The sequence below is a fragment of the Triticum aestivum genome, chromosome 7B, assembly GCF_018294505.1.
Source record: "Triticum aestivum cultivar Chinese Spring chromosome 7B, IWGSC CS RefSeq v2.1, whole genome shotgun sequence".
In the NCBI taxonomy this organism is placed as follows: domain Eukaryota; kingdom Viridiplantae; phylum Streptophyta; class Magnoliopsida; order Poales; family Poaceae; genus Triticum; species Triticum aestivum.
The window spans coordinates 337,446,318-337,518,406 of NC_057813.1; the positions used below are offsets into that span (position 1 = coordinate 337,446,318).

General features: G+C 44.2%; 1 protein-coding gene and 2 long non-coding RNA genes across 8 annotated transcripts in view; 2 read left to right on the plus strand and 1 right to left on the minus strand.

Moving 5' to 3' along the window:
• Positions 1-14,543: 14,543 nt before the first annotated feature.
• LOC123157229 (protein TOPLESS-RELATED PROTEIN 2) lies at positions 14,544-25,657 on the minus strand. Of its 2 annotated transcripts, XM_044575484.1 has the most exons (25): positions 25,043-25,657; positions 24,761-24,940; positions 24,558-24,671; positions 24,304-24,462; positions 23,004-23,184; positions 22,803-22,929; positions 22,604-22,713; positions 22,363-22,501; positions 22,169-22,278; positions 21,959-22,028; positions 21,690-21,763; positions 21,401-21,496; positions 21,228-21,323; positions 20,901-21,028; positions 20,545-20,779; positions 20,299-20,466; positions 17,906-18,013; positions 17,688-17,837; positions 17,284-17,394; positions 17,020-17,199; positions 16,722-16,850; positions 16,182-16,277; positions 15,624-15,809; positions 15,250-15,422; positions 14,544-15,163 (listed from the first exon to the last, which is right to left on the minus strand). In XM_044575484.1, exons 1-25 carry the CDS (start codon positions 25,120-25,122, stop codon positions 14,947-14,949), a joined length of 3,417 nt encoding a protein of 1,138 aa, XP_044431419.1. In that variant the 5' UTR covers positions 25,123-25,657; the 3' UTR covers positions 14,544-14,946. The 2 variants fall into 2 exon arrangements, with proteins under 2 accessions (XP_044431419.1, XP_044431420.1); XM_044575485.1 differs by lacking the exon at positions 17,906-18,013.
• Positions 25,658-26,215: 558 nt separating this feature from the next.
• LOC123160703 (uncharacterized) lies at positions 26,216-30,659 on the plus strand. 5 transcript variants are annotated; one of them, XR_006480325.1, is made up of 5 exons: positions 26,216-26,708; positions 26,897-27,367; positions 29,557-29,859; positions 30,062-30,130; positions 30,248-30,656. It is a non-coding gene; the product is annotated as an uncharacterized lncRNA (long non-coding RNA). The 5 variants fall into 5 exon arrangements; XR_006480324.1 differs by having other exon boundaries at positions 29,557-30,130; positions 30,248-30,658; XR_006480326.1 differs by having other exon boundaries at positions 26,897-27,180; positions 27,305-27,367; positions 29,557-30,658.
• Positions 30,660-70,820: 40,161 nt separating this feature from the next.
• Positions 70,821-72,089, plus strand: part of LOC123159685 (uncharacterized) — a 3,347-nt gene continuing 2,078 nt past the window's right edge. The window contains exon 1 of the long non-coding RNA XR_006479848.1: positions 70,821-71,219. This is a non-coding gene — a long non-coding RNA (uncharacterized lncRNA). The remainder of the gene's footprint in view (positions 71,220-72,089) is intronic.

Consider the following 72,089-nt stretch of genomic DNA (forward strand, 5'->3'; position numbering starts at 1 on the left):
GATATAAACACCATGAGCATAAATATCATGGAGGCTATGTTGGTTTTGAATCAACTACATGCGTGAACATGTGCCAAGTCAAGCCACTTGAAACATTCAGAGGAGGATACCACATCATCAAACTACATCACAATCATTTTAATGCATGTTAACACTCAAGATATATTATTATCCACTCCTAGCTACTTAAGCATGGCATGAGAAACTATAATATCTAATTGTCATCATAAACATGTTTAATCATAATATGTTGAATGATGGATACTAAGTTAAACATATTTACAAAAACAAAAAAAAGTTGAGTTCATACCCACTTTTCCTTGCCACAGTCATCAAATATCATCATTATTGCCTTTCACTTGCACGACCGAATGATATAAAAATAATAATAGTGCAACAGTGTCGTGGACTAAGCTGGAATCTGCAAACATTTTATTCAAAGTAGAAGACAAGGTAAAATGGTCTCTTTGTTAGTCAACAATAATGCATATGAGAGCCACTCAACATTTTCATCGTGGTCTTCTCCTCATATGACTCAAAAAGAAAAGAATTTCACAAAAACACACTAAACTTTTTTTGGAGTTTTTAGTTTTTCTTGAAGGAAGCAAATTAAAGAAAGAAAAACAAAAAACGAGAAAAACTATTTACACGGGAAAGCTCCCAACAAGTACAAGAAGAAACGAGAAATCTTTTGGGTTTTCTTTTAATACTACAACTAATTTAATCTAGAAAGAAAAACCGAAAAGAAGCGAGAAATATTTTTGGATTTTCTCCAAAAAAAATCATACACACAAAAAGAAGAAGGCGAGAAAATAAATCTAACATGGATTATACAATGAAAGAGGATGAGCACCGACAACTGGAATGAAGTGTGTGAACATGAATGTAATGTCGGTGGGAAAACGTACTCCCCCAAGCTTAGGCTTTTGCCTAGCTTGATAATCACCATCGTTGGTCTGGGTAATAATCAAAGTGGTAGCTCGTGGAGGCTCTCGGTGCCTCCTCCTCTGCCAAGTGAGTGGCTTCTACTGCCGTGTTGTACTCACATTCTTCGCTTTCTTAAATATAATATCTTCCTTTACTCTGAAAACAAAGAGAGCAGGTGCAGGCAAAATAACAGGTACAATAGTTTTTTATCAAACATCAAGTTATAATTATAGTTTTGAGCTTTACACTTAATAAACTCCTGGTGTTGCATCACATCAAAGTCTAGATATTCGTCAGGTGAAATAGGATCATTGGGCAAAGGTGACACACCTAGCCTTGCAGCTACGCACGAGGCATAAATTCCTCCATAAAAATGACCACTATCAGCATTGCATTGTAGCCTCCGTGCAAAGATTACTCCAAGATTTAGTGAAGTGTTGAGTCAACATAAGGAGGTGTTTGCAAAAGAGGGACTTAGTATTTGACCCAATGTTCAAAAAAGACGAAGAATGTCAATCCTCAAAAGGGTGCAAGTCCTCAAAAGGTTGCGTTTGTGCATGAAGATCAAAAGGATAAAGGCAAGGACAAAGGTGGTGAGAAGGTTGTGAGTGGAAAGGCCACTAGGGGAAAGTCCACCCCCAACAAGGAAAATGAAGTGATGTCTTAGAGAGGACATCCCTGAAGGAAATATGCCCTAGAGGCAATAATGAAGTTATTACTTCAAATTTCCTTATATCATGATAAATGTCTATTATTCATGCTAGAATTGTATTAACCGGAAACTTGATACATGTGTGGATACATAGACAAAACATCGTGTCCCTAGTATGCCTCTACTTGACTAGCTCGTTAATCACAGATGGTTAAGTTTCCTAGCCATGGACATGTGTTGTCATTTGATGAACGGGATCACATCATTAGGAGAATGATGTGATGGACAAGACCCATCTGTTAGCTTAGCATAATGATCGTTCAGTTTTATTGCTACTGTTTTCTTCATGTCAAATACATATTCTATGAGATTATGCAACTCCCGGATACCGAAGGAATACCTTGTGTGCTATCAAACGTCACAACGTAACTGGGTGATTATAAAGATGCTCAACAGGTATCTCCGAAGGTGTTTATTGGGTTGGCATAGATCGAGACTAGGATTTGTCATTCCGAGTATCGGAGAGGTATCTCTGGGCCCTCTCGGTAATGCACATCATATGAAGCCTTGCAAGCAATGTGACTAATGAGTTAGTTGTGGGATGATGCATTACGGAATGAGTAAAGAGACTTGCCTGTAACGAGATTGAAATAGGTATGAAGATACCGACGATCGAATCTCGGGCAAGTAACATACCGATGACAAAGGGAATATCGTGTGTTGTCATTACGGTTCGACCGATAAAGATATTCGTAGAATATGTAGGAGCCAATATGAGCATCCAGGTTCCGCTATTGGTTATTGACTGGAGAGGTGTCTCGGTCATGTCTACATAGTTCTTGAACCCGCAGGGTCGCACGCTTAACGTTCGTTGATGCTAGAGTAGTATCGGGATATTTGATGAGTGGTAAACAAATGTTGTTCAGAGTCCCGGATGAGATTCCGGACGTCATGAGTAGTCTCGGAATGGTCGAGAGGTAAAGATTTATATATAGGAAGTCATATTTGGGTTCCGGAAAAAGGTGCAGTTTTTTCTGTATTGTATCGGTAAGCTTCCAGAAGGTTCCGGTAGATTCCGAAGGGGTCCGGAAGTCCACAAGTGTGTTCACCACGACCCAAGGGCTAGCATGGGCTACGGGGAGGTGCCCTAGCCTTATTGGGATAGGCGCACCAAGTCCTCAAAAGCCCGTGTGGCTAGGGAAGGCAAATAAGGAAGGAGTCCTAGTAGGAATAGGATTGGACTTGGAGTCCAAGTCCTCTCCCCCTTAGCTGGGCCCTAGGGCTTGGAGGGGCTGTTTGCCATGCCCCTCCACCTATAGATAGAGGGGAGGGACGCCCTAAGAGGATACACCAAGCCCTTGGCACCCCTCTCTCTCCTGTTACTTCATAGTTCCACCGCTTCGTCCCGGTGACGCTTAGTGAAGCACTGTCGATGCTCCACCACCACCATCACCACCATGCCATTGTGTTGGCTGTGATCCCATCTACTTCTCCTCTCCCGCTTGCTGGATCAAGAAGGAGGGGACGTCATTGAGCTGCACATGTGCTAAACTCAAAGGTGTCGTCCGTTCGGTACTAGATCGGTTGGATCATGATCAGGTCGCGAAGAGTACGACTACATCAACCGCATGATAAACGCTTCCGCTTATGGTCTACAAGGGTACGTAGACACACTATCCCCCTCGTTTATATGCATCTCCGAGATAGATCTTGCGTGAGCGTAGGAAATTTTTGAAATTGCATGCTACGTTCCCCAACAGTGGCATCCGAGCCAGGTCTATGCGTAGATGATATGCACGAGTTGAACACAAAGAGTTGTGGGAAGTGATTACCATACTGCTTACCACCAATGTCTTATTTTGATTCGGCGGTATTGTTGGATGAAGCGGCCCGGACCAACCTTACATGACCACGTTCATGAGACCGGTTCCACCGACAGACATGCAACTTGTTTTACATAAAGGTGGCTGGCAGGTGTCTGTTCCTCCAACTTTAATTGAATCGAATTTGACTGCGGTTGGTCCTTGTTGAAGGTTAAAACAGCAAACTTGATAAATTGCCGTTGTGGTTTTGTGCCATAGGTAAGAACGGTTCTTGCTAGAAGCCCGTAGTAGCCACGTAAAACTTGCAACAACAAAGTAGAGAACGTCTAACTTGTTTTTGCAGGGCATGTTGTGATGTGATATGGTATAGACATGATGTGATATACGTTGTTGTATGAGATGATCACGTTTTTTAGAAGTTATCGGCAACTGGCAGGAGCCTTATGGTTGTCGCTTTATTATATGAAATACAAACACCGTGTAATTGCTTTACTTTATCACTAAGCGGTAGCGATAGTCTTAGAAGCAATAGTTGGCGAGACGACCACGACGCTACGATGGAGATCAAGGTGTCAAGCCGGTGAAAATGGAGATCATGACGTTGCTTTGGAGATGGAGATCAAAAGCACAAGATGATGATGGCCATATCATGTCACATATTTTGATTGCATGTGATGTTTATCTTTATGCATCTTATTTTGCTTAGTACGGTGGTAGCATTATAAGATGATCCCTTAACTAAATTTCAAGGTATAAGTGTTCTCCCCGAGTATGCACCGTTGCGAAAGTTCTTCGTGCTAAGACACCACGTGATGATCGGGTGTGATAAGCTCTATGTTCAAATACAACGCGTGCAAGCTAGTTTTCCACATGAGGAATACTCGGGTTAAACTTGATGAGCCTAGCATGTACAGACATGGCCTCAGAACACTGGAGACCCAAAGGTCGAACGTGAATCATATAGTAGATATGATCAACATAGAGTTGTTCACCATTGATGAGTACTCCATCTCACGTGATGATCGGACATTGTTTAGTTGATTTGGATCACGTGATCATTTAGAGGACTAGAGGGATGTCTATCTAAGTGGGAGTTCTTTAGTAATATGATTAATTAAACTTTAATTTATCATGAACTTAGTCCTGGTAGTATTTGCAAATTATGTTGTAGATCAATAGCTCGCGTTGTAGCTTCCCTATGTTTTTTTGATATGTTTCTGGAGAAAACTAAGTTGAAAGATGGTAGTAGCAATGATGCGGACTGGGTCCGTGATCTGAGGATTATCCTCATTGCTGCATAGAAGAATTATGTCCTTGATGCACTGCTAGGTGACAAACCTATTGCAGGAGCAGATGCAGACGTTATGAATGTTTGGTTAGCTCGATATGATGACTACTTGATATTTTAGTGCACCATGCTTTATGGCTTAGAACCGGGAATTCAAAAACGTTTTGAATGCCACGGAGCATATGAGATGTTCCAAGAGCTGAAATTGTTATTTCAGGCTCATGCCCGTGTCGAGAGGTATGATACCTCTGACAAGTACTTCGCCTACAAGATGGAGGATAATAGCTCAACCAGTGAGCATGTGCTCGGAATGTCTAAGTACTACAATCACTTGAATCAAGTGGGAGTTAATCTTCCAGATAAGATAGTGATTGACAGAGTTCTCTAGTCACTATCACCAAGTTACTGGAACTTCGTGACGAACTATAATATGCAAGGGATAACGAAAACGATTCCCGAGCTCTTCGTGATGCTGAAATCGACGAAGGTAGAAATCAAGAAAAAGCATCAAGTGTTGATGATTAAACAAGACCACTAGTTTCAAGAAAAGGGCAAAGGGAAAGAAAGGGAACTTCAAGAAAAATGGCAAGCAATTTGTCACTCCTGTGAAGAAGTCAAAAGCTGGACCTAAGCCTGAAACTGACTGCTTATACTGCAAAGGAAATGGTCACTGGAAGAGGAACTACCCCAAATATTTGGCAGATAAGAAGGATGGCAAAGTTAACAAAGGTATATTTGATATACATGTTATTTATGTGTACCTTACTAGTGCTCGTAGTAACCCCTGGGTATTTGATACTTGTCCAGTTGCTAAGATTAGTAACTCGAAACAGGAGTTGCAGAATTAGTAGAGACTAGTTGAGGGTGAAGTGACGATGTACGTTGGAAGTGGTTCCAAGATTGATATGATCATCATCGCACACCCCCTATACTTTTGGGATTAGAATTGAACCTAAATAAATGTTATTTGGTGTTTGCGTTAAAGAATGAATATGGTTAGATCATGTTTATTGCAATACAGTTATTCATTTAAGACAGAGAATAATTGTTGTTCTATCTACGTGAATAAAACCTTCTATGGTCATACACCCAATGTTGATGGTTTATTGAATCTCGATCGTAGTGATACACATATTCATAATGTTGATGCCAAAATATGCAAAGTTGATAATGATAGTGCATCGTACTTGTGGCACTGATGTCTAGGTCATATTGGTGTAAAGCGCATGAAGAAACTCCATGCTGATGGGCTTTTGGCATCACTTGATTATGAATCATTTGATACTTGCGAAGCGTGCCTCATGGGCAATATGACTAAAACTCCATTCTCTGGAACAATGGAACGAGCTAATGACTTAATGGAAATAATACATATCGATGTATGCGGTCCGATGAGTGTTGAGGCTCGTGGCGGGTATCGTTATTTTCTGACCTTCACAGATGATTTGAGCAGATATGGGTATATCTACTTAATGAAACACAAGTCTGAAACATTTGAAAAGTTCAAAGAATTTCAGAGTGAAGTGGAGAATCATCGTAACAAGAAAGTAAAGTTTCTACGATCTGATCGTGGAGGAGAATATTTGAGTTATGAGTTTGGCCTTCATTTAAAACAATGTGGAATAGTTTCACAAGTCACGCCACCTGGAACACCACGGCATAATGGTGTCTCTGAACGTCGTAACTGTACTTTATTGGATATGGTGCGATCTATGATGTCTCTTAATGATTTACCACTATCATTTTGGGGTTATGCATTAGAGACAATTGCATTCACGTTAAATAGGGCACCGTCAAAATCCACTGAGAGGACACCATATGAATTGTTGTTTGGCAATAAACCTAAGCTATCGTTTCTTAAAGTTTGGGGATGCAATGCTTATGTCAAAAGGCTTCAGCCTAATAAGCTCGAACCCAAATCGGAGAAGTGCATCTTCATCGGATACCCGAAGGAAACAATTGGGTACACCTTCTACCACAGATCTGAATGCAAGATCTTTATTACCAAGAATGGAACCTTTCTAGAGAAGGAGTTTCTCTCAAAAGAAGTGAGTGGGAGGAAAGTAGAACTTGATGAGGTAATTGTACCTTCTCTCAATTTGGAAAGTAGCTCATGCGAGAAATCCATTCCCGTGATGCCTACACCAACTAGAGAGGAAGTTAATGATAATGAACATGAAACTTCGGATCAAGTTGCTACAGAACCTCATAGGTCAACCAGAGCACGGTCTGCACCAGAGTGGTACGGTAATCTTGTTCTGGAAGTCATGTTACTTGACCATGATGAACCTACGAACTATGAAGAAGCTATGATGAGCCCAGATTCCGATAAATGGCTTGAGACCATGAAATCTGAGATAGGATCCATGTATGAGAACAAAGTGTGGACTTTGGTGGATTAGCGCGATTATCGGCGACCCGTAGAGAATAAATGGATCTTCAAGAATAAGACTGACACTGATGGTAATGTTACTGTCTATAAAGCTCGACTTGTCACAAAAGGTTTTTGACAAGTTCAAGGAGTTGACTACGATGAGACTTTCTCACCCGTAGCGATGCTTAAGTCTGTCTGAATCATGTTAGCAATTGCTGCATTTTATGATTATGAAATCTGGCAAATGGATGTCAAAAGTGCATTCCTTAATGGATTTCTTAAAGAAGAGCTGTATATGATGCAACCAGAAGGTTTTTTCGATCCTAAAGGTGCTAACAAAGTGTGCAAGCTCCAGCGATCCATTTATGGATTGGTGCAAGCATCTCAGAGTTGGAATATACGCGTTGATGAGGTGATCAAAGCATATGATTTTATATAGACTTTTGGAGAAGCCTGTATTTACAAGAAAGTGAGTGGGAGCTCTGTAGCATTTCTGATATTATATGTGGATGACATATTGTTGATTGGAAATGATATAGAATTTCTGGATAGCATAAAAGGATATTTGAATAAGTATTTTTCAATAAAAGACCTCGGTAAAGCTACTTATGTATTGGGCATCAAGATCTATAGAGATAGATCGAGATGCTTAATAGGACTTTCACAAAGCACACACCTTGACAAGATTTTGAAGGAGTTCAAAGTGGATTAGTCAACAAGGAGTTCTAGCCTGTATTGTAAAGTGTGAAGTTGAGTAAGACTCAAAGCCCGACCACGGCAGAAGATAGAGAGAGAATGAAAGTCATTCCTTATGCCTCAGCCATAGGTTCTATCATGTATGCTATGCTGTGTACCAGACCTATTGTGTACCATATCATGAGTTTGGCAAGGGGGTACGATAGTGATCCAGGAGTGGATCATTGGACACCAGTCAAAGTTATCCTTAGTTGCCTAAGAGGACTAAGGAAATATTTCTCGGTTATGGAGGTAATAAAGAGTTCGTCGTAAAGAGTTACGTCGATGCAAGCTTTTACACCGATCTGGATGACTCTGAGTCTCAATCTGGATTACATATTGAAAGTGGGAGCAATTAGCTAGAGTATCTCCATGCAAAGCATTGTAGACATAGAAAAATTGCAAAATACATACGGCTCTGAATGTGGCAGGCCCGTTGACTAAACTTCTCTCACAAGCAAAACATGATCACACCTTAGTACTCTTTGGGTGTTAATCACATAGCGGTGTGAACTAGATTATTGACTCTAGTAAACCCTTTGGGTGTTGGTCACATGGCGATGTGAACTATGGGTGTTAATCACATACAGACGTGAACTATTGGTGTTAAATCACATGGCGATGTGAACTAGATTATTGACTCTAGTGCAAGTGGGAGACTGAAGGAAATATGCCCTAGAGGCAATAATAAAGTTGTTATTTTAAATTTCCTTATATCATGATAAATGTCTATTATTCATGCTAGAATTGTATTAACCGGAAACTTGATACATGTGTGGATACATAGACAAAACATCGTGTCCCCAGTATGCCTCTACTGGACTAGCTCGTTAATAAAAATGGTTAAGTTTACTAGCCATGGACATGTGTTGTCATTTGATGAACGGGACCACATCATTAGGAGAATGATGTGATGGACAAGACCCATCCGTTAGCTTAGCATAATGATCGTTCAGTTTTATTGCTACTGTTTTCTTCATGTCAAATACATATTCTATGAGATTATGCAACTCCCGGATACCGAAGGAATACCTTGTGTGCTATCAAATGTCACAACGTAACTAGGTGATTATAAATATGCTCTATAGGTATCTCCGAAGGTGTTTATTGGGTTGGCATAGATCAAGATTAGGATTTGTCACTCCGAGTATCGGAGAGGTATCTCAGGGCCCTCTCGGTAATGCACATCATATGAAGCCTTGCAAGCAATGTGACTAATGAGTTAGTTGCAGGATGATGCATTATGGAACGAGTAAAGAGACTTGCCAGTAACGAGATTGAAATAGGTATGAAGATACTGACGATCGAATCTTGGGCAAGTAACATACCGATGACAAAGGGAATAAGTATGTTGTCATTATGGTTCGACCGATAAAGATCTTCGTAGAATATGTAGGAGTCAATATGGACATCCAGGTTTCTCTATTGGTCATTGACCGGAGAGGTGTCTCGGTCATGTCTACATAGTTCTCGAACCCGCAGGGTCGCACGCTTAACGTTCGTTGACGCTAGAGTAGTATTGGGATATTTGATGAGTGGTAACAAAATGTTGTTCGGAGTCCCGGATGAGATCCCGGACTTCATGAGTAGTCTCGGAATGGTTGAGAGGTGAAGATTTACATGTAGGAAGTCATTTTGGGTTCTGGAAAAAGGTGCAGTTTTTTTGGTAATGTACTGGGAAGCTTCCAGAAGGTTTCGGAGGATTCCGGAGGGGTACGGAAGTCCACAAGTGGGTTCACCACGACCCAAGGGCTAGCATGGGCTGCGGGGAGGTGCCCTAGCCTTATTGGGATAGGTGCACCAAGTCCTCAAAAGCCCATGTGGCTAGGGAAGGCAAATAAGGAAGGAATCCTAGTAGGAATAGGATTGGACTTGGAGTCCAAGTCCTCTCCCCCTTAGTTGTGCCCTAGGGCTTGGAGGGGATGTTTGCCACACCCCTCCACCTATATATAGAGGGGAGGGGCGCCCTAAGAGGATACACCAAGACTTTGGCGCCCCTCTCTCTCTTGTTACTTCATAGTTCCACCGCCTCGTCGAGGCGATGCTTAGCGAAGCGCTGTCGATGCTCCACCACCACCATCACCACCATGCCATCGTGTTGGTTGTGATCCCATCTACTTCTTCTCTCCCGCTTGCTAGATCGGGAAGGAGGAGACGTCATCGAGCCGCACGTGTGCTAAACTCGGAGGTGCCGTCCGTTCGGCACTAGATCGGTTGGAACGTGATCGGATCGCGAAGAGTACGACTACATCAACCGCGTGATAAACGCTTCCGCTTACGATCTACGAGGGTACGTAGACACACTATCCCCCCTCGTTGCTATGCATCTCCTAGATAGATCTTGCATGAGCGTAGGAAATTTTTGAAATTGCATGCTACGTTCCCCAACAATCCCTACCATAGTTACACTCACGACTCTTGTTACTACACTATTGTGCCAATTACTAGAGCTCGCGCATGCCAATTAAATTATCAGGTACTTTCATTTCTTGGTAATGAGAATTGAAGGGAATCGTTGCATGGAAAACAAAAAGATTCCAACGAATTCACCCAAGTTCTAATCTACTAGATGCTAGCAATGAGTGGGGAAAGTCTACATACCCTTGTAGACCAAAAGCGGAAACATTCTAACGAGCGTGGTTGGCGTAGTTGTACTTTCTTTGCGATCCACTCCGATCCAGCGTCGCACGAGCGGCACCTTTGAGATATGCACACGTACGGCTCTGTGACATCTCCTTCTTCTTGATTCAAGAAGCGAGAGGTAGAGGTAGATGGGATCTAGGTGAGCATGACAATGTGGTGGTGGAGTTTATGGTGGAGCTCTCGCAGGGCTTCACCAAGCGTCTGCGAAGGAGGAGGGAGGATTATAAGGGAGGGCAGGCACCTTAGATGTGGGGGGGCTAGATGCTTGCCCTCCAAGCCTCTAGGTCCGGCGTCCAAGGGGCGAAGGAAATCCCCTCATTTCCTTCCCCACCAATCGTGATCCCTCTTTTTTTATGGGTCTTGATCTTATCCCTTTGGGATATGATCCTATTTCTTTTATGGGGGGATCTTGGTGCGCCTGGACCAGGGGTGTGGGGACTTGCCTCACTACCCACGTCCATGTGGGTCCCTCCATGCAGGTGGTCCCCACTCTGGAACCTTCTAGAACCTTCCCCGTACAATACCAAAAAATCCCGAACATTTTTCGGAACCCTGAAAACCACTTTTCTTATATGAAACTTTATCTCCAAACAATTCTGAAGCTCCTCATCATATCCCGGATCCCATATGACATTCCAAACTATAATCGGTCTCACCATTATGAATATCCCATTACTGCCCTAGCGTTACCGAATGTTAAGTGCGTAACCCTGCGGTTTCGACAACATGCGGACATGATCGAGACAACTTATCCGATCAATAATCAATAGAGGGACCTGGATTCCCATAATGACTCCCACATATTCAATGAAGATCTTTATCTGTTTGAACCACAATGTCGAGGATTGAAACAATCCTGTATTCCATTCCCTTTGTCTCGCAATATTTTACTTGCCCGATATTCGATCATCGGTATCACCATACCATGTTCAATCTCGTTACCTGAAAAGTTTCTCTTTACTCATTCCGTAATACGATATCCCCATGACTAAACACATTAGTCACATGCTTGCTAGCTACTTAGGATGTTGTATTACTAAGAGGGCCTAGAGATATCTCTCTGTCACATGGAGTGACAAATCCCAGTCTTGATCCATACCACCCAAATAGTACCTTTTGAAATACCTGAAGAGCGCCTTTATGATCACCCAGTTACGGAGTGCTAGTTGATACCCACAAAGCATTCTTCGAGTATTAGGGAGTGACATGATCTCATGGTCAAAGGAATAGATACTTGACATTAAGGAAGCAATAGCAATTTGAACTTAGTGACACGATAATATGCTAAGCTTACGATTGGGTCAGTCCATCACATTATTCTCCTAATGATGTGATCTCATTATTAAATGACGACTCATGTCTATGGTTTGGAAACATTAACAATCTTTAATCAATAAGCTAGTCTAGTAGAGGCTCACTAGGGGCATGGTGTTTGTTTATGTATCCACACATATATTTAAGTTCCAGTCAACAATTATAGCATGGAGAATAAACACTTATCAAGAACAAGGAAATATGATAATAACAACTTTATTATTGCCTCTAGGGCATATTTCCAACAAGGATATGATGCTGCATAAATTGGATGCATTTGTGTTGTTTAGAAATGATGGGCCTGGCATGGACAAAACGGATGGATATTGGAGCATGATCAAGTTGGATATGAAGGTGTGCGCATAGGGAACAAGAACGAAATTTCCAGTGGAGTTTTTAGCACTTTGAAACCATGATGATGACATACAAGGACCTGTTGTTGGGAAACATAGTAGAAAACAAAAAAATTAGCCTACGCATCAAGATCCCGGGATCACTATGAAGATGCATACAAGATTAGATCTGGTCGTTGCCAACATCGAGTTGCAGCGGAAAAAGAGTTGGTGTAGATCATTCTTGAAGTCCCTTGAACCGTCCCACGTGGTCCCTCATACGAAGATCGAAAGCATTATCTCTACGGATTGCACGCATACGAGATCAATGATCCGGCAACACTTCACCGTTCAGAGCTAGGCATCATCGGGGAACTTGAAGAGGGAGGAAGAGCCTTGTTGTGGCGCTCTACTTTTCTGGAGAACTAGAGCTTGTGAGAGAAGGGACGCGCGAAACGAGCATGATCAAGTTGGATATGAAGGTGTGAGCATAGGGAACAAGAACGAAATTTCCAGTGGAGTTTTTAGCACTTTCAAACCATGATGATGACATACAAGGACCTATTGTTGGGAAACATAGTAGAAAACAAAAAAAAAATTAGCCTACGGATCAAGATCCCGGGATCACTATGAAGATGCATACAAGGTTAGATCTGGTTGTTGCCAACATCGAGTTGCAGCGGAAAAAGAGTTGGTGTAGATCATTCTTGAAGTCCCTTGAACCGTCCCACGCAGTCCCTCATACGAAAATCGAAAGCATTATCTCTACGGATTGCACGCATACGAGATCGATGATCCGGCAACACTTCACCGTTCAGAGCTAGGCATCGTCGGGGAACTTGAAGAGGGAGGAAGAGCCTTGCTGCGGCGCTCTACTTTTCTGGAGAACTAGAGCTTGTGAGAGAAGGGGCGCGCGAAACGAGAGAGAGAGAGAGAGAGGGAGAGAGAGAGAGAGAGAGAGAGAGAGAGAGAGGAGAACTTGTCTCTGGGGAGGGCACCCCCTTGCATATATATAGGTGTGGGAGGGGGCGTAGCCGACTGGAGGAGGGGAATCCCTCCCTTGGGGGAGCCACCCTTCTCCAACTCCTAGTCGCATGCTTAGCTTGTAGGGCAAGCCAAAGGTGGGCGCCACCCTTATGGAGCCTCTAGGTCCATGTGGTTGCCCCCTTATAGACTTTAGCCTATTATATGCTAGCCTGTCGCACCTAGAATAATCCTGGGGGGTCCCGATAAATACTGTCGCCCTCTTATATTATTAGGCCCCTCGAAACTTTTCCACCTTCCTGGTTTTCTTTGAAACGCTTGTGGTTTCCCCGAAACACTTCCGATTTTCTCTCGAAACAATTCCTATTATCTCGAAAACTTTTCCGGTGATATTTTCTCAAACTCTTAATTTCAATAGAGTACAACAAAAGTCAACCTCGGGTTCATGTCAATTCCTTGGACGCTCCCCGGTAAGTTGGCCCTTGAAGAAGCAAAATTGTGTCTCCCTCTCCACCACCGAAGCCGAGTATTTCGCCGCCGCAAGTTGTTGTACTCGATGGCTGGATGAGGCAAACATCGAAAGGTTATGGTATTACTACGAACAAGATGCCTCTATGTGACAATGAGAGTGCAATCAAGTTGTTGTACTCGTGTTTTGGATCTTCCAGGAGGACGATACAACCTGCAGCTCCTAGAGCGGCACCGGCTCACAAAGGAACAGATCATCGACGAGCAGGAGAACAAGGAGGTCGTCGCGGATAAGCAACGAGCGTTATACGAGTCTGTGTGTAGCGTCTGCGCCATCCGTCTGTGTGTAGCGTCTGCGCCATCCGTCATGAGTGGTGGCGGCTCCGCGTACAAGATGGAGTGTGACCGCCAGTTCGAGTAGATCACAGCCGAGGCGGCACATGCGATTGCGGACCAAAACATTGCCAACATCGCCACGAGGTCAGACCGTCCACATCTATCTCACCTCCAACAGCGACATCCACAACCAGGCTATGAACTCCGACGAAGAGACGGACATGCCCACATCCGGCGAAGAGTAGGACGTGGGACAGACATGCCCATGGCCCGCAAAGATTTAGACTAAAACAATTAAATCCTTAATTTTTGCTATGTAAAAAAAATCCTATATTAATGAGAATGCCATGTCCACTTTTATTTGGTGCATCATTTTTATTTGGTGGACCAAGTTGGGTGGCTGGCTCCCCTGAAGCTGTCCATAGACACGCCCAAACATGTCCACTTTTATTTGCTGCAGTAATAGCGTCGGAGATGTCCTGAACCTAGGAAAGAATCCTATTCCAGATCGCTGGGATTTTCTTAACTCCCGCCAATAGCATCGCGTTGTAGGCCTTAGCGTCCGCCGGCTTTGGACGTGGACTTAGCAAACCACCACATGGTGCCAACCAATTTCAACAAGGCAAATCAAATCGTCTTCAAAACCTTTACACTACAAATCCTCCCATCAATCAAATAAGCCAAATGGCCAATCGAATCGGCGGCAACGAGCGAAGCAAATATCATCATCATCCAACACGACAAGCATATTTTACACTACAAAGTAACTACCCCCACAAATAAAGGAGCATAAATAAATAAAAACAAATAACTGCTTCTAAGTAACCACCACTAGCTGGGAGCAGGAAAAGCTTTACAAAGGAAGACGGCACCAGGTGAGGAAGTTAAGATTTTGGGGGCAAAAAAACAACCAGGAACCAAAAACTAATCTAAGACATGCCATCATCAATCACCATCTGTGGCAAGGCGATGGTGTGGACTTGATACATATCACCTCACCTTGTCTCATGAATCTAACTGTTTTCTTTCTCCCTATCTCCTAGAGTCCTACCATTGTTTAGTGGCCTGAGTCATCTCGTTGGCTGATCAGACGTCTGGTTGTTAGATGCTGCTGGAGCTGATGACATGGACGGATGGGCTCCGTTATCCTGGGGGGGCGCGACTCCCCACTTTGGGTCAGCGTCCAGCGGCTCAACCACATGAACTGCCCCATCACTCATTCCAACTGCAATTTGGTTAGGCTCCAAGGGATGCGCCGCTACAACCATGGGGTACACACTTGCCCCGCTGTTGGATTAACAAACAGGGGAAATAATAAGCAAAACGCAGCCACGTATGAAAACAAAAACAAGCAGTGACACTGAGCAGCATACCTAGATATTGAAGGAGGCACATAGGCGGAAAGTGCAATCCTGCAACGCAACCTAAGGGACTCGGCTTCAAACACTCCAATAGCACCATCACAGAAACCAGCGTAAACCAGGAGACCATCACACGAGTATATTGCACTCGAAACTGGCGCTGGCAGTGCATCTCTTGGGTACCACTGCATTTGCATCAAGTAACAGGGGAAATCAATGAAGATGCCCAGTAACAATAATAATCCATAAAGGAGAAAGAAGCAAATATGTATAAATCAAAAATATTTAGCAATGACATGTAGTGAGTAATAAACCTAGGGTAAGAAACAATGTGAATATGGAATAACAAGCAGATACAAAAGTAATAAATTTTAGTCATGACTAACCGAGCGCGAGCATTCAAGATTTCCATCATAGATTGCCAGTTGGCTCTCATGAACTACAAGAAGATGTGTTTGGTCATTGTGAAACTGGACCCTTGTATCGCCAACTAAAGCACCAGAGCGATTTGCCGGGGGTTGGATATATTTTGATTTCTTCTTCTCCCAACCATCAATGCTCCAGACGCATAGCTGCAAATTTTGGTTTCATCAATCAATGATTTGAGAACAAATATATGACATCATAGTTGTTTGCCCAATCCATGGATTATGAGTCCAAGGACTAGTCTTGACTAGTCTATGAGTCTCCTCCAGGGCCGACTACACTTCAGTGTCGACTAGTCTATGAGTCGCAACTTTAGTGTCGACTACTCACGCTTAGTCTACGAGTCTCAACCTCAGGACGACTCGTCGACTCGTAAACCTTGGCCCAATCGCAAAGAAAATATAATAAACAGACTAATGAATGGCCTGGCATGCGACTAACATGAATTGGACCGTTTCCGCATAGCGATTTGAACAATTAGCCGGTACAATAATTTATAACAAAGTAAAAGATCATACCTGAGCATCAGCACCTGAAGATACAAGAACATTCATTGATTGAGAAAATGCCAGTCCGGTAATCTTTTTCTGATGACCCTTGAGCTTGCTTTTAACCTAAGTAATTTTGTGGAGTTGACATTAGTACATGGCTTTTGAATCAAGATTTAGTGCAAAATAAATCAATATTAAGTGCAAATCCAACATGAAAGGGTTCAATTGTTACCAGACAAAAAGTGTCGGTTGAAGGTTTTTGATCGACAGAAATTGTAATGGTATGTTCGGTTTGTGTCCAAAATCTATCTTACCAAAATTTTATCCACTCTAGTTCATTTTTCTTGCCAACATTGGACGAATCATGGGCAACCAATACCATGAACAAAATTTGGGCTAACCAATTTTTTGGTAGGGTGAGCTTGGGCTAAAACTAAATACACCCTAAGTGTAATCTCAGATACATCAAATAGGGCAAAGCAAGAGGAGATACAAAACATATTATTTAAAAGCAATGACACATTGATACTTCAATTCAAGTGAGCTTCATAAGTTAGCAGCACACACCTCATCAACACGGACATTGTAGATTTGAATGGTCGAGTCCTCCATTCCTATAGCAATAATATTATTGTCCTGTGGGTGGAATGCGAGGAAAGTCGCAGCAGGTGGAGGTGCCATGAAAGTAGTCATGACCTGTGACAGATTTCACATATCTAATCAGGAAAGTCGGATAAAGGCAGTAACGCAATTATGGTTCTTGTTATCTGGAGTAATGGCTTATCAGGACGCTATATTACCCTAAGTGTGCAGGTTGGTTCAGAGGGGGAGGGAGGATTGTCTATATGCTGGAGAAGCCATTTACCTTGAACGTCATCATATTGAACAAAGAGACTTTGCCACCAGATGCAGACATAACATAGGAGTCATTTTTAGACAACGCAATGCAGGCAGTTGCTTCTTCTGGGTTGCCATCACTTGTGTCATTTGTCATTAGAATCCCATTTGCTGGTTGCCACAGGTGAGGCGAAATAGATGCAGTAGACTAACAGAAGAGGGTAAAGATAATTCAGAAGGCAAGCAAAAAAAGATTGCAACTGAAATCCAAATAAATACAACTTCAGTGTACCTTGCCATTAGGATTCCTGTCACTGCGTTGCCATTTCCACAGCTTATGAACAGCATTGGAACCGAGAGACAAAAGTGCAACCCCACTATTTGTATACAACAAACGGGCAACCTGTTGAGGAAACAAATAAAATGTGACTCATCAGAAGTTTTACATTGCCCAGAGCATTAACAAAATTGCTTGGCAAATAGTGAACTGCCAATTATATAGCAAAAAACTAAAGGCAAATATAAACCTTTATGAAATAATAACTACAGTCAAATATCAAACAGACAATATGACTACCCTCTTCTATATCTTAAAGAAACAGATTGTATGTGTAAGTTGAAATTGCATGCTCAATATTTGTAACTCAATAAAACACACAGATAACTAAAGGTAATTATGCAACTTGGCCAACATACTTTTGTTGGAGATGCTGCTGTATCTGGACAACGCCGTGCCCGAAGATGTCCTGAATCAACAATGTCGGCCAACTTCCAGGTCTTCAGCTTTTCAGATTCCTCAGTTATTCTTGGTTTAACATCCGGCGTTCTGCTAACATCCATAGATGCCTGCAAATTTGTTCACGACATTTAGCAAGCCAATGTATTGAAGAACAAGAAAGGCTGTGGGAACTAACCAGTCCACTCATTGATACTGCAGGCAACATCCTATCAGGTCGCTCTGCGTTCACTGCTATAGGACTAGATACATTTGAAGCAGAACCAAGGTTGGTGAGCAGTGGAGGCTACGTTAAAAAAAATTAGAAGTGAGTACATGGCACTTATTAATACGATCTTCAGTAATTGCCAGGCCAAATAGAAATCAACATTATGCAGCTAAAGTGGAATAGTAGTTGAATGAATTAGTTGTTTCAAAATCATCATTGGAACTCATCTTATGTGCACCGTACAGATACAGCTGGATGCAAATGTCCTTTAAGACTGTAGGCAACTGTTAGAGTACGTAATGGGCCTGGGCTGGCGGTATAGCCCGTTAGTCTTAGGGTTAATTAGAGATAAGGGTCGCTTGCTTAGGGGTCAAGTAAGCCTTGCTTGGGAGTCAAGTAAACCTCTCTATATAAAGAGAGGAGATGTATCAATCTAATCAAGCAAGAATTAAGAAGGAAAATCCCTTCCCTCTTGCCCGGCCGTGGGCAAAAAAGGACCTCGGCCAGCCTTCTCGCGTCGTCCTTCTAGCAGCGCCATACCAATTTGGTATCAGCTAGCTTCGGTTCGATCATGTCTTCACCGCCGCCAAGCCCGTCTCTTCCGCTGCCGGTCACCTTGTCGCCTCCGGCGACCACCACGACCGTCGCCCCACTCCTGCCCGCGCCGGGATCCTCCGTCGCGCCCGCCCCCGCTGTCCTCACCTGGGAGGAGGTGTTCGGGGTGCTGCGGGACCTAACCCAGGCGGTCCAGGAGATCCGCCTGTTCTTGGCCGGGTCCCACGGACCGCACCCGGCTGCGCCGCCCATCGCCGCCCCCACGTCGCCGTGGCTGCCGTGGCAGCCGCCGCACCAGGCGGCCTTCGCCGCGCCGCTGCAGCTGCCATCCATCGCCACCACCGCCCAACACTGGCTGCAGTGGCAGCCGCCGCTCCTAGCGGCCTCCGCCGCGCCGCTGTAGCTGCCATCCATCGCCACCACCGCCCAACCCTGGCTGCGCTCCTAGCGGCCTCCGCCGCGACCGGCGCTCCGCCGCAGCAGCCGCTGCCGCTGCCCGGCACGACACCGCAGCAGCCGCTGCAGCTGCAGCAGCCACCGCCGGTGAGCTCCGCCGCCCAGTATGGGATGCCCTACAACGGGAGTGCGACGACCTCGTTCCCATCAGTGTCGCCGCCATCCCAGGGCGTCCACATCCAGCAGATCAAGTCCCCGCCATCGCCGTCACCGCTTCCGTCTTGGATTGCTACCCGCCACGTGTCGGCGGCGGTGAGGCTGCAGGCTGCTGCACGCGGCTTCCTAGTGCGTCAGCGTGTGCGGGAGATGTGTGGTCTACAGCTGCCGCTCCTCCAAGTTTCCCTTCGCTGCGCAAAGGACCTCGATCTCGTCTACTGCGTCGGGGATCTTGCGCATGCGGTTTCCCCCACGGGCGGCGAGCATGCTGTTTTCCCCGCGGGCAGCGACCTCAAAGTCTGTGACATCGGCGGTTGGGGAGGCGCACCCCTCCTCGTCATTCTCCATCGCAAGCCCTCCACTCTTCCTTGTGCAGTGCAGACCAACAGCAGTCCGGCGGGGAGAAGGCAGGGTGTCACTGACAGGAGCGCACCGCGTAGCACCACTGCTTTCCGCCGCCGGCCGCCGCGAGGGCGGCTCTGCTGGTCGCTCTTGTGACCACTTCCAAGTGGCCATACACATGCACTCCTTTGGTCCAGGTGGTGTCCATGGGATCCAGGTGGCTGTACACGTGCACGTCCGACATGCTGATGGTGTCCACTTTTTGTTGAGGGGTCCAAAATAAAGCGTCCCAGTCCATTTCAGGTTGAGAGTCATAAAACAAGCCGAGATGTAAAAGGCTTGTTTTTAGGTGTAAGCTTTGTGTTGCGTCGAGTCATGGTTATAAGTTGGTTAGGCTGCAGCTCGAGGACAAGCTGCATGTCCAGGTGGGGTGTAGTGTTAGAGTACGTAATGGGCCTGGGCTGGCGGTATAGCCCGTTAGTCTTAGGGTTAATTAGAGATAAGGGTCGCTTGCTTAGGGGTCAAGTAAGCCTTGCTTGGGAGTCAAGTAAACCTCTCTATATAAAGAGAGGAGATGTATCAATCTAATCAAGCAAGAATTAAGAAGGAAATCCCTTCCCTCTTGCCCGGCCGTGGGTAAAAAAGGCCCTCGGCCAGCCTTCTCGCGCCGTCCTTCTAGCAGCACCATAACAGCAACAGTCACAGGCTCAAATAAAGATTTCAGCATAGAGCAAACAAAAACAAATACCAGAAAACAAGAAACCTAAATAAGGACCAAATTAATGTAACATTTATATACCCTAAGTGAACCTAGGACACAAGCAAATGTTGATGAAAAGTATATGCATCATTACCTTGGTATTAATTTGTTGAGGGGGTCCACGAGAGCCTTCAAAAGCCCTGCTCTCTAGCATCCTCAGCAAACGCTGCCCATCGGTGTTCGCTAATATTTTTATTCCATTATCATTTGCTGTAACAGCAAGCAATGACCCTTCTCTATTAAATCTCAGGCGCGGGCTTGCCTGCATAAATCAGTAAAAGTCAAGCAAAAACACTTGGTACGTACATTCATAAAAAAAAAGCTACAGAAATAGACTTACAGGCAGTCCACCCTCACAATCTGTTGTTGTCAGTATGTTGGTGTTATCCATATCCCAGAATTTAACAACGAATTCATCTCCAGCAGCCAAAAAATGGTTTCTCGTTGTGTCAAACTGGACAACACCCAGTGACCGTTTCCTGAAGCCATTATATGTCCTCTTAATAGCTCCTTCAGTCTCATTCCACTCGACCAAGTGGGAATCACCGTCTTTACTAGTTCCACAAGAGAAGAGCCTGCAAGGAAATTTCAAAACATACAAATTATATGGGTGTCAAATTCTAAAAAAAATTGAGTATAATGTAGATCTTTCATCCTTCAGCATGTTAGCTTAATTTTTCACTTGAAGCTTCTCACCTTGTACCATCAGCACTATAAGACATGGTAGTACACCAATGTCCAGGAGCATCGTAGTCAACCCGTGAGCCCAAACAGTCGTATAACCATGCCTTGATTTTTCCATCGATGGCGGTAGAAAAGATAAACTGCAGAGAAGCTAAAGTTGTAGAAACCCACAGACAGACGATAAAGATGAAATAATTTGAAGTACAAGACTGGGATACCAAAATTAAACTAAGTGAACCTCACAACATGGATAGCAGCCAAAACAATAAGTACAGAACCAGTGCAAAAATGGCAGAGCATAGCTTAAGAATAGCAGAGGTGAAATCATCCAGAAAGTACCTGAATGTTCTCCTTGTAGTGAGGGCAAACAGAGTACACTGAAGCCTCATGGCCTTCAAATGTGTATTGCTTTTGTCCAGACTGAGCATCCCATACCTGCAAATGAAATGTGCAAGCATGCTAAGGATGTTCTCTTTTCATTCTAAAAACAGTGACATCATGAGTAACCTCACCTTAATGAGTTTGTCATCGCCACATGTAATAATTGATAGGGACTTGTTGGGGTGAGAGAATGCAATGTCATTGACCCCGCCAATGTGAGCATCAATCTGTGCAATTCACAAAGAATCAAATAGTTAGCAACCATTAAGCGGTTCCGATGAGGATTAGTTTGGGCATTATGGGGAGTTAAGGACTCTGTCCACCTAAGGGCTTGAATCCAAACCTCGCGTTGTCAAACAGACCGAATGGAGGTGTACATAGAAAACTATTTGATATATAGTCTCATCAATATGCATGTACCTCTGCTTGCTGTCTTAACTCTCCATTAGGAACAAACGTATAAGTCTGAACAATATGCTTTGAAAATGCCACACCTGAGAATCAAATCAAGCTTAAAGAATCAATCTTACAGACAAGCAAGAAAAGTGACAAGGAATAGAACACTCCTGAGCAGAGAAGCATGCCCAAATGATATGCACTCCCAAGCATAAAACAATGCCCAAATGCTATCTTCTTATTGAAAAATGGCACGTATTTGAATAATGCAGTTAAACTGCCTGTTTCCATACCTAAAATATTTCCATCAGGGCTCCACAGACACCTATTGACACATATTGCAGCATCTTTCATTAGTGCAGCCTGAACAAAGAACAACACATTTTATGCATTAGAACGACAATATAAGTCAGAATGCTGCTAATTACAGGCTTACAGCACATTAGAAGTTGCTAACAACACAGAATAAAATAGATCCAAGAATTTATCATTCAAATAATGACCTGCAATGGCAAGGTGCAGGAGCCAATGTCCCAAACTTTAAATGTCTTGTGTGCTATCCTTTCGCGTGAACCAACTTCCCATATCCCGATGTCACCAACATTTGTTCCAACTGTTTTACAACAGACATTAAATACATAATATGCACTAACAAAGTAAAACATCAAGAACCAAGCAAAGTGTTTGAAGCATGTACCTAGAAGAATAGTTTGTTGAACAGGATGGAAATCCAGGCTCATAACATTAGAACCCTGATTGAGTGTGCGAACGACTTGTTTGGGGAGGTCTTCTTGACTGTAAACATTGGGAGGATGGCTTGCACCAGAGAATGACACCTAATATAGTTTTTTTAAGGTGTCAAAACTGCTTCATCAATCCACTGTTACAGAAATGAGTAAAGAACAGAAATTATGGCAAGTCCAAGTTCACCCAAATACCTCATCTGGCTGGCCTACACGCATTCTTTTCATCAGATGTTCAGAATCTGCAGACTGATAGTCAATGCCAGGCGCACTTGTAGGAGTCCTTGGATGCTTCAGAAATGCCGCTGCAAACAAATAGAGCATCCAAACAAGAAATGAAACAACATGGAAACAGTGACAGACACCATTTTGCTGAATTGCAGTTTTATGATACCTGTGTTTGGTGGCTGAACAAGACCGGGCGGCCCTTGTGCAATAGCAGGATGTGGTAAGGAGGGATTGGGATTTGTCATCCAACCAGCAATTGCATTTGGAGATGGTGAAACCACGGGTTGAAACGGCTGCAAGATTGAGAATAGTAAATGATAGGATGATATAAAAAGTCAAAATGTTCAACTATAGCCGTGATACGTACAGCATGAGCACCCATTGGAGGGAATCCAGCTGTTTTGGGGATTGGTCCAACAAGAGGACCATTGGCAGGGGGAGGAGCTCTTGCTCCATTGGTAGGAGCAGCACAGGAGTGATCCGTGAAGAGTGTCTTTATGTCAGGGTTTGGTCTAGGATTCTTGCAGAGCTGATGTTGCCAGTTAAGACTACATGACATACAAAATCAAAGCAGTCCAGTTAGCATCACCCTCCACAAGAAACTAAAGCAAGAGAAGGCAATACTGAAAGCCTTGTAGGTCTTCATTATGGAAACAGCCCAAGCATTGCATGTGTTGAATATAGGCAGTATGCAGAAAAAATAGAAAAAAAAATATGGTACGTCACAAACCTACACATCTTTGTTATATTCTGCAAGAACTTGCCATACAGAGTATCCAACTGACACCCCAAAAAAGTTGTAAGTAGAAATCATATCAAACATTACCAAGGTAAGAAGCTATGAATGAGTACCTAAAACTTGTTATTTTGCTAATTCTCAGTTGCTTGAAATTATCACAAATCCCTGAAATTGCATATTAGTTGGCCTAAAGTTACAACCTGGAAGGGTGCAGTTTTAGTGTACTCTGCAATTTGCATTCCATATGTTATATCTGGAGTGGCATGAGGTAAGGGTGGTTGGATGTTGATCCAAAGGCTTAGAAATGTGACTCAGATGAGGAAAATATTCAGGCAACTTACGAATAGTCAACAACTAAAGTTCAAGCAATCAAATGTCCCAAGTATGTCTGGGCAACATTTATGAAATGGACAGGACAACTCCCTCTTCACAACTACAACCAGGATTTGGTAAAGCACTAGAAAATGCTAATTCTGTTTGCCTTTTACACAATCACCCCTCTTAATTTCCAAACTAAATGGTTGGAGCATGACCATTGACAATCAAGAATCATAAATACCCCTTATACATCGTGAAAGTGCTAAACTTCGAGTTTGTGTCCGTATAAAGACTGCACACCTCTTTTTCTCACTCATCCATCTCATTTTAAGGAAGGATGGAAGCACGGCCAGAAGAAAACAAAAAGAAACGGAAACCCTCCCAATATAGCAGCTTCGTGACAGCTCATTTCCAATCTTATAAGTACCATTAGGAAAAACATGCGCTGGCCTGCTATGTTATATACAAATTTAAACAGAATCTTAAGCACGCCAAATCTTATTTGCTCAAGAAATAATAGTACAAATTGTTCAAGCAGATCGCATCCCTCTGTAGAAAAAAATAGTAACATGGAATTAAATGCATGCAATGAATAAAATTAACCAATCACCTTTGATTAATCAACGTGCGCAGTCTTGAGGCTTTAAATGGTGGGAAATTAAGCTTGTCTCGGAACAGAGGGTTTGCCTCGATAAGCTTCTTAAGCTCCATGAGCATGATATTCCGGGCTGACTTTGTATCCCCGTATTTGGACAGCTGCTCATTTTGCCTGTTTGTGATTTAGACAGAATTACATCCACATTAGCACAATGCACAAGCATTCTGCTATACGAAAATGCTCCAAACAAGCGATTAGCACCACACCTAAAATTATCCAGAGTCAGCAGCTGCGTTATCTCCTTGAACAGCTCCTCGTTAAAGGAGGCAAACACCTTCAAATCCTTGACGAGTATCTCCACTGCCTTGGCCCGATCATGCCTGCAAAAGGCAAACTGAGTTGAGCGCCTGCAAATCGCTGTTGATCCTGAGCAAATGAGCAGGAGAGGAGAGGCTTCAATATGACTTGCCTGTCGAGGGCTTCAAGGTACTTCTGCTTGCGGATCTCAAAGAATATCTTCATGGAGTAGCGGTTGTCTTCCACCTTGGTGAAGCCGCTGAGGTACCTCTCCACCTCGTCCCACTCCCCACCCTGGACCAGGTCCTCGAAGTGCTTCATGTTGAAGTAGAAGCCCGATTCCTGCTCCAACCTGCGCGACCAAAATGGACGGGGGGTTAAAAAAACCAGCTTCAACAACTCCAGATAGCTCCAAAACTTTGTCTTGATCAACCAGACGAGACGAGACACTTACTTGTGCACCGTCTCCTTGAACTTTTCCTCGTCGAGGAACTGCAGGATGAGGAAGACCAGCTCCCTGCTGAGCGACGACATGGCTCCCCCGATCCCGCCCTGCGTCTCCAGCGCTCACGACGAGGGAGGACTCCCGCCTTGGCGGCAGATCCCCTCCCAAATCTCCGTAGAAACCAGCGCAGGGCCCCAACCGCCCCCCGAAAAAACCGCACCAAACACCCAACGAGTAGCTCAGAACCCTAGCAGGACGAAAACCCCGGGAGACGAAACGGGCGGCGGGAGCGAGGTCACAGTCCAAGCGGACCCATCCCGGCGGGATCTCCCCCGATTCCGGCGGCCCGGCCGCGGATCTGCAGCTCCTGGCGCCGACCGGTGGTGCACGCGTATCTCCTCCCTCAGCGGCGCAGCACGTAGACTAGGGTTTGGCCGCCGCCGCCGCCGCCTGCTGCTGCTTCCTTCTTCTCCCCTTGGCTCTAGCCGACGGACGGGTTTGCCTTTTCTTATCTCTCTCTCTCTCCCCACTTCGCTTTCTCTCTCCAAAACCAGTCTCTCTCTCTCTCTTTGGAGTAGGGAGTATTTATTTTTCTGGTCTGCTTTTGGTTTTTTGGGGCTGCGTTTTATAACCACTCCGCCCCCGTCTCCCCTTATATAGGCCCCGCCAGATTACACGAGAGCCCACGACCACGCACCCCTATTTACTTGGCAGCCACTGACGAGGACGGACGACAGGGGCAAACTGGGTAACTCCCATCGTGAGGTCTGCAGCCACAGGTAGGGGGTAAACTTCCGTTAACCATTTCTCGCATCCTTCCTCGTACCCATTCATTTCTCCCTCTCACGCATCCGCGGTTTCGAAATTTGAACGGGGCCTGCCAGCCAGCCAGGGTTCAGGCAACCGCGCCCGCTACAGGATACCCAACTTTTCAGGCTTCTACACTTTTGTATTTTTCTTACTTATCTATCTACTACACCTATAAAAGCACGAGAGGGCGAAGAAAAGTCATCCTATCCATCGAAACATGCAATCCGATGGTCTACATCCCTTCAACATACTAAACGTGTTTTACGTCTTAATTACCCATCATGCCGTTACGTTAACTAATTACCCATCATGCCATTGGGTTAATATAAGCAACTAATAATCCATCGATCTGACCCCGCTGTCGTTCGAAAAGAAAACTGCCAGCAACTCACCCACGCACGCACGCCCCCGCACGACCTCTCGCCCCCTCCTCATCCTCCCACCCCACGCAACAGCACGGGCCGGGACGCCGTTCAGCGATCCTCCCGCGCCATTCGCCGCCCAAGTGGTTCGCCGCCCCGCCGCCCCCCTGTCCTCCCGCGCCGTCGCCGCCCGCCGTTCTCTCCTCCCGTGTCTCCTGCAGCTTGCCCCACATCGTGGTGCGCAATGGGTACCATCCAGATTGAGTACAGGGCATGGGCACGAGAGGCGCCGCGCTCCCTTCCATGCACCGCTCTGCTGCTTTCGCTTCCAAGAATACCGTTCTCCCACAAGAGCTTGGATCGTCTGCCCGTGGTCGCAATTTCCTGGCGTCTTCTGCTTCTTCTTTCTTTGGATCCCTAGCTAGCGAGTCTGTTTCTTCCTCTGAATTTCTATGCATTCACTAGCAAGCAACACTTTGATTTAGCTGTAGCCAATTCAGACGGTGAGTGGTACAGATCACTAGCTAGCCGAATCTGCCTCTTTCTCTGAATTTCTCCTCATTTACTAGCGAGATGTAGTGTGATTCTAAAAAAATGTATTAACGAGATGAAACTTGTGATTTCTTAAGTAAACAATACGTGTTAGATTTTACTCCAATTTCTTATGCAAATTTCATTTTGATACATGTAGAGCAGCGGCGACAACTCCGACGCAACGGGCTTGGCCTGCGTCAGCGGCGGCGGGGTCCATCTCCTCCCTCGAGCAGCGGTGGTGGCGTGGGACACAGCGGGCTCGGCCGCGAAGATGGATTTCTCCGGCGGGGCATTTAAAAATGCTGATGTGCCGATGAATCCTCGCCTCTGTTCCTCGACCTCGCGTCAGGGACGCATATGCCCCTACGACCGTTCCTCCTCGTGGTCAGTGACGCAAAGCCGACGACACGGAAGCCGCTGCCGTTGTTCCTCTACGGGACGGTGATACACACGGCATAGCCTCTCCCTGATCCTATACTCCGTGCCTTGTCCATCCATATGCGATCTTATTTTGTTTCAGTTTTTTGCTAGCTTTAACATTGGCCTTTGTTCAAATCCTATTCAGGTTGAACCATAGAAAGCGAGCACTCAAAGCTACAGAGGCAACCAGTCCAAAGGAATAAGTAAGGTAATGTGTTTCCAGTATTCCTAAAATAAATGAAGTAATGGTGTGATTAACACTAACATTGATGTTCCCCCTCTTCTATATAAAATGATACGCACACTTGTGCGTATTCGAGGAAAAAAACCAGTAACATTGATGGATCAGTCGTTTCTGTTGAAAAAATCATCAGACTCTGTTAAGCCAGATTCCATTCATTTTGCTTTTTAGCTCTGCAAACTGTGCATCTTGACTGTTTAGCACATCATATGGTTATGTAAAGTGTCGCTGCAAAGAAATGTCGCCGGTAACAATGATTAAAGTTCCAGTTCCCTGATAGTGTATCTTACCACATTCAGTTTTGGTAGCTATAATGGGAGAAATGGAGTCCGAGGATGGTATGGGTTGTGCATTATTCCCTTTCCCACTAATGATTTTGCCAGTCAAACTTGGGATGTGATCAAGAAGGTGGGGAAGCAACATAGTTTTAGTGGCGGTGCTATTGTTAAGTGCACCGGAATTTAGCAACAAAAATAATGCAGGAACAGTTTGAATATCTTAGTTCGCACTTCTGGGCAGTGAGTCCGGCACTTGGACGGGACTCCAAACTTCAAATTCTCATAGCTCCAAATTATTGGACACAACCTGATTTATAAGTTATCTTAAATTCCAAGTTATGTGATGTAGACAATCTAAAATCATTACTTCTTTCGTAGGGAACATATATTGGTGTTTGATGAGGCAGATCAAATTCGTCATCGTGATTTGCAATCCCATGTTGACTATCATTTCTCTGATTCCCAAAGTTAGACCAGCTTTACAGTTTTTTGTTACATAGACAAAGTCACTTAAGAAACTAGCAAGCGTTAGCTTGAAGATTTCTGACCATTTAAGTGTGCATGAACATGCTACCATGGCCACCCCACATACCCTTGAAGCGGTGTGCCATGATCGTCCTCTTGAACTATATGCTTTGGAATTTTATCAGAAGGCATCTGAAGTAAAAATAGTAGGAAGGCTCGAACTTGCCCATCTTCTAATTTAGTGTTGCTCACATTTAGTCTTATCCACGACAGATTACCACACGAAATGTTTAAGTTGGACAAATAACACAATGGGTATCATCATTTAGCCTACAATTTTGTATCTTCTCCTGCAATTTTAGTGTGCGAGTTTAGTATCATATCCAGATTATTTGACAAATTATCTAGGGATCTGGAGATATCATTTAGCTCTTAAAACAGGTGATTAGAACTTACACCAAACCTTTCTTTGTTGATGTTGTTATTCTTGCTTGTTGGCACATTTGGAAACAAAGAACTGGTTTCATTCTCAAGGACTAGGGTTCTTCAGTAGTAGTCATCTAAATATTACTCCCTCCGGTCCTAAATATAAGTCTTTTTAGATATTCCAGTATGGACTATATACGGAGCAAAATGAGTGAATCTACACTCTAAAGTATGTCTACATACATCTGTATGTAGTACTTATTGAAATCTCTAAAAAGACTTATATTTAGAAATGGAGGGAGTAGTTTGTAAAAAAATCTGGGTGGTGAAGTCGTGAAGATACATGCCTCCCTGTTGTCATCTTTTAAATATTTTTTGCAGTAGTCATCATCTAAATATTATTTTGTAAATTTTTGTCATCATTTTAAACACGAAGCCCGGTGGGGGTATTTTCTCCGTAGTTCACTTATTATTTTTTCATGGCTATGCTGAGTGCAGCACTGCACTCAATTTTGAAATATTTAATGTGAAAACATATTGTATTTGGGTTGGCGCCATCATTCTATGGAATTGTTTACAAAGACATGATGTTGGATAATGTGGAAACGGATTGCTGCCCTGACTTGCATTGGCAAATTGCAAAACTTCAAAACAGTAGACAGGAAGCAACAAAATAGTTGTTGGTCTGACAAAATTAATAAAAATTGAGAGTAGTGCTGCTGTTAGTCTACCATTCAAGGGCATGATCATAACCAATGTACTGTTAATAGGCTTGTAAATCATTTTTATTTATTATTTTGTATTAGTCGAGAGTTCGAGACATGCATTGCACAAGAAGACAAGACAACATGGTGTATATATAAGTATGCATCAAATGTTAATATCTACAATATGCTGATTGCTTTTCCATCTTTGGGGTGCTATTGTTGTCTTAGGACTTTGATATGAACCTCTGACTCTTTTTTACCGCTTTCTGCTTTGAGTCAGGTCATGCCAGTTCATTCAACTGTTCAAGCTCAACTAAGTGTTGCATTGAAATTTGCAAGTAACCTTGCTTCAACATAAGAGAATTGGGTGATGGACGTGATATCAACATGGTTATGGACTACCATGTATGTTCATAAATATGTACACCCTTTGGGGTCGGGCCCGCCGCCATCGCGGACTAGGCCGGCGACAGCGGCGGTAGGAGGGGAGATGGGAGGGACCTGTCGGCACAAGGGTTGGTGTCCCCTGGCGTCGCCCAAGGGAGGCGACGCGAGGGGGTAAGGAGACACAACTTGGAACATGGTAATTTTTGTTTAGGCTCTTACCTTTTGTATTTGCACAATGGTTGATTTCCGTTTGAAATGTTCAGGTACATAAAGTTAGAGTAGTGGAGTAAAGCTTAAGATTTTTTTTGTATGATTAATTCCTGAGATGTGAAAGCTTATACATGGAATAACTCGGTTTCTTGATCTGTACATAAAATATGTGTGATATTTGATTCAAGAGGAGTATTGATTCATGAAGATAAGACATGCATTGCGCAAGAAGACAAGACAACATGGTGTATATATAAGTATGCATCAAATATTCATATGTACAATATGCTGATTGCTTTTCCATCTTTGGGGTGTGTCTTAGGACTTTCATATGAACCTCTGATTCTTTTTTACCACTTTCTACTTTGAGTCAGGTCATGCAAGTTCATCCAACTGTTCACGCTCAACTATGTGTTGCATTGAAATTTGTAAGTAACCTTGCTTCAACAGAAGAGAATTGGGTGATGGACATGATATCAACATGGTTATGGACTACCATCTATGTTCATAAATATGTACACCCTTTGGGGTCGGGCCCACCGCCACCGTGGACTAGGCCGGCGGCAGCGGGGGCAGGAGGGGAGATGGGAGGGACATTAGGGTTGGTGATGAGGACATCAATACCATTGTTACACCCACAGCCCCTACTGCTACATATACTGGACCAATTCTAGAGCTCGCGCATGCCAATTAAATTATCAGGTACTTTAGTTTCTTGGTAATGATTCTAATGTTCATGAGAATATGATGCTGCCTAAATTGGATACATTTGTTTTGCTTACAAATGAAGGGCCTAGCTTGGAGAAGGATGAACATTGGAGCAAGAACAAGCATGGAGATGATGGCATGCGCAAGGGGAACAAGAACGGAGTTACAAGTGATGATTTCAGGACTTTGAAGCACCATAATGAGTGCATGAAGCCTTGAACGAAATATACAAGATGTCACTTCATAAATTTCGTCCAGAGGCTATTCTAGGTGCTGCGTCACCTTATTATTGGGCCAGGCCCATGTAATTTCGAAATACATCAGTATAGGCTATTTTTAGAGTCTGTATGTGTGGGGAAACAAGAGATAGGGTTAGTTTCGGACCCCTCCACCAAGGGCCACGAAATTCACCCCCTCTTCCTCCATATATACAGCCCTTAGGGCACCGTTTAGACTTTGGGTTTTGTTTAGATTAAAGTTCGCCATAGCTGCTACTTCACGTACTTCGTTTGTGTCCAACGACCAGACAAAGACGCCACAGAACCCCACCTTGATCAATAAAGCTTTCATCTTATATTCGCAATATCCAGATTGCAATCTCAGTTTCTTGCTTGTTCTTCGTTTGCTCGTAGGAAACAGACCCTCGTGGTCAGGTTGATCGTGCTCCGGCGTGGTCAATAACCTCTCGGAGTTGGTTTAGCGATTGCTAAGGCACGACGTCCTCGCACGTTCGTAGTCGGATCGTCAAAGTCGACTGCCACCAAAGCGATATCCATCATCTCATCGAAAGACGGGACACCTTTGCCTCTATCAAGTGGTATCAGATTTCCAGGTTGCTCGGTGAGATTTTACAGTTTTTCGTAGTTTAGATCGAGTCTGTTCTTCATACCTACAGTCCACAAAAAAGCCACAAAAAAAATTAGGGTTAGTTCATCATATCCGAACCAATCTGAGCCTTTGCATAATCTTTTTAGGGTTTTGCTTTGTTGAATTTGTGGTTGCATCATCGTGTCTAGTTGCTGGTCTTAGCGTCTAGTCTTTTAGAGTTTCGAGTTCTGGTCATAAGTTGTCACGCCGCCACCGCACCATCGTCATCGCCCCTGCCACCTACCACCACCGCTCCAAATCCGTATCCATATACCACCACCGATCCATATCCATATACTACCACCGCTACCACCACCGCTGCCATATACCACCACCGCTGCCATATACCACCACCATATATCCATCTCCAACCCGAGTTCCTTGCATATTAGGTTTGTTTTCGAGTTCCATCTAATTTCCGATTCGTGTTTCCTTGCCTGAGTAGGTTTCGAAAAAAAAGAGTTCGGAAACCACCCTCCGTTTAGGCCCAAAATTTTCCAAAAACGCACTTGACAAAAAAATTCTGGCTATCCTATTTTTAGGTGTTTCTAAGCGTATTGAGACAGTCGCCGTTATAGAAAGTTTTTGACCTGTTTCCAGTTTTTGGGTCCGGACAGTCCGGGCAGTCGAAAAAAAATTGGTCAAAAAAATTTCATGCCTATCCTGTTATCTTGACTTGGGAAGAGTTTTGAGACACTCGCCATTATAGTGATTTTCGAAAAAAAAGGAGCGCAAAAGAAAGAGTGCAAAAAAAAGAAGAGTGAAAAAAAATCAAAGTGTGCTTCTCCCTTGTTTCCGTGCAGCGTCGTGATTTTGTTAGTGTTCTAGGCTCGCGTCTCTAGCACAGTCTAGCCTAGGACCAGCACAGTACCGTCGTTGAGCGTTTATTCAACTTTGCATCTCTGAATTGATTATTGCTGACCTTTTTTTTGCTACCATATTATAAGCCTTCCCAGCTCCACATACATCTACGTCATGCGTTTGACTCTCCCTGGTAATCGCTCTATCCAAGCTTTGAGAGTTTTGACTACAACGGTTGCCGATCACCACCTGCTGCAGGGTAAGAACTGGTAATAATTTGAGATTTGCTTGACGGGTTTGTGATACACCACCACCACTTCTTAGTAGTCTGTAGGATCATATTCTTGTGTGTTTCTATTTGCTACTAACCATGGTAGGATCACAAGCCGATGAGACTGATTGGGAGAACCTGACGAACAAATAGCTACATGATAAATTTCAGCAAATGATGAGTGGACAGGTGCAAGATGTGCTAAACAGATTTGACGAGGCCATGGAGAAGATAGATGGCATTGAGAAGACGTTCAAAACAAAGCTTGATAGCAAGTTTAATGAATTGCTCGCGCATTTTCCACAACCACCGCCGGCTGCACCTATCGCACCTCTACAACAACAACAACAACGCCCCCTTCCGAATCAGTATGGACGAGCACAGCGTGTTCCTATTGAGTCAGGACAAAATTCTGGTGCTACTGCTATTGCTGTTGGTGTTTCTGTAGCTCCTGTTGTTACTGCAGAGGTGGAGGACTATTACGAGGATGAGGTTGATCAAAATCAGAACTATGTGCAACCACCAGCACCACCACCAGCAGGTCGACCTTAGGTATATATTCGCAACGGTAGGCCTGCACCACCACCTCAAGTACGAGATAATCACCATATTCCAAAACTGAAATTGAATATTCCACCATTTGAGGGTAGATATGTTCCTGATATATATCTTACTTGGGAGTTAGAAACTGAACAACGTTTTACATGTTTACAATATCCCGAGGAGAGACGGGTTGCTGCTGCTGTTTGTGCTTTCACTAGTTTTGCATGTGTATGGTGGTCTGAACATTGTAGATTATATCCTATTCCAACTACTTGGGCTGCTTTGAAAATTGCTATGCGTACTCGTTGGGTTCCACCATATTATCAATGTGAATTGCTTCAAAAATTACAGTGTTTAAGACAAGGAAAAAATTCTGTAGAAGAATATTATCAGGAATTACAAACTGGCATGATTAGATGTGGTATTGTTGAGGAGAATGAAGCTACGCTTGCACGTTTTATGGGTGGATTAAATAGAGAGATTCAGACCATTCTAGAGTATAAGGAGTATACTAATATCACTCGTTTATTCCATCTTGCTTGTAAAGCTGAACGTGAAGTGCAGGATCGACAAGCATTGGCGCGAACTAACTTTTTTGCAGGTCGACTTTCATCATGGACACCGCGTGCATCCTCTACTTCCACTACACCAGCACCTCCATCAGCTGCTACCTCCAGCCGTGATACAAGAAAGCAGGCACAACCACCACTATCTGCCAAGAGCGCACCTGCCAGGTCTACACAGAGCTCTTCTTCTTCCATGGCATCAACTGGACACACAAGTGATATTATTTGTCGTCGTTGTAAGGGAAGAGGTCATTATGCGAGAGAATGCAAATCTCAGCGTGTGATGATTGCTACTGAGGATGGTGGGTATGAGTCCGCTAGTGACTATGATGAGGAGACTTTGACTCTTATTACACGTGAAGAACATGGTGGAGATGATTCTGATCATGAGATGCAATATATGGCTCCTGAAGACGCTGACAGGTAGGAATGTTTAGTTGCTCAACGTGTTTTGAGTGTGCAGGTCACACAAGCTGAGCAAAATCAGAGGCACAATTTGTTCCATATAAAGGGAGTTGTGAAGGAACGTTCTGTGTGCGTCATCATAGACGGATGGAGCTGCAAAAACTTGGCTAGCATGGAGATGGTGGAGAAGCTATCTCTCACCACAAGACCATATCCACATCCTTACTACATCCAATGGTTCAACAACAGCGGCAAGGTTAAGGTAACACGTATTGTTCGTGTGCATTTTAGTATCTCTACATATGCTGATTATGTTGATTGTGATGTGGTACCTATGCAAGCATGTTCCTTATTACTTGGTCGACCATGGCAATTTGATAAAAATTCTGTACACCATGGTAGAAACAATCAGTATACTCTTGTTCATAAGGATAAAAATATTACTTTGCTTCCTATGACTCCTGATTCCATTTTGAAAGATGATATTAATAGAGCTAATAAAGCAAAACAAGATAAAAATAAGAGTGAAAATCAGATTGTGGCAAAAGAATTTGAGCAACAAATGAAGCCTAATAATAAACCATCTAGTGTTGCTTCTGAAATTAAATTGAAAAGTGTATGTTTACTTGCCACTAAATCTGGTATTGATGAGCTAGATTTCAGCAAATCTGTTTGCTATGCTTTTGTGTGCAAAGAGGCATTATTTTCATTCGAGGACGGGCCTTCCTCTTTGCCTCCTGCTGTCACTAACATTTTGCAGGAGTTCGTTGACGTCTTTCCACAAGACGTGCCACCGGGATTACCTCCCATTCGAGGGATTGAGCATCAGATTGACTTAATTCCCGGTGCATCATTACCCAACCGTGCACCATACCCTACCAATCCAGAGGAGACGAAGGAGATTATGCGTCAAGTACAGGAGCTGCTCGACAAAGGTTATATACGCGAATCCCTTAGTCCTTGTGATGTCCCTATTATTCTAGTGCCGAAAATGGATGGTACATCACGTATGTGTGTTGATTGTAGAGGCATTAATAATATTACTATTCATTATCGTCATCCTATTCCTAGGCTAGATGATATGCTTGATGAATTGAGTGGCTCTACAATATTCTCCAAAGTTGATTTGCATAGTGGATACCATCAAATTCGTATGAAATTGGGAGATGAATGGAAAACAACATTTAAAACTAAGTTTGGATTATATGAGTGGTTAGTCATGCCTTTTGGGTTAACTAATGCACCTAGTACTTTCATGAGATTAATGAACGAAGTTTTACGTGCTTTCACTGGCCGATTTGTGGTAGTTTACTTTGATGACATATTGATTTATAGTAGATCTTTGGAAGAACATTTGGAACATTTGCGTGCTGTTTTTATTGCTCTACGTGATGCACGTTTGTTTGGTAACCTTGGGAAGTGCACCTTTTGCACCGACCGAGTATCTTTTCTTGGCTATGTTGTTACTCCACAGGGCATTGAAGTTGACAAAGCCAAGATTGAAGCTATTGAGAGTTGGCCGCAGCCCAAAACGGTCACACAAGTGAGGAGTTTTCTTGGCCTCGCTGGATTCTATAGGCGTTTTGTGAGAGATTTCAGCACCATTGCTGCACCTCTCAACGAGCTTACAAAGAAGGATGTGCCTTTTGTTTGGGGTACCGCACAGGAAGAAGCCTTCACGGTATTGAAAGATAAGTTGACACATGCTCCTTTACTCCAACTTCCTGATTTTAATAAGACTTTTGAGCTTGAATGTGATGCTAGTGGAATTGGATTAGGAGGTGTGTTATTACAAGATGGCAAACCTGTTGCATACTTTTCTGAAAAATTGAGTGGGCCTAGTCTGAATTATTCTACTTATGATAAAGAATTATATGCTCTTGCTCGGACTTTAGAAACATGGCAACATTATTTATGGCCCAAAGAATTTGTTATACATTCTGATCATGAATCTTTGAAACATATTAAAAGTCAAGCTAAACTGAATCGTAGACATGCTAAATGGGTTTAATTCATTGAGAATTTCCCTTATGTCATTAAACACAAGAATGGTAAAGAAAATGTTATTGCTGATGCATTGTCTTGTCGCTATACTATGTTTTCACAACTTGACTTCAAAATATTTGGTTTGGAGACCATCAAAGATCAATATGTGCATGATGCTGATTTTAAAGATGTATTGCAGAATTGTAAAAAAGGAAGAACATGGAACAAGTTCGTCGTTAATGATGGATTTGTGTTCCGTGCTAACAAGCTATGCATTCCAGCTAGCTCCGTTCGTCTTTTGTTGTTGCAGGAGGCGCATGGAGGAGGACTAATGGGACACTTTGGCGTGAAGAAGACGGAGGACGTACTTGCTACACATTTCTTTTGGCCAAAGATGAGACGGGATGTTGAGCGTTTTATTGCTCGCTGCACTACATGTCAAAAAGCTAAGTCACGACTCAATCCTCATGGTTTATATATGCCTTTGCCTGTACCTAGTGTTCCTTGGGAGGACATATCTATGGACTTTGTTTTAGGTTTACCTAGAACAAAGAAGGGGAGGGATAGCATATTTGTTGTCGTGGATAGATTCTCGAAAATGGCACACTTTATACCATGTTATAAAAGCGATGATGCTGTTAATGTTGCTGATTTGTTCTTTCATGAAATTATTCGCTTGCATGGTGTGCCAAATACTATTGTTTCAGATCGTGATACTAAATTTCTTAGCCACTTTTGGAGATGTTTATGGGCTAAGTTGGGGACTAAACTGCTCTTTAGTACTACTTGTCACCCTCAAACTGATGGATAAACTGAAGTAGTCAATAGAACATTGTCTACTATGCTTAGGGCTGTTTTGAAGAATAATAAGAAAATGTGGGAGGAATGCTTGCCTCATATTGAATTTGCTTATAATCGTTCATTGCATTCTACTACTAAGATGTGCCCTTTTGAAGTTGTGTATGGTTTCCTACCTCGTGCACCTATTGATTTGTTGCCTCTTCCATCTTTGGAGAAGGTTAATTTTGATGCTAAACAACGTGCTGAATTGATTTTAAAAATGCATGAGTTAACTAAGGAAAACATTGAGCGTATGCATGCTAAATATAAGCTTGCTAGAGATAAGGGTAGAAAACATCTTGTGTTTGCACCTGGAGATCTTGTTTGGTTACATTTGCGTAAGGATAGATTTCCTAATTTGCGCAAATAAAAGTTAATGCCACGTGTTGATGGTCCTTTTAAGGTGTTGGATAAAATAAATGATAATGCATATAAACTTGAGCTGCCTGTAGATTTTGGGGATAGTCCCACTTTTAACATTGCAGATTTGAAGCCTTATTTGGGTGAGGAAGATGAGCTTCCGTCGAGGACGACTTCGTTTCAAGAAGGGGAGGATGATGAGGACATCAATACCATTGTTACACCCACAACCCCTACTGCTACATATACTGGACCAATTACTAGAGCTCGCGCACGTCAATTAAATTATCAGGTACTTTCGTTTCTTGGTAATGATTCTAATGTTCATGAGAATATGATGCTGCCTAAATTGGATACATTTGTTTTGCTTACAAATGAAGGGCCTAGCTTGGAGAAGGATGAACATTGGAGCAAGAACAAGCATGGAGATGATGGCATGCACAAGGGGAACAAGAACGGAGTTACAAGTGATGATTTCAGGACTTTGAAGCCACCATAATGAGTGCATGAAGCCTTGGACGAAATATACAAGATGCCACTTCATAAATTTCGTCCAGAGGCTATTCTAGGTGCTGCATCACCTTATTATTGGGCCAGGCCCATGTAATTTCGAAATACATCAGTATATGCTATTTTAGAGTCCGTATGTGTGGGGAGACAAGAGATAGGGTTAGTTTCGGACCCCTCCACCAAGGGCCACGAAATTCACCCCCTCTTCCTCCATATATACAGCCCTTAGGGCACCGTTTAGACTTTGGGTTTTGTTTAGATTAAAGTTCGCCATAGCTGCAACTTCGCGTACTTCGTTTGTGTTCAACGACCAGACAAAGACGTCACAGAACCCCACCTTGATCAATAAAGCTTTCATCTTATATTCACAATATCCAGATTGCAATCTCAGTTTCTTGCTTGTTCTTCATTTGCTCACAGGAAACAGACCCTCGTGGTCAGCTTGATCGTGCTCCGGCGTGGTCAATAACCTCTCGGAGTTGGTTTAGCGATTGCTAAGGCGCGACGTCCTCGCACGTTCGTAGTCGGATCGTCAAAGTCGACTTCCACCAAAGCAATATCCATCATCTCATCGAAAGACGGGACACCTTTGCCTCTATCAGTTGATGTCCCCTGGCGTTGCCCTAGGGAGGCGACGCGAGAGGGTGAGGAGACACAACTTGGAACATGGTAATTTCTGTTTAGGCACTTACCTTTTGTATTTGCACAATGGTTGATTTCCATTTGGAATGTTCAGGTACATAAAGTTAGAGTAGTGGAGTAAAGCTTAAGATTTTTTTGTATGATTAATTCCTGAGATGAGAAAGCTTAAACATGGAATAACTCAGTTTCTTGATTTGTACATCAAATTTGTGTGATATTTGATTCAAGAGGAGTATTGATTCAAGAAGATAAGACATGCATTGTGCAAGAACACAAGACAACATGGTTTATGTATAAGTATGCATCAGATATTCATATCTACAACATGGTGATTGCTTTTCCATCTTTGGGGTGCTATTGTTGTCTTAGTACTTTCATATGAACCTCTGATTCTTTTTTACCGCTTTCTGCTTTGACTGAGGTCATGCCAGTTCATCCAACTGTTCACGCTGAACTACGTATTGCATTGCAATTTTCAAGTAACCTTGCTTCAACAGAAGAGAATTGGGTGATGGACGTGATATCAACATGGCTATGGACTACCATGTATGTTCATAAGTATGTACAACGTTTTGGCGCTGGGTCCGCCGCCACCGTGGACTAGGCCGGCAGCAGCGGCGGCAGGAGGGAAGATGGGAGGGACCTGGCGGCACTAGGGTTGGAGTCCCCTGGCGTCTCCCAAGGGAGGCGACGCGAGGGGGTGAGAAGACGCAACTTGGAACATGGTAAGTTCTGTTTAGGCTCTTACCTTTTGTATTTGCACAATGGTTGATTTCTGTTTGGGATGTTCAGGTACATAAAGTTAGAGTAGTGGAGTAAAGCTTAAGATTTTTTTGTATGATTAATTCCCGAGTTGAGAAAGCTTATACATGGAATAACTCAGTTTCTTGATCTGTACATAAAATCACTACAAAAAAATACTCTTCTGTGATGATACGTGTTTGTCACAGTAGGTCGCGTTTTTTGTCATGCATGTACATCCATGACGATTTTATGACAAAGTCAAGATAGTCATACCTGTGCTGTCGTAGAAGTGTTCCATGACATTACCAAAATTATCATCACGGAAGTGTCCACTTGCATGATGATAAATCGCGCGTCACATAAGTGCTTTCGTCAAGGGTGACCGACATGTGGCATCCATCCTAACGGAACACCGTTAAGCTATCGGGTCAGGTTTTGGATCCGATAACCCATTAACAGCCCCGACCAATGGGGATTTTCCACGTGTAAAATCATCATTGGCTGGAGGAAACACGTGTCGGCTCACCGTTGGGACAGATGTCATCCACTCATTGGACCCAAGGCGCCTATGATACGTCGACACGTGGCACGACCCAATAGAGGCCCATTCCTGTGAAAAGGCCGGTCTGTTTGACTTGGTCAAAAGGTGGCGGGCCGGCCCACGGAAAGCCTGTTAACGGCCTGTCCGCATATAGCCCATTTACAACCCGATAACCCACGGCCCGTTACGCCCTATCCGAATTAGGCCCAGTAGCGTCATCTGGGCCGTCCAATATGATTCCAGCCCGTTTTAACTTCCGGCCCATGTGTGGCCCATGACTTCTTTCAGCCCATATGAGGCCCTTTGTAACTCTTGGCCCATTAACGGCCTGTGGTGAAACTGGCCGGTAATGAACAGTGTATCACTTTATACCCATTAACAGCCCATTATTCCACTGGGCCGTTTCCAGCCTAAGTTATCTTTCGGCCTTCTCAGGGCCCATTTATTCTTGGGCTCATTTGCAGCATTCGGTTACTTACGGCCCGTTACTGTCATTTTCTGCTTGTGGGCCAAATTCAGCCCGTTGTCACAGTCGGCCCTTTTGTGGATCATTAATATGTTGGGCCGTTTTAATGTAAAAAAACGTTGGGTTGTTTTCATACAGTTATCAAATACGGCCCGTTATGGTCCAAGAATAGTACGACCCATGATTGGCGAAACGATGATATGCCCCGTAGAAGGCCCATGGATCCTACGGCCCGTAGAAGGCCCATGGACCCTACGGCCTGTAGAAGGCCCATGGACCCTACGACCCGTACAAAGGCCAATGGATCCTACGACCGTAGAAGGCCCATGGATCATACGGCTCGCAGGAGGCCCAGGGTTACAACAGTTTGTGTGCTGCCATGATTATTTTGGCCTAGTTACCAAAAATAGGCTATTGTGGCCACTAGAAAAACACAGAAAAAGAACTGCAGTGACTACAAGAAAACAACTAAACAAGACAATGAGGAAATAAATAAGCAAGCAATTAACGCTAGCCTATTACCGCTATTACACATATTACATCCACTGGCATCAAAGTTCGCCACAAGTGCAAATATAGGGAACAAAGTAGCATATTAAATACACTGGTCGTCAAAATTGGCCACCAGTGCAAATAAACACGGCAGCAAAACAAGAGCATAACTGAAACAACTTCAGAAGAGCTCAAGAAACGTTATCCTGGGTATCCACCATGCTGGCAATAAGCTTAGCAAGCTTATTAGCTTTGTCCTGTTTGGCGCTAAAATCCTCCAACGCTTGCTGTTGCACCAGAAAGTATGCATCTGAATGCTCCAGGGACTTCCGCAGTCCTTCCACTTCTTGTCGCAGCACAGCTGATCGATGTCTTTCAGCTTGCAGTTGAGACTCAAGAAACCGAATTGATTCAGACAGTGAGTTTGAATAGCTTGTGCAAGCGGTAGTGGCCAGTAACTCGAACACTAAACCAAGACAGGACTTTGGGGTTGTCTCACTGTCTTCAAGATAGTCTTCCTTAGCTGTTTTATCAGCTTTGTTGGAGACCAACAAGGATGTGTCACTATCCTGAACCTTATCTGCATTACTTCCTTTACCATTGCTTAATAAGGCACTCTTCCCCAATATTCTGTCAGCATTCTAAAAGAAGAAACAAGCAGACACATAACAGGTTTAGCATGTACTAGTATATGAAACTCATTTCGGTGAACCAGTTCATTAGTAAGGTGGACAGGATTAAACTACCAATTCTTCTATTGCCAAGTACTAGTACATAATAAAAGCATCAAACAAACATATATCTATGTCCTATGGTCACTGCATTGTCTTGCCAAATCAAAATAGAGACACGGTTCAAATCATATCAGTTCAAGACAAAGCAGCAGTGAAAGAATACAAAGCGTGGGAAACTACACGGCACAACAAGATTTCAGATGGGTACCACGGGTCTACATGTACAACAACACTATTGGCTCTGTTGTGATGCTAGTAATATGCATGATATGAGAAGTCAACTGTATACACAATTGAAATTGAAATCAACAGAGCTATTGATAAGAGCAAACCTGTTAAAGAAACATGCGTGAACATACCTGCTGTGCCATTGGAGTTTCGATTGGATCCTTCAATTTAAAAATAAGTTTGTATGAGTAAATACAGTGATACAAGAGCAAAGCAGTATGCACGATAGCAATCATAGTTAAAAAAGGCGCGCCTAGGCTCTAGGCGTTGGCAAAACGCATTGCACATAACTACGCTTAATCTGTGCATAACTGCGCATAAGCATGCGCTTTGGTTAGTAAAGCGCAAGGCGGTGGCAAAACGCACAATTAACGCCTAGCGCTTTTTTGAACTATGATAGCAATGGAATCTTAAATTAGAACAGTTGTTCTTCAGGTTTAGGCACTTGTTCTACATGAACAGAGCACAGTAAGACGCAAGAATATAGTACTTAAAAATAGAAACTGAGCTCATAGACCTTACCACATTCTTGGTTCGGGACCAGTACAGAACAAGGCGTTCCCAGTCATCGTCCAGTAAATGTGTCTCAGGAGAACGTAAGGGAATTTGATGAGTTTCTTTGCCGGTGAAGTACGTTTTCTTCAGGTAATTCCGATACTGCCACCAAGCATTCTTGAAGATAGCAGAGGTATTAGCACAGGTTACCTCATCCTGAGTTTCCAAATCGGTCCTTCTCTATAGAGAAAAATGGGAAAATTTGTTGTATTATAACCATCATGGAGGTAGGATGTATGGGACAAAGCAAAGTAATTGCCATGAATAACATTACTTACACATAACTCCTGGACAAACACCTGCAACTGGCATTTTCCTTCATCTTCAGTATAATATTTCCAAGATGGGAAGATACGCACATACGATTTAACAACATCAAATGCGATAGCTGCTAAACTACGACTAGCTGGTTGTGCTTCCTCCACAGGAATAGGCGTACTAACTGGTGGAGTTGGGGTTCGCCGTGGTAGTACTGGCCCTTTGGGCACTGGAGCTGCCTTACTAACTGCTCTTGTTTGGGAGCTCTGTGGTGGAGATGGTGTTGTGTCAACAGGAACTGGGTTACTATCTGCTGGGGTTGGGGTTAGATTGGGTGAAGCTGGTTCTCTGTCCATCGCAGTAGGGGTACAATCTGCGAGAGTTTGGGTTATGTGTGGTAGGGCTGGTTCTTGTGCATGTACAACCGGGGTGCTATCTCCACCAAGAGGTAGCACTGTTTTATTTGAAGACCGTGTTTTTAGTCCGCTGGATACTGGCATCACCCGCTCCAATTCAAATGGCTGATAAACAGGAAACATAGTTGAATGTACAGACATTGTATGAGAGACAGATGCAATAGATAGTGTGGAAAAAAGGCATGAAATAGTTGACATGTATATTGTTTAACTAAAACGGATAGCATGACATAATTTCACATATATGATGTCTATCTAAACTGGATAGCATAGCATAACATAATTCAAAGATATGATGAATAACTAAACAGGATCGCATGACATAATTCACCTACATGGTATCTAAGTAATCAGGATCGCATCATTTAATTCACATATGTGATTTATATGCTAAACAGAGGGCATTCGATATGATGTCTGAACTAAGAACATGGTGTTGAATATTGTGTATATGATGTCTAAACTATGCAATGCAAGACACCATATGCATGATATGAGCAGTATAACCGTGCCAAGTTTGAGCATACACCTCGGTGGGGGAATAGGACTGGTCATCTGTCTCTGAATCCATCTCTGAGGAGCTATCGGGACCCAACAAGAGATCTGCTTCGACAGGTAGCACTGTCTGCTCTGAAGGCCTTGTTTTCACTCCAGATTTTTCCATCTCCCACCCAAATGGCTGATTCACAGGAAGAGTAGTTTAATGTACAAACATTGTCGACAAATGGAAATGTAATGAAGAAAAGGATGGGCAAGATATCATTCAAATATATGATGCCTGGTTAAACAGGATGGCATTGCACATTTCACATATATTATGGCTGGCTAAAAGACATGAGACTGCATAATTCCCATATATGATATAGAAACTAAACAGGTGGCATTACAGAACATGTCTAAACTAAGCAGATGACATATATGATGTCAAAAGTAGGCACTGCAAGGCAACATATGCATGATATGACTAACATCATCATGCCAAGGTAGAGCAAACACCTTGGGGGTAAATAGGAGTGGTCAGCGGCGTCTGAATCCGCCTCAGAACAGATATCTTCCTCTGGATTACAATCTGGAGAGGGGTGGGGAGGGTTTGCCATTGAACCCACCATGGAGCGATGTCTGCATGACATTGTATTGCCGCGCAAAACTCTTCTCTTTTTCTCTACATGTTCAGCATGACTGTGTACAATATCTGACATGCATACGAAAAAAATATGGTGAGATTATGTAAGGAGAGCATGCAGAAATTTAGAGTGATGGTAACAACCAGTGGATGGATCCAAAAATAATGATAGCAGGCTGATGATTGCTTTAATTTAATAAAAAGACAGATGATGATTGCTTTACTATTTGTTTCCCACCCAAGATGAACAACATAGGCATACCCTAGGTGAACCAGATATTAGACAGACATACTATTCATTGCTGCCTCGATATGTGCCCCACAACTAATTTAGAACTCAAGTTTGAACATTAATTTGGACCTGACTTGGGAGTCCAAGAGCTGAACAGGACGATAAAGTAGCAGGTAATTTTAAGCAATGCATAACATAAGCAGAAACAAAAGAGTGCGACCTCTCTTGTGGACCCGTGTACTCCTCAGGTTCATCTGCTGAGTCGATGATGGTGATGCCGTTGCGGTGGGTGCCGGCGGCAGGGAAGGAGATCTGAGGCGGCGAAAGACGGTCAGGAGTCGTGATGTCTGGTTTGGTGGATGCTTCTGTCGATGGAGCAGCTCAGGTGAGGTGGACGACGTCGCGGCAGGAGCAGGACAAACCACACAAAGTTCCCTTCGACACGTACCTGTAACTGAAGTAATTCTGTAAGGGCTCATTTGGCTTGCATGATTCTTAAAACGCAGGGATAGGAAAAACACCGGAATAGGATAGGAATGCACATGGTAAACAGAGCATTTGTAAACACAGGATTTCTGTCAACTTGGGTGTTTGGTTTACAGGAATTGGAAGAGCAGAGGAATGCAAAGAAACATGGCCAAAATAAAGTGAAACCATATGAAAGCGTGTACAGTTAGAATGTTATTCTGGCACTAATGCACTTGGTCTTGTTTTCATGCATAGGATTTTGAAAAGTAGGTCCAGGTGGATGTTTTGCTTCATTCCTTTCAACAAAATGCATGAATAATTGAATAGTAGAGTGCCATTGGAAAATTCCCTATTGCTATGTTTTTCCGTTGAACCAAAATAGCCCTAATGGATCGACGTGAATGTATAGTAATAAGTGATGCAACAAGTGTACAACCTCTTTGCCGTAGCCGTGTCGACCTCAGCATCATTGGGTTGGTCGCTGAAGCAGTTGAGGCAGAGGTGGCTGTCGGAGGTGTGGAGGAAGATCTGAGGAATCTGTAGACGGCGTCCAGGGCACTGCTCTGTTGTGATGGATCGTTCTGTCGTTGGAGCAGCTCCGGTGAGCCGTAAGACGTCAAGGCTGAAGCAGCACAAGACAGACATCGTCAATCTCAAGTGGGATTCTAATAGCATCTCCAATAGATGATGTAAAGTAGATGTAAAATTTACATCACCAAAAACCACCTGACTACAACATATGAGGTAAAAACTGTTGACTCTGAACTTAACTATCGAAACTGAAATTTACTGTGAAATCTGAATGCTGCTATCGAAACTGAACGCAATGGTAGCAGAGAGGCACTTGACATGTAGTTTACGGAGGGCCTGCAGTTCATCTTCAACCTGCACCCCCCTGAGCCACCAGCCACCACCGGTCGAACCGCCGGCCCCAGCGCTGCCTCGCCGCCCCGAAACAACTCCCCACTGCCGCCCCGGCCAGCCCTCTAGGCCCCTCGCCCCCACCCTGAACCCTAAGATAGATAGTGGGGTACCTCTCCGGCGAGCCCCTGTCCCCGTTGCGGGTGGTTCTTCCTTAACTCCGGCGAGCCCCCCCCCAACCCCTGAAAATCGATTGACCCAAAAGTCGATTTAGTCGAATGAAGTGTGGCTAAATCAGAGCAGAGCAGCAGCGCGAGCGAGAGGGAGAGCAGCAGCAGCAGCTGGGCGAGCGAGCGATCGAGCGAGTGCCAGAGCAGCAGCAGCAGCGCGAGCGAGCGAGCGAGAGCCGGAGCAGCAGCAGCAGATGTGGTTGGTATGGCCGCCACCGCCGAAGGGGCCTCGCACGGCGGAGAGCCGTCGTGGAGATGTCGCCCGCGGCGCCGGCTTCAAGGTAGCCGCTCCATGGGGGTGCGGGATGGAGCACCGTCGGCGCCGGGAGGTCGAGTTAAGGAGTGTGATGCGATGAGTGTACAACCTCTTTGGTGGCGCCAAGTAGGCCTCGACTTTGTCCGAGGAGTCGGTGAGGATGCTACGGTTCCGGTGGAGCAGGTAAAGGTGGCGCTGTGGGGATGGAGCAGCCGCGATAGATGAGGCGATCGTCAGAGCAGCTCCTTGGAGGTGGAGGACGGGGCGGCTGAACCAGCGGGACGACGAGATGGACGACGGATCCTCATACAGGGAGGTGGACGAGGGACGTCGAGCTGTTGCGGTGGACGACGTCGTTGGGGAAGAGGCTCCGGCTGGGCAGCGGTGAGGTGGTGGATGGAGGATGGTGGGGTTTCGCGGCTGTAGGAGAGAGGTTATGGCAGCCTGGGATTTCGAATGGCAAAAAGGGGGCGATGGGAGGGGGTGAAGCATGACTTAGGGACGCGCTTGTCCAAAATGTAGGGTGTGTTACAAAAGTACCCCCCACCGATTTGAACTAGCGGCCCTTTCGGCTCAGGGTTAGAAGGGGGATTTCGCGTGTCGGGATTTGGCAGCTGGAGGGAGTTTTCGCGCGCATTGTAATTTCGGGATAGCAAGGCGCGGGTTGTGAAGGCGCCAGTTTTGGGAGCACGATATCTGAATTTTCGGGATATAACAAGACGCGGGTTGAATTTTAGGGACAAGCCTAACGTGTAGTAATATTGTACTTGTACGTACCAAATCAATTCGCACTTCCCTCAACCAAAAAGAAAACGAAAAAAATAAAACTATTCACACCACACAAAGAGAGAGTCTTGCCCCGTTTTACTATACAAATGCTATTCAAAGCTACTCCCTCCTTCCATCTATATAGGGCCTAATGCGTTTTTCGATGCTAACTTTGACCAAATATTAGAGCAATAATATATGACATGCAACTTACACAAAGCACACCGTTAAATTCGTCTGTGAAAGGTTCTTTCAATGATATAATTTTCACATTGTGCATGTCATGTACTATTAATCTTGTCAATAGTCAAAGGCGGTCTTAAAAATCTCATTACGCCCTATATAGATGGAAGGAGGGAGTATGAATCCATGTTATGTCCGATTAAATTTTTTCGCTTGCTGTATAATGCATGTAACCTACTCATACCAACATTTTAGTGCATTCCAAATGTCTATACTACCGCTGCAATTCGAACTAAATTTGAATTCGTTTCTCTATTTCAATAAGAATCTACAATCATGATTGTTGCCAACTTCAACCATCATTCGTGTATTACCTTAATAACACACCACATGATTACTATAGAGATAGATATGAACTATGTGTACTACATGAACTCGAATTCTATTTTTTGAATACACTTGATGTTGATTCCAAATAATATTACATTTGATGTACTAACTATATATTCATAATCTAAACCATGTTCCATACGTACACCGTGTTTATCACACAAAGTATAGTGCCCCGCCCCCTACATTATGACAAGTATTTAGACCTGAGCTGCAAAAGCCACACATTAGCCCAAATTATAATCAATGTTCTATGTATTATACGTAGTACTAGCAAGATGCCCATGCGTTCCACAGAACATCAACATGATCAAGGGGCCTAATTTGCAAATATGGAGAGGGGTGTGGGTATCTTTTTTCAAACTTGCCATAGTTTCCTTCCTATCCGCCAGATATAAATCGGACGACCTATATTGCAGGATGGCAGGCACACCATCATCAACAACTCCGTTTTTTATAAGAGTAGAGATAAAATATATTATATGTAGTATAACATGTTCATAACCACACCATGTGTATCACCGTTATATATATTCACACATGCGTCGGTTTAAAACACTATGATAAATTCTTCAAATATCCGAATTCGCTTTTTATAATGAAGTATGATCTCTATTCGTCTTTTACACCCACACAATCCTCTTATCTTTGTAGCTAGCGCTAACTTTCTCTCGTGCATGCACACGCCCGCATCCCTCTCACCCTCCCTCAGCATTCTCTAGCTCCATCGCGCAAATTCGTCTTTTCACTTTAGGTCGTTCACCCACGGTGTGTGTAGGCCCCCCAGCTCCTTCTTTACGGCACACATCGATCGATATGCCTCTCTAGCCAGGTGTGCCTAGCACAAACACAAGCTTCCCCTCTTCTCTTGTCACCATCCATGCCTCACTCCCACCACTCTTTTCATCGATCTCGTACTCGCACACTCCTTCCCCCTCGATATAGTATGCCTCTCGTACCACCTCCTAGATGCATCCCTCTCTCTCTCTATCCTTCTCCTCGTGCCTCATTTGCTTCTAACACACACATGCATGTATACCGATCGGTCTCCCAACATATACCTAGATCGACTTTAACTATCCCCCCATCGATCGACATACCTCAGAAGTTATGTCTCTCCTTTCTCTAACAAAGGGCGATTGATCTTCCTATGTAGTTACGTGTGCTTACCATAGCCATATCGTCCCCCCTCATCATTCGTGCATGCCTCCTGACCCGTCTCTCACACGCACGTGCACAGAAAACAACAAGCAGCCATCTCCTCTCTTATTGATATTGCGGGCGTGCCCTCCGTTTGTCTAGCAAGCCTATCCCACCATTTGTTAGAAGCAACTCCACTACCACCCCCTCCAACACTCTAGCTCTGTCTCTCTCCCAACATTATTCCTCTCCTGCACATATGCATGGATGCCGATCGATCTCCCTTAATACATGAGGCAGATCGATCTCCTTAATACATGAGGTAGGCCTCTCTCCTCCTCCACACATATACCAGCCATTGTACCTCTATAGTTAATCGGGCCTCCCTCTTCCCCCACCACACACCGATAGTCGAGCGCTGCAGGTAGGTATCCGTGCCATAGAGACAAACTGCACATGTCCCCTCTCATGTTCCAGTAGGCCAGCCACTCTATATCTTTGACGTGGGCACACACAAATTCGATGGCACTCTTTATCGATCGCGCGCGCGCACACACACACATCATCCCTCTCTTCGATTCTATGGACACCTGAAGCCGATGATACCTCCACTCTCTTCTCGTGGATCGCCCCCTCTATATATATGTTATATCCAGGACTCTATTTCACACACATTGCATATGTTACATTTTTTATTGACCCCCCCCCAAAAAAAACTCTCACGAACCCACACACTATATCTCTCTACGTTTATATCTCTCTCACACAACCCCACGTAGGTGGTGTACGTATACAAGAAGAGAATAGGTGCACTGTGCATGTACTCACGCTTCGTGCCTAGCCACACCCGCGCGGGTACACGGTGGAGCTTATTCCTTTACGAAATGGCAGTCCACGTGCTAATTTGAACGCCTGTAGCGGTTGTTTACCTAGGGAGGTCATGTACCACGCGTGCACGAAACAAAGTTCGACTTGACACGTTGCCGCGTTATTTTTAAATAAAGTTATAACGCTCAATGGCATGTACACAGAATATAAAACGATTTTTATGGACAAAAAGGTAGTCCGCTCAACTATATACAATGGAGCCTGCCTGCCTGGTTTGTCGCTCTTCAGAGTATCTCACACAAGGCTGCGGTGGCCTCTCTCTCTCTCACCGTTGGTCACTGATCCGGCCGCATCCCGTCCGCTGGGGGAAAGGGAGTGCGGTGGCCTCTCTCTCTCTCTCTCACCGTTGGTCACTGACCCGGCCGCATCCCGTCCGCCGGGGGAAAGGGAGGAAGTGCATTGTTTCTCCGTTCGACGGCGCCGAGGCAGCACGTCCCGATCTTCGGTACACGCCGTTCTCTTTGACCAAGCTCCGGCACGGCAGGGCCTACGCCACCTGCTCGTAGATTCCGCTCGCCGTCGCTCACCTAGTTACATCCCGACGACCTCCAGGTATCCCCTCTGGCCTTGCTCCACTGCCCATCTTCCCACGTCACTGCATGTGGATCTTCCATAGTTCTTTGCCAAAATGTAGCTCGTCCAGCGTACTTTCCATATTGCAATCTCGTCCTCACACCGTTTTAGACAAACACAACCGTGTTGTTATCTTCCCTTAGGACAAGGAATATGCTTCTTTTTTGTCGTCGCATGTGTCATCAACTGTTATTGGCCAGTAATTGTTTCCTTTCTACCTATTTTTTTCAAACAGGGCTATCCATTCACCTCGTTACTATTGCGACCTTTTGGTGAACTGCACAAATCACTTTTTTCTTAAGAGTGTTTTGTGCAGTTGTACTAAAATGTCACACGGGAAACGTCTCTACATTTTAGTGCGACTGCACAAAGGGAGATTGGTTTTGCTCTATCCTCCCCATCCAACTCCGAGCCTAATCTTCTCTAACTAGTTAGTCTTAAGAGATACTGCAAAGGTGACCGGCTTCTATTTGTGTGTTTATTGTTTCATCAGCAGTCCTCTATTATCGTAATCACACATAATATCTTTGGAACAGGGACGCTCAGCTCTATTTTAGTGGAACTGCACAAAATGATCGGAATGTTGCATGCTCCAGACAGCTACTTTTTTCCCAACATGCCTTGTTGATTTAGACAGAGCTAGGGGGACGTTGCTGCGAATGAAAGCATGCATCAATTTTAATTTAACACCTTATCACAACTCTGTCTTCAATTGTGATGTAATTATTAGCTCTAATCTGCTAATAATTGACATGCATCAGCAAGGAAGTTAGTTTTTTATTGTTTCCGAAATAGCATCGATGGCAAGACACACGAAACAAAAGCTGAAAGCTCACACCATTGTACAATTTCATGTCGTTGGAAAATTATTTGTATAGTACGTCAATTATGTAAACAAATGATGGAAGCTTGATAGCATTGCCAGAAGCCTCTTCAGCATCCGGGTCCATGTGCCATGCACAAAATTATACTCCTTCGTTCCTAAATATTTGTCTTTTTACAAATTTCAAATGGGCATATTTTAGAGTGTAGATTCACTCATTTTGCTTCGTATGTGTACTCCCTCCGTTCCTAAATACTCTATTCGTCTTTCTAGAGATTTCAACAAGTGACTACATACGGAGCACAATGAGTGAATCTACACTCTAAAATATGTCTATATACATCCCTATGTAGTAGTCGATTTGAATATCTGAAAAGACAAATATTTGAGTAGTCACTCGTTGAAATCTCTAGAAAGACAAATACTCCGGAGTATATTTAAGAACCGAGGGGGTAGTGCACAACCGCATGGGAGACTCAGCCCTGTTGTTGCGCCGCATTAATAGTGAGTAATGAGCAGTCAAATCATAAGCCCCACCTTTCCCACTATAAGTTGCTCAGAAGAAGCAACCATCAATACGCACTTCTTTGAATCCGCTCATACTACTCCATCCATCACTGTTTATAGAGCGCACTCCAGAAAAAAGGAAAAAAACATGTGGGACCAAGGGGACTAGCGATCGGCCTGGAAAATAGCATTGGTAGTTATAGCACGACGTCTATTACTAGAGGGAATAATGCGTACACACATGCATGCAGTGCTTCCACCCCGGGTACACACATGCATGCACTTACTCCACTCCGTAGTAGTACTCCCTCCTTTCCGGTTATAGTGCTCAATTCAAAAAACTCACAAATCAAGGTAGATGGCGAGTGGTGGAATATTTTTTGTAGTTTTGCAAAAGCACCTAATTAATGCTCTTGTTTTCCTCAAAAAATTATGTTTAACAATGCATTAATTGCAATGCATGCATGCATAAAGTACATGCATTGGTCAATTTTCTCTTAATACTTGCATGCAATGATTTAATGTACCTTGGAATCTGAACAGGTGATGGAAAACAACCAAATTGATCCTTATAAAATGGAAAAACTAAAATTTTAAGATAAGCCCTATAAACCGGAAAGGAGGGAGTACATCGAGAGAAAATTGTGGACTTGATTGCGGTTACCACGCCCTAATTAATTGAGTATTAAACCAAACGCGTCTAAAGTCTCTCTGGTGGTGAAAATGCATTGAGATAAATGCATCATAATGAAGTGCACCCTGTAAACTATGACGGAGGGAGGAGGAGTATGAAGGTGCAAAACCAAGTACGCGTATGGCCAGTCGGTCAACGCACCTCCTCTTGGCATATCACTGACATGTGGGACAGGAGAGTGAGCAAACCAATCTCAATTGACGGCAAAGAGCCAATCCGCCGTTCCTTGAGAGAGACGAGGAGCGACAACACACAGACGGGCTCACACAGAGGCCAAGATATATCCGAGCATGGTTGGTTGATCAATATCATCATTACATGTTGGGCTGCCGTTTTCCGCCCTTCTCCGGAAAAATGTGTACTTTATCAGAGATAAAAAAATAAGAGTACAGACGCTCCACCATGCGGTTCTAGTAGTAGTACTACTCGTACTACTGCGCTTGGCTCTTCGTCTCTTCGTGAAGTCGAACAATGATGGTACTCCGCATGTTGGGTACTACAGTGTATGCCTCTGACAATCTGACACCGAATGGACTGATGCATGTCCACCAAGGGTAGGTTGCATTAGTCAAAAGGCGTAAGCGAGCTTCTCCTCGTTCTACGAGTTGACAGGACACACCAAAAAGTAGTGCTAGTCCATACTCCCTCCTTTCCGGTTAATATGGCTTAATCTTTTTTGCGGGTAAATGAGAGAGCTTTATTCATATATAAGCATTCTTAGGACGATCAGCCAAGACACTGGTCACTAGGAAGCGAGGTACCCCGCAAAAAAAGAAGTAGGAAGTGAGGTGTTTCATCAAGCCAGCTCTTGGCCACATTCAAAGTGCAGCAAGCACGGTTCACACGAAGATGCGCCGCAAGGTTTGCTGACCTGTTTACATGCTGAATAACAAAAAAATAGGAAATATTACCGAGCGCTCCTATTTGTAACAGGATGTGAGCCAGAATTAAGCGAGAATTGTGGCGAGTGTTCCATGCAATCAACTTCCATTATCACATGCGAGAACCCTCGAAGAGAACCAAATGTGTTGAAGATTGCTTTATCACATTTTAAAATCATAATAAGAGTGCAGGCGCACCTCCATCCGGTTCCTAGTACTAGTATAGTACATACCTCTATAGACTATACTAGTAGTACTAGTACTACTAGTAAACTTTGTGCTTGGCTGTTCGCCTATTCAGGAAGTCAAACAATAATAGCACTAGTAGTATGGTGTACGCTTCTGGCAATCTGACACCGAATTAACTGTTGCACGTCCATCGCATGAGCGAGGGAGAGCTTGCATTAGTCAAAAGTTTCTCCTTGTCCTGTGAGCCACCACGCGCAAGCTTCTCCCGTCCTCCAACCTTCTCCTGGTTCGGCAAGTTGACGGGACACAACAAAGTAATGCTAGTCCATACTGCCTCCTCTCTGGTTAATATGGCTTAATTTCAAACGAGATAAATACACTGTCTGTCACTGTATATTTGTAAAAATAAGGTCAGTGGACTTCATAATACGCTCATCGCGCTCAATATATATATTTTCCGGTGTTTATACGGTCACTAGCTCACCCTGACTGAGTATGTGTGTGCATGCACGTGTAGGTTGAGCACTTGAGCGTGACCGTGTGTGTTTCGTCGTGTGCTCGGACATGCATGCATTAGGGCGTCGCGCACGTTTTTGCGTCCATGTGTACGTGTGACTGTTGCATACACATAGGGGGAGTACGTGTAGGGGCCACTAAGGCCTTCCACTATGTAGGCCAAAATCGGTGCCAAAATCACTTTTACTTCATTTGGCACCGGTGCCTTCCATTGCCTAGCAGGTGCCATAACAAAATTTTAGGGAACCGGAGCATCTAGTTGCTCCGATGCCAAATCCATCTGTAGAGTAAATTAAGCGCCGGCCGTCCTTCTAACGCAAAGAGCTGGCAACGAGCTAGGAGCCAGGACGCTGCTAGTAGGGTGAGATGCTCTAATATATAGTAGTTTATGTACATGGGCCCTAGCTTCATTGAATGCCAAATTCTTTCACATAGTGTGGGCGGTGCTAAAACTTCTTCATCTGGCATCGACATGGGTGTGGTATATTTTTGCAGAGTTTTGGCACCACTACATAGTGGAGGGCCTAAGGAGCAGTCAAATCACACAGTAAGTTAGTCGGAAGAAGCAACCATCATTTCACTCTTCAATGACGCGTACGCAATATAAAATGGTTGATATGGAGAGAAAAAGAAAACCACTATATATACACTAGCAGGAGCCTAAGCTACAAGCCTGCTTACTTAGGTTGCTCTCTTCACAAGCATAGAACGACGGGCCTGATCCCGCAGCTGAGGGAAGGGAACAATGTTCTGCGTAGACGTGGTCGACATCGGCGAGGGAGAAAACCCACAGTCGGTGCATCCCAATCGGGGGTCACCGTGGTATGGGCCAATGCCGCGTCCCAACCGCCCTTCTAGCTATAGCCCGACGTCCCAGGTAGTCCATCTTCCTTTTGGAGTCGGCTTGCTCCACTGCCGTAGCTCCATCTTCATGTCGATCTTTCTCTAATTCTACCGGCTTCTACTTGTGATGAGTTTATGTCTCATGAACTAGTGCCAGTACTATTATTCTAATCACACTTCTTCAATATCTTTGCCATCAGGGACGCTTAGGTCGATTTTAGTGGAACTGCACAAAAGCATCGTATGATCCGAGGGTGCCAGCCGTCTTTCCTTTGACAGTTTCTACCTGGCCAGGAAATTAAATCCTGTTTAGGGTTTAGGGTTTAAGTCGTAGTGACCCCATCAGTAGTTTTTCTTTCGTACACGCTCTCACAACTTTTGTCTTTAGTTGTGAAGTAAATATTGGCAACCTTGTATTTGATGGAATGTTGTAACGGGGCAACCTTGGAATAGGAATGAAAATGGAGTGGAAAGTTTCCGTTTTTTCGAAGAAAGAATGGAAACAGAGAGAAACCAACATTTCATTTTGTTGGATCGCGCCATTGAGCAAAACCAACGTTTAAATCACGTCTGTCGTGTTTGTGTCTCACCCTCCTCCATGGCTCGACCCCACACGGTTGCTCAGCATGCCACTCACCGCAAACCGAGTATACAATAACTTTCCCGCATGCTTGTCGATGGATCGCGCCATGGAGTACTAGCACTACTGGAAGAAATTGACGAGCTGGGGGAGGACAGCTAGCTGTAGCATGGACTCCCAAGAACTTTTTACATGCATGTTGTAGCCGGCTATTGCGACCTTTGAACGCGGAGTAGTCACGTGCACCCGGAAGAGGCGCGGGCGATGCTCTCTCGGCCGGTGCACCACTTCAATGCCGACGCCAGTGAGAGGTCGCGTTCGCTCTGGCCGGGCATGAATGAGGCACTGACCTTTTCGGGCGGGAAGCATGCGCAGGTGATGAAGAGGGTTCGGGTTGGTTAGGACCGGCCGTGGTAGCGGTCCGGACGTCTGCAAACAAGAGATGCTGTACGTTAATATTGCTGTGTATATGATGTCTATTACACAACCTTCTACTTGTAGATGTTGTTGGGCCTCCAAGTGCAGAGGTTTATAGGACAATAGCAAATTTCCCTCAAGTGGATGACCTAAGGTTTATCAATCTATAGGAGGGGTAGGATGAAGATGGTCTCTCTCAAACAACCCTGCAACCAAATAACAAAGAGTCTCTTGTGTCCGCAACACACCCAATACAATGGTAAATTGTATAGGTGCACTAGTTCGGCGAAGAGATGGTGATACAAGTGCAATATGGATGGTAGATATAGGTATTTGAATCTGAAAATATAAAAACAACAAGGTAACTAATGATAAAAGTGAGCATAAACGGTATTCCAATGCTAGGAAACAAGGCATAGGGTTCATACTTTCACTAGTGAAGTTCTCTCAACAATAATAACATAGATAGATCATATAATAATCCCTCAACATGCAACAAAGAGTCACTCCAAAGCCACTAATAGCGGAGAACAAACGAAGAGATTATGGTAGGGTACGAAACCACCTCAAAGTTATCCTTTCTGTTCTATCTATTCAAGAGTCCGTGTAAAATAACATGAAGCTATTCTTTCCGTTCAATCTATCATAGATTTCATACTAGAATAACACCTTAAGACACAAGTCAACCAAAACCCTAATGTCACCTAGATACTCCATTGTCACCTTAAGTATCCGTGGGCATGATTATACGATATGCATCACACAATCTCAGGTTCATCTATTCAACCAACACAAAGTACTTCAAAGAGTGCCCCAAAGTTTCTACCGGAGAGTCAAGACGAAAACATGTGCCAACCCCTATGCATAGGTTCATGGGCGGAACCCGCAAGTTGATCCCTAAAACATACATCAAGTGGATCACGTGATATCCCATTGTCACCACAGATAAGCACGGCAAGACATACATCAAGTGTTCTCAAATCATTAAAGACTCAATCCGATAAGATAATTTCAAGAGGAAAACTCAATTTATCACAAGAGAGTAGAGGGGGAGAAACATCATAAGATCCAACTATAATAGCAAAGCTCGCGATACATCAAGATCGTGCCATAGAGAGAACACGAGAGAGAGAGAGAGAGATCAAACACATAACTACTGGTACATACCCTCAGCCCCGAGGGTGAACTACTCCCTCTTCGTCATGGAGAGCGCCAGGATGATGAAGATGACCACCGGTGAGGGATCCCCCCTCCTGCAGGGTGCCGGAACGGGCTCCCGAGAGGTTTTTGGTGGCTATAGAGGCTTGCGGCGGCGGAACTCCTGATCTATCTTCGTATTCAATGGTTTTAGGGTATATGGGAATATATAGGCGAAAGAAGTCGGTCGGGGAGGCTTGAGGGGCCCACGAGATAGGGGGGTGCGCCCAGGGGGAGGGCGTGCCCTCCTATCTCCTCGCCTCCTCGAAGCTTCCCTGGCTTGTACTCCAAGTCTCCCGGATCATGTTCGTTCCAAAAATCACGCTCCCTAGGTTTCATTCCGTTTGGACTCCGTTTGATATTCCTTTTCTTCGAAACACTGAAATAGGCTATAAAACAGCAATATGGGCTGGGCCTCCGGTTAATAGGCTAGTCCCAAAAGTAATATAGAAGTGTATAATAAGGCCCATAAACATCCAAAATAGATAATAATATAGCATGAATGCTTCATAAATTATAGATACGTTGGAGACGTATCAGCATCCCCAAGCTTAATTCCTGCTCGTCCTCGAGTAGGTAAATGATAAAAGAAAGAATTTATGAAGTGTGAATGCTAGAAGGTGCACAAGTTTGATCAATGATAATTTTAATAACCTTTTCTAGGATGATTATATGTCATAACAGTAGTTCATCTCATAAAACTTCTCACGAACAAGTAACAAGCAATTCACATGTTAAAGCATAGACCATAAACTTTCTTGAAAACTAGCAAACTTCATTCTCAGTCATCAAACAATTTCAATTCATCTTATTTTCAGGAAGGGTCTATGTCAGAGATTTGATTTAGCAAACTCCACATACTCAACTATCATATAGTCTTCTACAATTGCTAACACTCACGCAATACTTATGGTTATGTAGTTTTAATCGAACACTGAGAAAGATAGGGGCTTATAGTGTTGCCTCCCAACGTATTCACCTTTGGGTGATGTCAACAATAATAGTTCATGCTAACTTACATCCAATTGGATATATATATCAGGATCTTTCCAACATGAGGTGCTTGCCAAAGGATAAAATGAAAAAGGGAAAGGTGAAGATCACCTTGACTCTTGCATAAAGTAAAAGGCATAAAGTAAAAGATAGACCCTTCGCAGAGGGAAGCAGAGGTTGTCATGCGCTTTTATGGTTGGATGCACAAAATCTTAATGCAAAAGAACGTCACTTTATATTGCCACTTGTATATGGACCTTTATTATGTAGTCCGTCGCTTTTATTGCTTCCATAACAAGATCTTATAAAGCTTATTTTCTTCACACTAATAGATCATACATATTTAGAGAGCAATTTTTATTGCTTGCATCGATGACAACTTACTTGAAGGATCTTACTCAATCCATAGGTAGGTATGGTGGACTCTCATGGCAAAAACTGGGTTTAAGGATATTTGGAAGCACAAGTAGTATCGCTACTTGGTGCGAGGAATTTTGGCTAGCACGAGGGGGAAAGGCAAGCTCAACATGTTTGAATGATCCATGACAATATACTTTAACTGAGATGTGAGAAAACATAACCCATTACGTTGTCTTTCTTGTCCAACATCAACTTTTTATAAAAGATGTCTAGGATAGTATATTTATATGTGAAATCTCTCTTCCTTCAATATTCTTTCATGAATTTTTCAAATGACCAATACAATGCTTGCTAACCTTCAATAAATTTACAACCTCTACTTCTTAGATGTGAAGTCATTACTCCCCATGGGATAAGCAAATGAAACATATATAATTTCAGATTTATGACATTCAACTCATTCAACCATTTACTCATAGGATATAAGTGAAACACACGAGTAAATGACAAACTACTCCAACAAGATATAAGTGAAGATCAATGAGTAGCTAAATAATTATGTAACTACGTGAAGACTCTCTCTCATTTAAGAATTTCAGATCTTGGCATTGTATTCAAACGGCAAGCAAAACAAAATAAAATGACATTGCAAGAATAGCACAACTCATGTGAAGAAGCAAAAACTTAGGCTCAACCGATACTAACCGATAATTGTTGAAGAAGAAAGGTGGGATGCCTACCGGGGCATCCCCAAGCTTAGATGCTTGAGACTTCTTGAAATATTATCTTGGGGTGCCTTGGGCATCCCCGAGCTTGAACTTTTGTGTCTCCTTAATTCCTCTCATATCATGGTTTCTCTTTTTATCAAAAGCTTCACCCACACCAAACTCAACAAGAACTCGTGAGATAGGTTAGTATAAACCAATGCAAAACCTTATCATTTTCTACTATAAAAAATCACTAAAATTATTATTCAACATTGCATACTAAATGTCTCTGCATATTTAATACTCCTATCCTCAAATAAAATCACTAAACAAGCAAACAATGCAAACATAACAACAATCTGCCAAAACAGTATAGTCTGTAAAGAATGCAAGATTCATCATACTTCCCTAACTCCAAAAATTATTATAAAAATACCTCACTGTAGAATATTTATCAGATCTCAATATGCAAAAAGTTTCAACATTATATCATTCTCTGACTTTTCTAGGTAATTTTTGCAACAACGGTAAACTTTCTGTTTTCAAACAGCAACGTGTATACTAGCAAAATAAGCATGGTAAAGGCTATCCTTGACATTTTTATTGAAAATAAAGATGCAAAACATTATTATAAAAAACATCAAACAAATACTAACAAAATAAAATGATGCTCCAAGCAAAACACATATCATGTGGTGAATAAAAATATAGCTCCAAGTAAAGTTACCGATGAACAAAGACGAAGGAGGGGATGCCTTCCGGGGCATCCCCAAGCTTAGGCTCTTGGTTGTCCTTGAATATTACCTTGGGGTGCCTTGGGCATTCCCAAGCTTAGGCTCTTGTCACTCCTTATTCCATAGTCCATCGAATCTTTACCCAAAACTTGAAAACTTCACAACACAAAACTCAACAGAAAACTTGTAAGCTCCGTTAGTATAAAAAAATAAAACCACCACTTAGGTACTGTAATGGACTCATTCTAAATTCATATTGGTGTAATATCTACTGTATTCCAACTTCTCTATGGTTCATACCCTCTGATACTACTCATAGATTCATCAAAATAAGCAAATAACACATAGAAAACAGAATCTGTCAAAAATAGAACAGTCTGTAGTAATCTGTATCAAACGTATACTTCTAGAACTCCAAAATTCCTAAAAAATTAGGAAGTCCCAAGCAATTAGTTTACCAATCCATATCAAAAAGAATCAGATAAAAATCATGTTTCTGTGAATTAACAAAACTAATTTACTGGGTGCAAAAGTTTCTGATTTTCAGCAGGATCAACACAACTATCACCGTAAGCTATCCTAAAGGTCTTACTTGGCACTTTATTGAAACAAAAGCTATAAAACATGATTGCTACAGCAACATAATCATGTGAACACACAAAAACAGTAAGGGTAAATACTGGGTTGTCTCCCAACAAGCGCTTTTCTTTAATGCCTTTCTAGCTAGGCACGATGATGACAATGATGCCCACATAAAAGATAAGAATTGAAACATAACGGGAGCATCATGAAGCATATGACTAGCACATTTAAGCCTAACCCACTTCCTATGCATAGGGATTTTGTGAGCAAACAACTTATGGGAACAATAATCAACTAGCATAGGAAGGTAAAACAAGCATAACTTCAAGATTTTAAGCACATAGAGAGGAAACTTGATATTATTGCAATTCCTACAAGCATATGTTACTCCCTCATAATAATTTTCAATAGCATCATGAATGAATTCAACAATATAACCAGCACCTAAAGCATTGTTTTTGTGATCTACTTGCATAGAAAATTTACTACTCTCCACATAAGCAAATTTGTTCTCATGAATAGTAGTGGGAGCAAACTCAACAAAAATAATTATCATGTGAGGCATAATCGAGTTGAAAACTAAAATCATGATGACAAGTTTCATGGTTATCATTATTCCTAATAGCATACAAGTCATCACAATAATCATCATAGATAGCAACTTTGTTCTCATAATCAATTGGAACCTCTTCCGAAATAGTGGAATCATCACTAAATAAAGTTGACACTCTTCCAAATCCACTTTCATGTTCATCACAATAAGATTCAACATCCTCCAAAATAATGAGATCACTACTTCCTAAAGTTGACACTCTTCCAAACCCACTTTCATCAATATAATCATCATAAATAGGAGGCATGCTTTCATCATAATAAATATTCTCATCAAAACTTGGGGGACTAAACATATCATCTTTATCAAACATAGCTTCCCCAAGCTTGTAGCTTTGCATATCATTAGCATCATGGATATTCAAGGAATTCATACTAACAACATTGCAATCATGCTCATCATACAAAGATCTAGTACCAAACATTTTAATGCATTCTTCTTCTAGCACTTGAGCACAATTTTCCTTTCCATCATTCTCATGAAAGATATTAAAAAGATGAAGCGTAGGAGGCAAACTCAATTCCATTTTTTATAGTTTTCCTTTAGAAACTAAACTAGTGATAAAAAAAGAAACAAAAAGATTCGATTGCAAGATCTAAAGATATACCTTCAAGAACTCACCTCCCCAGCAATGGCGCCAGAAAAGAGCTTGGTTGACGGGGTGTGAGTGCTGCCTACCTAGCCTCCCCGGCAACGGCGCCAGAAAAGAGCTTGATGTCTACTACACAACCTTCTTCTTGTAGACGTTGTTGGGCCTCCAAGTGCAGAGGTTTGTAGGACAGTAGCAAATTCCCCTCAAGTGGATGACCTAAGGTTTATCAATCCGTAGGAGGCGTAGGATGAAGATGGTCTCTCTCAAACAACCCTGCAACCAAATAACAAAGAGTCTCTTGTGTCCCCAACACACCCAATACAATGGTAAATTGTATAGGTGCACTAGTTCGGAGAAGAGATGGTGATACAAGTGCAATATGGATGGTAGATATAGGTATTTGCAATCTGAAAATATAAAAACAGCAAGGTAACTAATGATAAAAGTGAGCGTAAACGGTATTGCAATGCTAGGAAACAAGGCATAGGGTTCATACTTTCACTAGTGCAAGTTCTCTCAACAATAATAACATAGATAGATCATATAATAATCCCTTGACATGCAACAAAGAGTCACTCCAAAGCCATTAATAGCGGAAAACAAACGAAGAGATTATGGTAGGGTATGAAACCACCTCAAAGTTATCCTTTCTGTTCTATCTATTCAAGAGTCCGTAGTAAAATAACATGAAGCTATTCTTTCTGTTCAATCTATCATAGAGTTCATACTAGAATAACACCTTAAGACACAAATCAACCAAAACCCTAATGTCACCTAGATACTCCATTGTCACCTCAAGTATCCGTGGGCATGATTATACGATATGCATCACACAATCTCAGATTCATCTGTTCAACCAACACAAAGTACTTCAAAGAGTGCCCCAAAGTTTCTACCGGAGAGTCAAGACGAAAACATGTGCCAACCCCTATGCATAGGTTCATGGGCGGAACCCGCAAGTTGATCACCAAAACATACATCAAGTGGATCACGTGATATCCCATTGTCACCACAGATAAGCACGACAAGACATACATCAAGTGTTCTCAAATCATTAAAGACTCAATCCGATAAGATAACTTCAAGAGGAAAACTCAATTCATCACAAGAGAGTAGAGGGGAAGAAACATCATAAGATCCAACTATAATAGCAAAGCTCACAATACATCAAGATCGTGCCATAGAGAGAACACGAGAGAGAGAGAGAGAGAGGTCAAACACATAGCTACTGGTACATACCCTCAGCCCCGAGGGTGAACTACTCCCTCCCCGCCACGGAGAGTGCCGGGATGATGAAGATGGCCACCGGTGAGGGATCCCCCCTCCGGCAGGGTGCCAGAACAGGCTCCCAAGAGGTTTTTAGTGGCTACAGAGGCTTGCGGCGGCAGAACTCCCGATCTATCTTCGTATTCGATGGTTTTAGGGTATATGGGAATATATAGGTGAAAGAATTCGGTCGGGGGAGGCTCGAGGGGCCCACGAGACAGGGGGCGCGCCCATGGGGGAGGGCGCGCCCTCCTATCTCCAGGCCCCCTTGAAGCTTCCCTGGCTTGTACTCCAAGTCTCCCGGATCATGTGCGTTCCAAAAATCATGCTCCTAAAGGTTTCATTCCATTTGGACTCCGTTTGATATTCCTTTTCTTCGAAACACTGAAATAGGCAATAAAACGGCAATATGGGTTGGGCCTCCGGTTAATAGGTTAGTCCCAAAAGTAATATAAAAGTGTATAATAAGGCCCATAAACATCCAAAACAGATAATAATATAGCATGAATGCTTCATAAATTATAGATACGTTGGAGACGTATCAGTATATAATTTACAACGTAAATAATGTGCCAGTTGGACAAATATGATTGGAGATGTAGACGGAAATGGAATTTTACGTAAACACGGATATGCATGTCTATGTCTATGTGTGTGTGCGCGACGACTCTCGCGACCTGGAAGCAGGGGCGTGTTTTTTATCAAGTTTTCTTTCTTGGTACGTTAAAAAATTGTCGGCCAGTTTTCGTTTCTTTTTTCCGGGAATGCGCATATTCTATTTAAAACCACTGCTATGGAGAGATTTTTTTCTCCATCATAGCCTCTTGTTTGATAGAGTTTCTCGCGTCTCGCTCTCTCACCCTCTCCATATCAAAACAAGATGAGAGTGTCCACTCTATCTCTCTCCTCACCGGTGGTCACAGATCTGACCGAATCCCGTCCGCTGCGGGAGGTGTGGATGTGCAGTGTTGACGTTGTCGCCATCGGCGACGGAGGAAGCCTATGCGCACTGTCCTCTCGAAGCCGGCGCTGGTGCGGACGAAGATCCTCCACGCCCTTGTTCGCTGCCGTCGTGTGGGCAGATCCCGCCCGCCCGCCTAAACAACATATCGCCCACCTGAGGTATAACTTCTTGTACTGGTCCAGCTTCCTAGGTTGCTGCGTGCGGGTTTTCTTTTATGCGACTACTCCCCAGCTCTCCATGTATAGTAGCTAGGGTTCGTCGGCTGGTCCAACATCACCTACTAGTACTATTATAGAGGAAATGCCACTCGAAAAGTTGTCCTGATTTATGCCTCGGTGGAGGTATACATGTTGTTTCGACAAAAAGTACAAGATGATTGTGCGGTCATTGTCCATATGGTGGTAGTACTATCACTGGTTAAATGAAGAAATGCTTTTTTTCTCGGGTATCCTGGTTTAGTTCCCATCAAGATAATTATGATGCTTCTGTTTGTTGCTGTACTTTTCATTAATTCTTGTTGACAATTGAGATGTCGTTGCTAATCTTGTAAAACAAAGTAACAACACTATCTCCCTTTTTTATATTTTTGGAAATAGCGATGCGTATCTCCATACCCGGGCATGTCTTCCTCAATTTTAGTGGAACTGCACAAAATTGGATGGCCATTGTTGTTCCGCCTCACTGTCCTCTGCCACGTGGTTCTTCCTTACTCAAGCTTGATTACTGATAAGAAACAGACCACAGTGAGGATTTGTCGAACTTCATAGGTGCCTCACCCAAACTTGATGCCAAATGGATGATGCATCACCACGATGACCTATCGATGCTCATGGTTGCGCCTCATGGTTGCGTCAGGCTGGAGGAGGAGGATCGTCAGCCATCCTGCTAAAAACATCAGGAAGCAATTTAACAGGGGGGTGGAGCAGGTGTATGGAGTCATTCATGATGTAACTTGAACAACGAGCAAAGGCGCAGTATGTACAAAGCAGTAGTCATTAAAGACATACAGATACATATACAGAGCCAATTACACATTGTTAGTACGAGTTCGGACAAGAGGATCATCCTAGACATACTAGGCGACAAGCATGCATGCGATGGAAGGATACAACAACGAGACATAGCAAAGGCTACATCATCGTCGGAGAAAACCACTAGAGCGAGGAATCTGCAGGGGACGACGCAGGGTGCCCTCAATAAAAGGATCCTGCGGCCCGTGAACCATGTGAAGCAGATCCTGGCTCCCAATTCAAGAAAGGCGTAATACAAATCTCCGGATGGATGTGATCACGAGAACCTAGGATAGAGTTAGCAAAATCATTTAACCCAAATAGAAGAGAGTTCAGAGTCCCGGAGTATAGACGAGGAATAAAAGATCATGATACCACCCAATGGCGACGTGGGCCCCGTAAGCCACACATCCATGTTAGTAAATCAGTTTGTCAAACACTAGACTCAACTTCGACCAAGGAGTTGGAAAGGGGGTTCCTACAGGTAGTCGGCTTTGATACCAACTTGTGACACCCCCGATTCAATCGTACACTAAAAATACACGCAAATGTGTACGATCAAGATCAGGGACTCACGGGAAGATATCACAACACAACTCTAGACATAAAACGAAATAATACAAGCTTCATATTACAAGCCAGGGGCCTCGAGGGCTCGAATACAAGCTTGATACACAAGAGAGTCAGCGGAAGCAACAATATCTGAGTACAGACATAAGTTAAACAAGGATGCCTTAAGAAGGCTAACACAAAAGCAACAACGATCGAAGAGGCAAGGCCTCCTGCCTGGGACCTCCTAACTACTCCTGTTCTTCGGCGGTCTCCATGTAGCAGCATCCATCAGCGGTGGCATCTGGCTCCAGGGATCCACCATCTGGTTGCACCAACCAGAAAGAAGAAAGAAGGGGGAAAAGGGGTAACAAAGCAACCGTGAGTACTCATCCAAAGTACTCGCAAGCATCTGATCTATACTAAGTATGCATTGGTATCAAATGGAAGGGTTGTATCTCTGGACTGAACTGTAGAATGCTAGAATAGAGGGGAAGGCCTAGCCTATCAAAGACTAGCATCTTCAAGCAGCTCCAAGCATCTTGCAGTATGTAGAAGAGTAAAGAGTAGCATTTTAATATTTAACAAGCATGTTGTAACATCAACGCCCAGAAATCCTTCCCCGACTCCCTGCGGGAAAGTAATCTCGGAGCCACATATCCATCACATATCTCAAGTATCCATTTCTAGTTATATAAGATCCGGATACAAGTCTGAATGTCCATTACCGTGGACACGGTATTCGAATATATATCTTCCCTGCAGGGGTGCACCACGTTACCCAACACGCTCGATCACTCTGGCCGGACACACCTTTCCGGGGTCAATGCTTGGCCTCGGAAGATCAACACGTCGCAGCCCTACCTAGGCTCCGCAGAGAGGTCCCCGCCGGTCTACATCCTAAGCACTCCGGGGTCTGGGCCCATCGCCCATTGCACTTCGGGTCGTTGTGGGCAAGGGGATACCAGCACCACCCGTGAAGTGGATGGCACGTTCCGGCCCGGCCACAATGCTGAACTAGACGTCTGACAAAGCTTCGACTGATACTGCGACATCGAGGCCCATAACTATTATCGCGTGGTGGTTAGTGCGGAAAGGCCGGTGGCCAACTCAGAACAAATACCCAAACCTGTTAGTGCATTGGGGGCTCACAGAGACGAGCATAGACTCACGATAATGTGACCCCGTCGCCCCGTCTCATGGACTTACGGCAAGGGCCCAGACTGCCCGGCCGTGCCATGTGGAAAACTCGCGGGTGCTCAACGGGCCCGCTCGACTTTCACATCAACTCGCGGGTACCCCTCAGGGACGACCCGACTTCAACAATGGTCTCAAGTAAAGTCAAGGTAACCGTGTATCCAAACATCAAGGGGAAAACCCGAGGAATCACCCACGGAGGATTCCACTCGATGTAACCATCAAGGTGAACGTAAGAGGATCCACCCTCGAAGTTCACACTTGAGGTGTTGCACGACCGAGCCGTATCGGGAATGGTGAAAGAGGAACCACCCTCAATGACCACGACCGAAGAGCTACACTACAGAATTATCATCAGGAGTGCGCTATGAGGGATCACCCTCGGCACTTGATAGTAGCTCTGCAGAGTCGAGCAACTAAAGGGGCGTGATGTGATGTGAGGTGTCAGGCTCTGATCCTCGATCATGTTGATCGAGTCGTCGAAGATGAAGCAGGGGCAACAAGGACAAGGTGGGGGTCACTGATGGATAACTAACCAACCTATACTAAGCAGTTTAGGATAAGCAGGTAAGGTACAATGAGCAGGTTACAAAAGTAGGCTATGCATCAGAATAGGAGCAAACAATAATAGTAGCAAAATCTAATGCAAGCATGAGAGAATGGAATGGGCGATATCGGGATGATCAAAGGGGGGCTTGCGTGGAAGCTCCGCTGAAAGGGAAGAGGGTCGCCGGTGACGTAGTCGATCACAGGGACATCAACATCGGTCTCGGGGTCTACCGAAGAGAAGAGGGGGAAGAAACAGTAAATATAATGCAACAGATGCAACACAGAGGTATGACGGGGTAACACGCAGGGCTAGGGGTGTTTTAACGCGGTGCTACAAGATACTGGTGAAGTGGGATAACATCCGGGAAAGTTTTCCCGGAGTTTGGCATTTTCGGAAAGATGAAACAGAGGGGGACGATTGCATGTTTGCTGTGCTAGGGACATGTGGCAGACGAACGGACTGCGTATTCGGATTCGTCTCGACGTTTTGAGCAACTTTCATGTAGAAAACTTTTTCATCCGAGCTACTGGTTATTTTCTATGATTTACTAAAGTTTTAGCAATATTCTGGAATTTAATTTAATTTGAAAATAAATAACAAATTGCTATGTGTACCCAGATCTGTGTACACAAAAGTGTACGCAGAGGATGACATGTGGGCCAGGGGGACCCAGTTGACCAGTCAACGTTTGACTGGTTAACACGGGGTGGGGCCCCCTGTCATAGACTAGGTCTAGTTAATTAATTCTCAACTACAATTAAACTAGTGATTAGCTAATTAAACCCTAGTTAATTAAGTTAATTAACCTTTTAATTAATTAATTAACTTATTTATTTATTTTAAAAAAATCTTTTTTTACAACAGGGGCGTGGGGCCCCTTGGTCAGTGGCCGGGGGGGGGGGGGGGGGGGGGTTAGCGGGCGCGCGTGTGTAGAAGATGCGGGCGCATGCCCGAGGGGCAGACCCGAGCGGGTGAAACGGCGAGCGAGGCCGCAACAAGGGGTGGCACCAGCGCAGCTAGCCGGAGCCACGGCGAGGGGCGGGCGCGCAATCCGGTGCCAGCGGGCATGGCCTCGGCCGCTGCCGCGGGCAACGACGAGCGTGGGAGGGTGCGGTGGCGTGACAGAGGAGGCGGGCCAGAGCTGGAGGGGCCGTGGGACGAAGCGGGAGCGCAGGCGCGACGACGTTCAGGCGAGGCACGCGCCGTGAGCGCGAGCATGGCCACCGGGCGTGTGCGGGGCGGTGACCGTAGGTGGTGGCTGGAGCGGGGGTGCGGGAGGCGACCTACGGCGACCGGATCACTAGGGAACAGAGCGAAGACGGTCGAGGCCTCACCAGGGCCCTGTAGTTGTGCAAAAGTATGCTCGGGGAGGGGCCGGAGATGCGTTTCCGGCGACGAGGCGGCGGGGCAGTGTCGGGGCGGTGCGGCGCCAGATCGGGACGAGGCAGCGGCGTCCGAGGCGTCGCGGTGAGGGGGGGGGGCTTCGGGAGGAGGGCGAGGCTTCATGCAGGGGGGTTCTCCGAGCGGCGGGCGGCGTCGGGAGCGCCGCGGGGTCGAGCCCCCGATCTGGATCAAGGGGGAGGGAGAGTGAGCGACGTGGGGAGAGTGGGGGAGATCGAGGGGAGTGGGGAACGTGGGGGTGAGGGGGATCGTGCGGGGCAAAAGATCTGAGGGAGCTGACGAGGAGAGGGGGAACTCGGTCTTATCCCCACTCAGCGTGGGCTGGTAGGCCAGCTGGGCCAGTTGGCCCAGTGGGGGAGGTCTCTCTTTTTTTTCTTGTTCTTTTATTTACTTTTGTTGTGTGATTAAATTTTGAATTTTGAAATCGAACATGATTGAATCATCACGAGGTTAACAACAGTAATTGCGGTGACATGGCATCATTAGCATGGGATTACTGTAGCATAATTATCTGAGCGTTACAATTTCAAAAGAATCCAAGGGATCATAGCTATCATCATAGCATTCATCCTTCGGTAAGCACGAAGGGAAAATTAAACAATGTATGAGTTGAGGAGTTACTCTCATTAGAAGGTGGGCACGGGTAGCTAATCCCCTCTTCCTCCTTTTGTTCTTTGCTCTCCTCATCATCTATTTTATCCAATGAGCTCACAGTTTCATCAATTTCTTTTTGCATAGATTCCTGCAAAATATTAGTCTCTTCTTGGAAATCGGAGACTTTCTCAACAAATACATCAATATCGGCATTGTATTTATAATTCTCATAGCAATATTTAAGTATAGCAAAAAAATTCAGGTCTATAAACAGCATAATCATAATCTTCATACTTTTCAAACAGAGATTCAATTTCGTAAGTACCCTTAAAAGCAACAAATTCTTTTATTCATTCCACATCATAGTAATCATATCTACCATTAGCATAAGAAGCCAATATTTCATTTGCATTAAATTTGCATGAAAATGGAAGGTGTGGAGCCTTCATCCTAGAGGAGCAAGTATAATCATATATCAAGCATAGATCACGAGTTTAGCTATTCGGTCGTGGTCATCGAGGGTGATTCCTCCCTCACCACTCCTGATACGACTCTATCGTGCAACACCTCAAGCGTGAACCTTGAGGGTGATTCCTCCTAGTTCACCTTAACGATTACATCAGGTGGATTCCATCAAGGGTGATTCCTTGGATTCCCCCTTGCTATTTTGGACACACGGTTACATTGACTTTACCATAGAACCATGTTACTGAAGTCAGGTCGGCCCTGAGGGGTACCCGCGAGTTGATGTGTAGTCGGGTTGACCTGGAGGGTACCCGCGAGATTTCTATGTGGCACGACCAGGCATTCTGGGCCCTTGCCATAAGTCCATGAGACGGGACGACGGGGTCACATGATCGTGAGTCTCTGCTCGTTACTGTGCGCTCCCAAGCCACTAATGAGATTGGGTATTTGATGTGAGTTGGCAACCAGCCTATACGCACTAACCACCATGCTGGAATAGTTATGGGCACTCAACGTCGTAGTATCAACCGAAGCTCTTCAGACGCCAGCGATGGAGTGGCGCGCGCCAAGTTGGACTGGAATGTCTGCCCTTGTATAAGGGGGGCTAGGTCTGCTCGCCGACCACCCACGCAACATGCTGGAGTGCAAAGGGCAATGGGCCCAAGACCCCTGCACGCTTAGGATGTACACCGACATGCTGGCCTCTCTGTTGAGCCTAGGTAGGGTTGCAACGTGTTGATCTTCCGAGGCTGGGCATGATCCAAAAAAGTGTGTCCGGCTACAGTGATCGAACGTGTTGGGTAATGTGGTGCATCCCTACAGGGAAGTTAATCTATTCGAATAGTCGTGTCCACGGTAACAGGACGACTTGGAGTTGTATTCCGATCTTTACAACTAGAACTGGTTACTGAGATGTGGATTGGATATGATGGCTCCAGGATTGCTTTCTCATAGGGACTCGAGAAAGGATCTCTGGGCGTTAATACTACAACATGCTTGCTAATTATAAAATGCTATTATGTACTCTTCTAAATGCCGCAAGATGGTGGCTTCAAGAATATGCCAGTCTTCGATAGGCTAGGCTTTCCCCTCTATTCTGGCATTCTGCGGTTTAGTCCACAGATGTGATGCCTGGATAATTAAGGTATAGTAATTCCCTGCTAATGATGCAACGTCATCATGATTACTGTTGTTAAACTCTCGTTTGTTCGAACCCGGTCCAAATTCAATTTTAAATTAAAGTCCAAAATAAAAGTTTTCAAACATGAAAGCTAAAATGTTCAAAGTATGGCAAATATTCGCTGGATATTTGTCATGTTGGAACAAACCTCTTTTGGATTCCGAAAGTGGCCCTGGAAATTATTTAGTGGTCCAGCATCATTTGCAATTGACCTTTTCAATTTCTAAAAATGGTTAGACAACTCCTTTTGACCCCGTACTTTTTGTTCCATCTCAATTTATTGTGTTAGGATTATGTGCCATGTTTTGCTCAAAACAAAACTCTTTTCGTACAAAAAGAAAATGCAAACATAGGCAAAAAAAAGGAGTTAAACAAAAGAAAAGGAAAAACCCGATCAACAAAAGAAAACAAAATCCCTCCCCACTAATTCCCCTGGGCCTTGGCCACTGGACAGGCCCAGCCCACCGCCAGGTCGTTCCCCTTCCTCTGTTCATCGGGAGCTCATGGACAGAGGGCGGCCGTACACGGCGCCGATGGACACGAGGCGGCCATCCACTCCCCTTGGCGCCCTACAATGTTGCTCTCTCCCCCCTGCGAAACCCTAGCCGCATCTCCTTCCTCTCCCTCGTGCCACGATCTCCTCTGCTTGCACCGCCCGAGTGACACCGCCGCCATGCCGCCTCCACAGACGCCCCCACCGGCCTCCCCAAGCCCTGAGACAGCGACCAGGAGGACAACCACCATCGAATTCGTCCATCCCGAGCATCAAATCGAGCGGAGCTGCACCGAATCGCCGCCATCGAGTTCGTCTTCGACATCCTGCACCGCCGGCCGCCATCGTCGATTCGCTCGACCCCGACCGTCCCCGGCCTCCCCAACCACGTCCGTGGCTCCTTGGTGAGCTTCTCCTCTGGATTCCCCCTTCCACCGCCTCGATTTGGTTGTCGTTTGCCGTCGCGAGCTCATCCTAGTTCGCGTGTCCGCGTACATACATGCGTTCTTGTTGCTCGCGCTGCTCCGGCTACCGACGCACGCAGTGCGCGGGCGCATCCGCGCACGCCAATGCCTGTGCTCGCCGTGCCTACGCGCCTCACACCGTGGCCTCGTCTCCGGCCGTCGCGCCCGCCTCCGCCTGTTTGCGCCGCCCGCCTGCGGCGGCCTGGGCCGTCATCCGCCTCGCCCGGCTCAACCGGTTGCGTCCGCCTCCTCCTACCCTGCTCGCTCGCCGGCGACCGCGCCGGCCATCCCCCACCGTGGCCGGCCTGGGCCAGTGCCCAGTCAGGCCGCCCCCTGCCCGTTTAGGCTGGGCAGCCCCGGTAACCCGCCCCGCTAGGCCACTGGGCCTATGACATATGGGGCCCACGTCCCCTTTTATTTTCATAAAAATGTATATATATATAATTAAGTTAATAATTAATTAACTTAATTAACTATACTTAATTAGCTTAACTAACTTGATTAGTTAAATACAATTGTTTGTTTAGTTTGGTCTATGACAGAACGACCCCACACGTCAGTATGACCAGTCAACGCTCTGTTGACTGCTGACATCATGTTGACGTCACGCTGACATCATAATTCCAATTTTGAATTAATTATAATTTCAATAAATGTTTAAAGCTTTGAAAAATAATATAAAATAATCCGTAACTCGGATGAAAATGTTTTGTACATGAAAGTTGCTCAGAACGACGAGACGAATCCGAATACGCAGACCGTTCGTCCGCCACACGTCCCTAGCATAGCAAACATTGAACTTTCCCCCTC

Excerpts from the sequence above, each read along its gene's own strand:
- LOC123157229 (XM_044575484.1), bottom strand. The coding sequence starts at position 25,122 with ATGTCGTCGCTCAGCAGGGAGCTGGTCTTCCTCATCCTGCAGTTCCTC. Across the intron at positions 22,714-22,802 it reads TGTTCAGCCACCAAACACAG|CGGCATTTCTGAAGCATCCA; the intron begins GTATCATAAAAC and ends ATTTGTTTGCAG. Across the intron at positions 22,502-22,603 it reads GTGTAGGCCAGCCAGATGAG|GTGTCATTCTCTGGTGCAAG; the intron begins GTATTTGGGTGA and ends AAACTATATTAG.